The 72,089-nt window shown below is 34.5% G+C and overlaps 2 protein-coding genes and 1 long non-coding RNA gene across 3 annotated transcripts; all 3 read left to right on the top strand.

Moving 5' to 3' along the window:
- Nucleotides 1-30,749: 30,749 nt before the first annotated feature.
- LOC114390161 (zinc finger protein ZAT1-like) lies at nt 30,750-32,965 on the top strand. The gene is made up of 2 exons (XM_028350864.1): nt 30,750-30,925; nt 31,216-32,965. Exon 2 carries the CDS (start codon nt 31,335-31,337, stop codon nt 32,574-32,576), a length of 1,242 nt encoding a protein of 413 aa, XP_028206665.1. The 5' UTR covers nt 30,750-30,925; nt 31,216-31,334; the 3' UTR covers nt 32,577-32,965.
- A 3,207-nt stretch (nt 32,966-36,172) lies between these two features.
- LOC114389028 (protein MAIN-LIKE 1-like) lies at nt 36,173-38,435 on the top strand. The gene is made up of 4 exons (XM_028349608.1): nt 36,173-36,606; nt 36,710-37,369; nt 37,473-38,090; nt 38,173-38,435. The coding sequence occupies exons 1-3, from the start codon at nt 36,454-36,456 to the stop codon at nt 37,740-37,742; spliced, it is 1,083 nt and encodes a 360-aa protein (XP_028205409.1). The 5' UTR covers nt 36,173-36,453; the 3' UTR covers nt 37,743-38,090; nt 38,173-38,435.
- Nucleotides 38,436-65,672: 27,237 nt separating this feature from the next.
- LOC114390483 lies at nt 65,673-66,351 on the top strand. The gene is made up of 2 exons (XR_003661922.1): nt 65,673-66,043; nt 66,147-66,351. It is a non-coding gene; the product is annotated as an uncharacterized LOC114390483 (long non-coding RNA).
- Nucleotides 66,352-72,089: the final 5,738 nt, after the last annotated feature.

Raw genomic sequence — 72,089 nt, 5'->3', positions numbered from 1 at the left:
GTTATAGCTGATCTGTTGTGGTACTGTTTACTTATTATGATTGTTATTAGTGGGTTATGCAGTAGTAGTAAGGATAAAATATTCACCAAAAAAGAGTAGTGAGGATAAAATAAAATATGTCTGCTTCTATGACAATTGTCATGAATAAATTTGTTATTATTCTTTTCGGTGCAACTGAAAGCCTATGAAAGTTGAACATTTGGTGCATGACCGTGTCAGCAAGAGGGTCGTATCTTCTTTCCTTGTCAAAATATCTACTGCCATGGATTTTGATAATAATAGCAACTAAGATAACACCTATTACTGTTGCAAAGAGAATATCTTTGAGCTTCATTTTTCTCCCTCTCTCTTTTTCTTTCTGAAAATAAGTGAACTTTAATTAATCCTAGTGGAGGCTAAACATGTGCAGTGGATGCAAGAAAAATTCCATGACATGATATATTCAAGTTTGACGAGCAAGTTTTGTACCAAATCGGTCATTTCATGATTACAAAGTTGGCCCAAGGCTACCTATACAGTTGTATTGGAATAATAATATACAGACATCATCACTGTATATATAATACACTATTGTAAACATTTATTATTTCTTTTTATTTTTTTATGTATTAACCTGTAATTATATTTATAACAAATGTATGTTTAATCTTTATACTTTCAATCAAACAGTGGTAAAGATACTTATGATTTCTTAAAATGTTAGAACCAAACTCATCAATGTGAAAGTACAGAAACTTTGATCATATTTAACTGAAAATATATAAACTAAAGCAATATTTTTCCTTTATATATTTTCTCTCTTTATCTAGATATCAATTAGGACTTTGATGTCTAAGAATGATTTTCCAATAAATTACATTTCCACATTTTGTTTTATCACAAAGAATAATTGACTTGAGTGGTGAGGTACCAAGTTTCCACGGTGCACTCTTGAAATCAACTTGTCCTATTGAATCATGTCCTTTTTAAATAGGCATTTAATTTCCCATAATTTTCCATGGAATATAAGGCATTTTGAATCCTTGTCCTAAACTATTTAGATTTATTTATAATTAACCAAACTCATATAAAGCCTATATAATAGATCCTATATGAAATTTGTATTATTTTACTTGATCTGTGAAAGATTGGTCAGTCTTAATGTATTATATTATTATTTGTTGAATGATTGATTGGCAAAGTACAATACCTGATAAAATAGATTCGGGGATTTTTTTACTTATACATCACACTCAACTCCATAGTTTCTTTTATCCTCTGTTCTTTTTTTTTTTTTTCTGGACTAACTGCTTTAAAATGTAAGTACTCAGTTAAGCAATCAGGTTTATAAGAATTATTAAAACGATGTTTAAACCATGCTAGAAATATTATGTTTGTTGGTTAATTGGAATTTACAACTGAAGCAGCCTATCTATGCTATTCAGAGCAAATATGGACTAATTCTTGCTTAATATAAACTCAGGTTCTTGGCAAGTGTCAATTGCAAGAAGCGATTCAAGAGAAAGAAGAGGGCTGAAACTCCTCTGGTACACTTTCAAGTTTCACTATTTTAACTATGAATAATGTAAGCACTTTTTCCCATGTTAGTAATGATTCGTACGAAATTGTTACCTAACTGTTGGAGAGGGATCAAACAGGAGCTCACAGGATACCTACTGTGATGGATTGTACTATGGTTCTTTCAATCAGTGAAGGTAGGTTGCATATTTACTTCCATTATATACCATTTAACAAATTTTAAGACTAGTCCATAACTCTATTTCCATTTTTCTAATGTTGATGTCAAAATATTCCTTTTCTGAAAATGAAACAATTAAGAGTGCAAATAATGGGCTTCATATGTGTTACCCACTAGATTTCTACCTATAGTACTATGTTAAACGGTCACCATACATAAGGTTGTTATTGAGCAAAGGGTATGATTGTATTCACTTAGAGGGTAATATGATAAACATGGGTAATTGATTCAACATTTGCACTTCCATGACATATAAATGATAAGCTGTAAAATATAGGCAACTTAATTTTTAAACTTAATAAAAAAATAAAGTAGTTGAAGATTATTTTTATCGTTTACATTTTTGCTTCAAAGAAAAGGATATTGTATAGGGAATTTGGCAGAATATGATGAACCAATGAGCTTGATGAAGAAAGAAGGATCACTATTCAGGAAGTTTATCAATGAATACTACTCTTATTTTTTAGTCTGTAAAATCACATTGATGTTGCCATATTGTTATGTTTTTAATGCAAGTATTGTTGTCTATCTTTTTTCGCTATAGCAATAAGTTAAGAAAGTGTGATTATATATTTATCCATCCATCAATATATGTGATCTAAAAGAATCGTCTTAAAAAATAGACTTTCTAAGACGGTTCCTCGGAAAACAGTCTTAGAATATCTAGTTCTCTAAGATGGTTTTTTCAGCAAACCTTCTTAGAAAGTAAAGTCTCTAAGATGATTTTTTGGAAAATTGTCTTAGTAAGACTACTTTTTAAGATGATTTTTTGAAAGAATCATTTTAGAAATATCAATTTTTTAGATATTTTTAAAACAAAAAAACACATTCTAAGACGATTTTTAAACCGTGGTGTAAAGTTAACACTTTCCATGACGGCAGCCTCAAAGAGGGTTTTCGAACCACCATGGAATGTGCTAAAGAACTGACGTGGAAAATACTTTTTCTAGTAGTGAAAACTAAAACATCACACATTCGCCATAGCGAATTGACAACTTACTGCAACGAATAAGTTTAAAAATTTGTTGATTCCCTTTATGTTACATGTAGTTTCCATGGATACAATAACTCTTAATACTTAGTGTTTTTTTCCCCTACAAATTAGACTAGGTTCACTTTTCTACTATGTTTGAAGCACAACAAGAAACTGGCGTCATTGCCGGGGACTTGTCTCAACATTTAGGCCATTGGCAATTTTTTTTCTTTTAACTAGTTAGATGATATTCTTTTAAACTTATATTCTATTCATTCTTTTATTCTTTCATTCTTATTGATTATTGATACTCTGATTCAATTTATTCTTTGTAAATTAACAATGTTCTTAGATGTGTATAGGACCTACAATTTAAGAATCAACACATCTAAGGAACATTTGATTTGTGATTTAGAAATCGAAAAGACACTTGAGAGAAATAAGAGCAAACAATAGAGGAAAGAAGGAAATATGACGGAAGAGAATCATCCTCCAAGGGTTACACTTAAGGATCATGCCACATACACTGGTCCATTGCACTTCAACACAATTGAAGCCAGCATTCACCAGTGTGGTGAATTTGGAGATAAAGCCAACATCATCCACCTCATTCAAAACAATCAATTCCACGGGCATAGTCATGAGAACTTGTATACTCACTTTTCTACTTTCATTAACATATGCAGCACCGTTTGTAAAGATCAATCATGTATTGGATGAGGCTTTGCGTTTGTGCTTGTTTCCCTTCTACTTGGCTGAAGATGCCATTTCATGGTTGAGATCCTTCCCTCCCAACAACTTGACTAGGTAGGATGATGTGGAAACCAAGTTCCTTCACAAATACTTCATATGTTTAAAGATCAACAAGAGAAAGGTTGCCATATCCTTCTTCTAGCAAACATATGATGAAAGTCTTGGGGAAGCTTAGGAGAAATTTGGTGAGACAAACTCTCACCCATGGTTTTGATGAAGCTCTCCAACTCAGCATCTTTTTTAGGTGGACTGAGAACTCAAAGTAAGCTTATGCTTGATGCTTCGGCTGGGGAAAAGATCTTTCTTAATACTCCAAAAAAGGCTATAGAGATCATTGAGAAAATGGCTACCAATGCTAAGGAAATTCTAAGTGATAGAGCCATGGTCCCATTAAAGAGACTTCTTGAAGTTAGCACCCAAGATGGTCTCTTAGCCCAACAAAAACTGCTCACTAGGAAAATTGAAGAGCTTACACAACAAAACAATAACTTCCTCAACAATTCAAGCTTCAAACAGTTGCTTCAGACCATAAACTCCAATGTGTGAATCTTGTGGAGGAGGTCATGCAACTAATGAATGTGCTATGGTTCATGAGGAATTGCAATACATGAACAATCAAAGGCAAGGGAACTACCAAAACTAGAACAATCAAGGCTACAAACCTTATGGAAGCATAGGTCAAGAGCAAGGGAGTAGTTCTAATGCCATGCCTAGGCATAATCTTTATGAGAAGACAAGAAAACTTGAGGAGACCCTCACTCAATTTATGCAAGTATCTCTTTCCATCCGTAAGAGCATTGAAGCCTCCATCAAGGTTTGAAATTCCGAGTTAGTTAGCATGCCAACCAAATGGCTAAGAAAAACTCTAAACATCTCAGCAAACATGGATGAAAATCCAAAAAGCTCCAAGATAGAGAAGGAGATCCTTAAATCTTCTATCAAGTGTCAAGCTCGTGACATTAAAGAAGTGCTACTCGTGAGGCAACCCAAGAATTTTAAACACTTGCATCATCAGAAGTATGGGTGTAGGAGGAAGAATCACCTCAACGAACTAACAACTCATTGCAACGATTTGACCTCTTTTACTTTTATGTGTTGGGATTGCACATATTCGCTCTGGTGGAGAGGGATCTCACCATAGAAAATAGACATCTCAAACTTAAGGTACCCACTCTGGCAGAGCAAAATTGATTCATGGAGGTGAGGCACTCTCTACTTGTAAGCTCACTCCAGCAGAGAGGGATCTCGCCACAATGAAAGCTTTGGAATGGCAACAATAAAAGAATAAAAACAAAATCAAAATAAATATAAATATGTAGGATCTAAATAAGTGGTATTTGAGCAAATGATTCTACATATTTTGCCAAAGCAAATTGATAACTCGTTGAAGAAAAAATAGTATCAAATACATTTGGCCAATTGGGTTACATCTGATTTTATTGGATAGATGCACCAATTTTTGATAAACCAAAGTGACGACTCATTGCAATGAATATGGACATTAGTTTATTAGATCAGATGTACCACAATCGCTATGGTGAATTAACAATTTTTTGCAGCAAAAATTCAAAAAGCAAGGGTAACTGAAATGTTTTCCCACTTTTTAATTTTTTGTTTTCTTTCATTTCATTCATTCACATCATTTTTTTCAAGAGCTTTCTTAGAGGCGAACCCTAATCCTTGTTCCATTCTCATTATTTCCTTACTCAAATCACTCATAATTTCACACCCTCACTATGCTAGCACCTTTCATCACTTGTTTGGCACTGCATTTCACTCTCCATTCACATTTTCATTCAATTACTTTTCAAGTAAGTTCTTTGTTAATTGTTTTGGTTTGCTTTGCTATTTTTTTAGTTGGTAAACAATGCATATTTGAGAAATTGCAAAAAAAATTATACATAAATTGCTTTTTACATTGCTTAGATTTAGGTTTTTAGGATTGTAATGTCTTTGCCCTTTTTTGAACTCTAGGGTAGAGATTAGGGTATTAAACCCTAGAATTGTAGATAGCTTAGTTTCAGAAGTTTTGTAGTTTATGTGTGTATATATTGTGTTTTTCTTAATGTTGTGTTGCAACCATTGTGACTGGTTTTGCATAACCATGTTAGAACTAGTTTTGCTAGGTTGAGAATCTCATTTGCTATGGCAAAATCAGCCAAAAATAGTACAATGTTGTGTGTTGAATGTAAATATGATTGGTGATGCATGTTAGGTAGTTTTTAGAGTGTTTGCTTTGAAGAAGAGATGATAGAATAGAAACTTCATCACTTTGCCTCTTTCCATTGATTGTACTGTCTATTACTACAATTCATAGTCTGATCTTAAGTTTGGAATTGCTATGGTAGAGACTAATAAATCTTCAAGGGTTATTTTTACTATGGCAAGAATTCATCTTGCCAAGGCGAAAAAACTTCCAAAGATCTTCTTTGGTTTGAAGATCAATTTGGTTACAATGAGGCAATATTATTCACCAAAGCAAAATGACTTCCAGGGGCGATTTTAGTTCCAAGGGTCCAAATCTCCATGGCAAGTGTATACTTCATCTTGGCGAATGCACTTCCAGAAGATTCAATGATTTTCAAGGGTCAATTTTGCCATGGAGAGACCTTGTCTCGCTAGAGTGAAATGCTTAGCTGATGCAAAAAATTCTCTTTTTCACTTCTCTTGGTTTAAAATTTTAAATGCTCCTTCTTTGTTGACAAGCAAGAAATTTGAAGAGCACAATGAGCCCAAGAGTTTATACTCAAGATGCAACTATGGGCTGAAGTTTATTTGGATGGATTACATGGCTTTTGGTCTACAGAACTAATTAAGTCCTTTGTATTTTATTTTCATGTAATAAGTTCAAATGGTTGTTGACATCTTTTAGGTAAGTTTTTGTCTTTTTAGGCTTCCCAAGTTATTATAGTTGTTAGTGGGATTTTATTTCTAGTGGATATTTAATGTAAGTGGAAATTTAATTCTAAGTGGGAATTAATTCCTAGTGGGATGCTTAGAAGGAAGCCTAACCTATAAATAGTAGGAAATTTGTAGCATTGAGGAGATTGAGTCTAAATGAAAGTTTGAGTTTTTTCCTTTTGTGAGAGCTTCCCTTGGTTTTTGGGCAAAAAAATGAATTTGATCTCACCAAGACAACTTGTGACGATCAAATCCATGACTTATCACTCACCTTCTCACCTATTTCTTAAGTGTGGCATCAATATACTTCTCTAAAAGAAAACTAAATCATTTTCTAAGTCTGAAATCTTCAAGGCAATTCATCCCATTTTTGTGTTCATATCACTTAGATTCAGGATTCAAACCTTTTGCAATTATCAGTCATTACTATTTACATTATTATTTTGGGTTGTATTTGTTGCTCCCTGGTTCATTTGAGATGTATGAATTTTGTTAACTTTTCTTACATATGGCACTTAATTATTATATTTGGTGACCATGGAGGTTTACCTATTTATCTTCATCTATTACTTCTAAGTATGTATGATTTATTTTCATTCTTGTTTTACTCATCGACTCAAGTTACACACCAAACGGTTATTATGTTTTATCTTACACAATTTAAAAATCAAATGGTGTTCTTTGAAATTGATTTAGAAAGTTTTTATTTTTGACAAAAAAATTTGCTACCTTTTCTAACATTTGAGTTAACATTAATAAGAACTGACTTTATCTTTTCATTTAAGTAAAATTAATGAGTTATTTGAAAGGTTATATTTAAGGGTGTTACAACGTGAATCTCTTATGAGGTGACTCAATTTTAGGAATAACATAAGTTATAAAGATTAAATTCTATGAAGCTAAGCATACAAATTTGGATTATCCCTACTTGCTTATGCACCTAAGGGTTTAGGGCACAAACCTTAGCTAACACATGAATCACTTATGAAGTGACTCAATTTTAGGAATAATATATGTTTTAAAAATTAAATTTATAAAAATGTGAATATGAATTTGATTATATCAAAATTTTAGCTAACACATGATTTTCTTTTGTGTTGGAACAATTTAATTTGAATATATAATAAGTTATTCAAATTAAATTGCATAAAACTACACCTACTTCAATTAGAATAAGTTGCATTAACGCTTAATGGTTTAAGGCACAAATAGCCCTAACTAACACATTAATCTCATATGAGGTGACTACATTTTAGGAATAACTTAGGTTATAAAAATTAAATTCTATAAAATTATGTATACAAATTTGAATTATCCATAATTTTTTAGACCCCTTAGGGTTTAGGGCACAAATAACCCTAACTAACACATTAATCTCTTACGAGGTAACTCAATTTTAGGAATAACATAGGTTATAAAGATTAAATTTTATGAAACTATGTATACAAATTTGATTATATCCAAATTTGAGCTAACACATGATTTTCTTTTATGGTGGAACAATGTAATTTGCTAATACAATTAGTTTTTAGATTAATTTGCATAAAACTATACCTATTTTAATTAGCCAAAGTTGCATTGACACTTAATGGTTTAGGGCACCAATAGGCCTAACTAACACATGATAATCTCTTATGAGGTGACTAAATTTTAGGAATAACTTAGGTTATAAAAATTAAATTTTGTGATACTATGTATACAAATTTGAATTATCACTAATTGCTTAGACACCTTAGGGTTTATGGAATGAATAATCCTAACTAACACATTAATCTCTTATGAGGTAACTCAATTTTAGGGATAACATAGGTTATAAAGATTAAATTTTATGGAACTATGTATACGAATTTGATTATATCTGAATTTGCCTTACGGTTCTTCCTCAACCGGATCATCTTTATTCCTCAACAAGACTTTCATTACTCTTTAGATGGAGAAAAAAAACTATGTGCGATGATTCAGTATATTTGAAACCATAGTCTTCTTATAGTGTGTTAATCTAATAAGATTCTCATTATCCCTTAATGGGCCAACACTGACATCTGCTCATTTAAGCCTATATCATCTTATTTAGTAATCTAATGGGCTCACATAATTTGACCACATAAAATAAAGGCCACTAATGATAAATAACTAATATAATTATCTTATAATATTAGTCCACATTAATTATTGAAATAGAAAATTCCAACAATCTTTGACTTGGGCTATATATTGTAACAATTATATCACAATTCCTTAAGCGTGCATTCATATATTATTTATCTTTAGACTTCTACCTTAACAATCTGGTCCATCTCATGTATCAATAATGAAATCATTGTGGCTTTCGTCACTACAACAAATGTGACTAGACCCCGATGACCACTACATCAATACACTTAATGGCATAGATCGATATGGATGGGCAACATGAAAATTACATGCAATGTGATCTCAATCATGCCTATTTCTAATTGGTCTAACTTAAGTATTTAAGGAGGTCAATCTTAAGTCCTTAAGTACAATTTAAATACTGCACGTAAATAAATAAGTTTCATAATAAACTTATAAATTGTAATCTTTACTTATGCAGAAAATCAAATACAAGAATTTTGAATCCAAACATAGAACATAAAGACTCCCACTAAACAAAGGCAACAACTGAAACAACACCAGATGAGCAATATATATGCTCACGCTTTAAGTGACAACCATTAGTTAGTGGGTTTACTAGCATACTATCTTTTCCTATATATGTTCTATAAAAATCTTTATATTCTGAATTCATTCTTTAATAACCAAATATTTTATGTCAATAACCTTTGACCTGATTAAACTCCTATTGTTGTTGGAGTATAACACTATTGAGTTATAGTCACAAAAAATACTTAATGACCTCCTAATATTTATAACAGGCAAGCTAATGAAAAAATTTAGCAGTTATTTCATATGGTTTGATGCCTCAAAGCAAGATATTAACTCCACCATCATGGTTAAAGATGTATCCTAATGTGGAGTTTCTACTATTTAGGCATCCCACAAAATCAGAGTTAAAATATCTTATGATCTCTAAACTTTCAAACTTCTGATATGTAAGCATGTAGTTTCTTGTTCTCTTCAAATAGTGCATTATGTGGTTTACTACTTTCTAGTATCGCATATCATGACTACTCACACGTCTCCCTAGGACTCTCACTAAAAAGTTGTGTTAGGATGAAAACAAACTTTAGGATGCATAAGACTCACCACAACTAAAACATAAGAAATCCTTTGCATCTAATGGGGCACTATTTGAAACTAACTTGTCTTGTTTAGCAACAAATGCATATTTTGGTTTACTATCTTTCATGTTGAATATATCCAAAATTGTATTGGTGATTCTTTTGTGACAATAAGACTATTATGACCAATAAGATGCCATCAACAAATAATACCAAAAGGACAAACTTACTCCCACCGAACTTTAGTATACGCAATCATCAACCAAATTTACCTCAAAACCATAAGAGGTGAGAACTTGAATTTAATATCATTATCAGAAATCTTATTTAAGACCATAGATGGATTTCTTTAGGTTGCATACCATAAACTTTGAATCACCTTAACAAAGTTTTCTAGTTGCACCATATAAATTATTTCACCAATGTTTCCATTTAGAAACACAATCTTTACATCAATCTAATGCAACTCTAAATCAAAATCAGTTATCAGTGTCATTATAGTCCTTAAAGAGTCTTTCTAAGAAATCTAAGAAGAAATCTCTTTATTATCATGCCTTCCTTTTGAGTGAACCCTTTAGTGACAAGATGGGCTTTATATATCTCAAGATTTCCCTTTGAATCCCTTTTGCTTATAGATATCCATTTACAATCGATTTTATCCCATCATTTATGGCATCAATCCACTTATCCACTTTTAAGAATTAAAACATTGCATGACTTGGCTAAAGTTGATTAGATCTTTCTCAATCAACCCAATGTCATACTTATGTCTTGAAATTACATTTCTCATTTCTTTATTGGATTTTCTAAATGGCACAACTTTAGGTTGTTGAGTTTGAACTATAGGTGATTCTTAGGGAGGAGTCCCAATGTTGTCTTGTCCTTGAAGTGTTAGGAATAACATCATTATTAATTACTGAATATTTTTCTTGAACAATGGTAAGTACAAAGACTTACCCATTGTTAATAATAGGTTATTCTTTAACGACAACATTGAAATACAACAAATCACACCATAAAGGGGATTGAATAATGTGTTCGTCAAAATATAAAACCTTTTCAAAATGGAAGATTTTATAATAAACAAGTTTATAAAGTCCTCGTCCAGTGAAACATAAAACTTGTCTTTCAGTAAAACCTTGTGTGCAAAGTGTGACAATAATGGACAATGAAATACTTTAATAAGCTAATGAAGAACAATAAAAATAATTTGTCTTATACTGGTTCACTCAACCTGAGCTACGTCCAATTCTCCTTAAAGGGTTCCACTAATCACCTTTGATTACAACAAGTATTCTTATCTGCTACTTCTGGCTTACAAGTATTCTCAAGGCCACTCCTGGCACACCCCTTAGACTCCCCTGAATCTAAGAACACCCAAGTATTATTTTATCAATAAGTCACTCCTAACTTTCACAAACAAAAGTTTGATATTTAATCAAAGATTCTTTACAACACTCGGAGAGTGGATTTACAATAATATTCTTATCTCTCACTAATACTTTGTATACACAAAGGATGGACTCTCCTAGGCTCAGTGTATTTCTCAACAATTGTTCTTCTTTTCTCTCGTTTCTTGATTCATGACTCTTTGTCTTTTTATGTATGTTCTTCAATCTTTGATATCATATTTATAGGTAGAGAGACATTTGTAATTCTAGAGAGTATCTTGGGAATTGAATGTTCTAAATGTGCATGTTCCTGATGCTGGGTTTTTTTTCAATCCATAACTATAAGGGGCCATTAGCGACTACTTTCCTTGGTACCCTATAAAGGATATAAAATATAGTCTTTAATGCTTTCCCAAAAGTGACTCTGGTAGAGAAAAATAATACTTCTTACCATATCCTTAAAACTTCAATTGTATATTGCAAAACAATTTCGCACATATTGAGGAAAAGCGCGAAGGACTCTAGACATTGCTCACTTTACCCGCCATATCTACCATAGCCAGATTTGACAACCTTAATTTTATTTTGTAGTTGAAGTTTAACTTCAGCTTTGAAAGACTTGAAAATGTCTAGAGACAAAGACTACTCATAAATTAAATAAAGAGTGATCATTTATGAAGATAATAAAATGCCTTTGTCCATTCCATGAATCCATAGGGAAGAAACCATAAATATCTATATGAATTATTTCTAAGACATCCTTAGCTCTTTTGGCACCTTTTTTTTCTCCTTTAATACACTTAATACAGACTTAAAAGTCTAACAGATCTAAGGGTCCAAGAATTTACTTTGACACAAGGTTATGAATTCTCTATATAGAGATATGGCCCAAATGCTTTATGCCATAAAGTGGTGGAATTCTCCTTTAATTTATGTTTCATATCACATGAATCTGTTTGCAATAGGAATGCTCAAGAACAATTAAAGACCTCTAACCTAGAACATTTTAATCATAAGAATGACTAAGTTTATTATTTCTAAATGAACAATAATAATGGGATTTGTCCAAAATAGAAATAGAAATAAAAAAAAAATTCGTCTAACAGACAACCAAATACAAATAATAAGTATTTAAAAGGAACCTAAAAGTTTCTACAATTTAAACAGCAACTTTATTTTCATTATGTCATATAGATGATTCTTTCAACATAACTTGGCAAATGACTCCATAGGCAACCTTGCAAAAACATTCTTATGTGAGTAATAGTACTAGAATGTACCCACCATGATGCAATTCTACCCCGTAAGGACATTGGATAGAAGACTCCTAGTAGATTGGGCCAGAGATGCAAGAGAAGGCCCAAGGGTTCTCATGAGCCTTAGGGTAGATTTCAGGTCCATGGGCCCACTTATCTTTGTACATATTATATTAAGGTTTCATTATTTTTGGGCCTTGTATTTAAGGCTCCATAATGTAGGTAGGGTATCCTAGAAATGTAGGATTTTTCAGCCCTTGTATTTTATGACACCTAGACTAGTTTTTGTATTAGGGGTAGTTTTGTAATTTCACATGCATTAAGTGAATATTTGATGTGTGTTGGATAATAAATTTAATTGAATTGGGAGAAGCCCAATCCAATTAAATTTTGGAGGGGGAGGTGAGCATTTGCTTGTTACACCCCATTGTCACATCATATAGTCATACTTTGTGCATGTTCTTCATGCTTTACATGCCGCATGACACCTAAGCACACTTAGTGGAGAATCTTGGACTTGATCTTGAATTAGTTGGCTAAACCATAACTAAAATTTAGTAATCATAATTAGTGAAATTTTGGCTCCAAAATTTGGCTCCACAAATTCAATTTCAAATCCAAGTGAAATTTGAATATTTCCCTCCAATTTTGTGTGACACTTAAGCTATAAATAGAGGTCATGTGTGTGCATTTTTTTTAACTTTGATCATTTGAGAAGTGAACTTAGGATTTTAATTGTTACCTCATATGTCCACCATCTTACAAAAGTAAGAAGTAAAATCCTTATCTTGCTATTCTAATTCTTATCCAATTAAGAACAACTTTATGCAATATATATCCTCAATTCTCTTCTTTTTCTTATTCTAAGAATGAAATGGTTTGATCCAGAGTCATGACGAATAGAGCCCATTACAATTTTCCATAGTTAGAATGGTTTGATTCGTTCAATTCCATACAATTGAGAACAATCTCAACTGACTCCTTTCAAACTTTAAAGTTTGTATCATATAGTCCTAGGATTCCAAATTTGAGTAGTGTAAATAAAAGAGATAGCAACAACTACTAATGAGAGAATAATAAACATACAATACATAATTTATCTTTATGGTAAATTTAAAGACCTAAACAAGATACGTAGCGCACCATTAATCCTCGATCTTTGAATTGAAATGTTTAACAAGTGATACTCTCAACGCAATGATCAAACATTATTGATCAAACAATGGTGGTGTTTGGACACTCAATTGTTCACATGGAAAATAAATCTAGTGATAAATTTTGTCAAACAACGATTGTCTTTGGACACTTTATTATGGAAAACCAATCTTTATCATCACCACACATTTACCATCGTAGTCATGTAATTGTTTAGTCAAATTGTGTCTTCCTTTAGACTAAGCACAATTTAGATGAATAATTTCATGCAACACCTATATAAATTCAATCAAATTAACTTACGTAATAAACGATTTTTTTACAACATGTTGTTTCAATTAATCCAACAAAAAATACTAGACAATTTAATAAAATAAGAAAGTCTTAAATTTACACAAGTTTTACACATAAGCACAAAACCCAAAATTATATGTCTGTATTGCAGCCCAACAATTACATATTACCGCCTAGAAGTCTTTTAGGTGAGAGATATATTTCAGAAATTATTTTCAATTTCACCTACAAGTCATTGACATGACCACAAATTATCTGAAGTAATTTTATTTACGAGATACAGAGTGAAAAAAACCGCTACCATATCCAAACTAAATTTCCAACATTTCAAAAGATTTAATACAATAAATTAAGAATCACCAATATATTGTATATATTTTTATTAATTTCACATTATAATAAAATTGTAAATCAATTGTGTGGTGAAACAAAAATTATTTAATCTGAATCAATATCAAATGACTATTGATCATAAGCCCATTCACAGAATCATAAGTTCCAAATAAATAAAAAAATCACTAATTCCAATAAAATATATATTTGACATTATGGAAGATAAATACTATATGCTTACAATCCCAAAGAGTAATAGACCTTGTTAAAGAAACAAAAATCCAAATCTTTAACAAGAACTAAGTCAAAAGCAATAGCACCACGGAGTGTATTCAAATCTTTGTATCCCACGCCAATTGCTATCGAACCCGATATCGTTATTGTTTAACACAATACAATAAAACGAAATCGCAACTTGGCAAATCATTGACGCTATTTCTTTATTAGTGTTACTCACAATTCGTAAATAAAAAAAATAAACCAGTCACCGTATTGCCTTATGTCACTAGTTTTTACATAAATTTGATTTGAGTAATCAAATTCTTGAAAAAATTTCGAAAAACCAAAAAGAGAAAACAATCCTTTTTTTTAATTAAAAAAAGAAATTAAGAACCGTGATGAAAGTTATGTAGAAGCAAACTTCATTGATTCATGATGATGAATCAATATTGATTCAAGGTGTTTTGATGATAACAAAAATGATGACAAAAAGCCCAAGAGAATGATTTCAAGATTAAGTCAAGAACAATTCAAGAATCAAAAGAAAGATTCAAGAGAAAGTTTCATCAAGAAGATTCAAGATTTAAGAATAATCAAGATCAAGATTCAAGACTCAAGATTCAAGAATCAAGAGAAGACTTAATCAAGATAAGTATTAAAAAGTTTTTCAAAACATTGAGTAACACAAGAAGTTTTCACAAAATCATTACCAAAGAGTTTTACTCTCTCGTAATCGATTACCAGATTGTAGTAATCAATTACCAGTGCTTTAAAATGTTAAGATTTTCAAAATTCAAAATGAAGAGTCACATTTGTTGATGTGTAATCGATTACACCTTTATGGTAATCGATTACCAGTGACTGTTTTTGAAAAATTCATTTCCAAAAATCACATTTCTTCAAGTAACTTGTTTCTGAAGATTCTTTCAAAAATCATAACTTTTTAAGTAATTAGTTTTAAAGAAATTGCCAAGAGTTACAAGTTTTGACTTGAGTCATCAAGAAACTATAAATATGTGACCTTGGCATGAAACATTCATTCATCTCAATCATCTCTTTCAAATCAATCTTTCAATATTTTCTTTCATGTCTTTCAATAGATTTTTTCTGATTCATCTTCTCTTCATCTTTCTAAAAGTTTTTGTTCAAGATTTCCTCTTTCAAGAAAAGTTCTTTGTTCAAAAACTTGTGTTATTCATCTTTTTCATTCTCTTCTCCCTTTGCCAAAAAGAATTTGCCAAGGACAAACCGCCTAAATTCTTTTTGTGTCTCTCTCCTCCCTTTGCCAAAAAGAATTCGACAAGGACTAACCGTCTGAATTCTTTTTGTGTCTCTCTTCTCCCTTTTCCAAAAGAACGAAAGACTAACCGCCTGAATTCTTTTGTGTCTCTCTTCTCCCTTTGCCAAAAAGAATTCGCCAAGGACTAACCGCCTGAATTCTTTTTGTGTCTCTCTTCTCCCTTTTCCAAAAGAACGAATGACTAACCGCCTGAATTCTTTTGTGTCTCCCTTCTCCCTTGTCAAAGAATTCAAAATGACACAGTCTGAGAATTCTTTTGATTCTTTCCTTTCCCATAAACAAAAGATTTCAAAGGACTAACCGCCTGAGAATTCTTTTGTTTCCCCCTTCACAAAGTTTCAAAGGACTAACCGCCTGAGAACTTTGTCTTAACACATTGGAGGGTACATCCTTTGTGGTACAAGTAGAGGGTACATCTACTTGGGTTGTTGTGACTGAGAACAAGAGAGGGCACATCTCTTGTGGATCAGTTCTAGTGGAGGGTACATCCACTAGGTTGTTCAAAGAGAACAAGGGAGGGTACATCCCTTGTGGATCTTTGCTTGTAAAAGGATTTTTACAAGGTTGAAAAGAAATCTCAAGGACCGCAGGTCGCTTGGGGACTGGATGTAGGCACAGGTTGTTGCCGAACCAGTATAAATTTCCTGTGTTTGTTTTCTTCTTCCCTACTCTTTTAATTTCCGTTGTGCACTTTAATTATTGCTTTTACTTTTTGGTAATATTAAGAAGGATAGATTTTAATTAGTAAAGGTTCGTTAATAATTAATTCAACCCCTCCTTCTTAATTATTCCAAGGCCACTTGATCCAACAAGTTATTCAACAGAAATTTATCTAAGATAAAAAAACTTAAATCCTAATAATCGAACAATAAAGACTTGTTCTAATACCACTTGTTCGAATTTTTTAGTCTTTAATTCTTATTTTTTATTTTTCATGAGGAAGTTAAAATTCAAAGGTACACATCCTAGAACAGATCACCAAAAGCTCTAGGATCTACAACATGTCTGATTATTAAGGATTAGAGTAAATACTTGGACCCATAGTTGGTTCTGGATCAAAGCGTTTTTCGACAACCGATGAATAATGTAGTCGACGGCCTTATGGTTCTTCCTCAATCGAATCCTCTTTATTCTTCAACGAGACTTTCGTAACTCTTTAGATGGGGAGAAGAAAAACTATATGCGATGACTTGATATATTGGAGGCCATAGTCTTCTTATAGCATGTTAACCTAATTGGACTCTTATTAGCCCATAATGAGCCAACACTGACATATACTCATTTAAGTATGTATCATCTTATTTAGTAATCTAATAGGCTCACTTAATTTGACAACATAAAATAAAACCCACTAATGATAAATAACTAATATAATTGTATTATAATATTAGCCCACATTAATTATTGGAATATAAAATTCCAACAATCACTGCCACCACCATCGGCATCGTCACCACCATCAATGCCTTCTTTACCACCACCGCCACCATTGTCACTATCGCCACTACCATTGCAACCACTACTAGTATCTTTACCACCACCGCTGTTGTTGACACCACCACCATCACTGTTAATGGAATTCACATTTATTAACCGTATTTATTGCTCTAGGGTGAACCTTTACTTGAGTGTTAGAGTACCTTTTACAGGTACCCCCTCCCCCCTTTTTGGATCACACCACTCAGACAATGTGAAGAAGGAAGATAAACAACAATGAACCTTCGACACAAGGAGTAGTGTTTGGTCATATTGTGATAGAGCTACATTATTTGGCTTGTCCAATCAACATGGAAGTGAAGCTTGAGTCATCTTGGAAGGGTTGAATAATGTAGCTCTGCCATAGTCGCTACGTTTCAAATTTAAAGCCACTTGCAACCAAGCCAAGTATGAAGCACTGTTAGCAAGCCTAAGACTGACTAGGGAAGTGGGAGCCCAAAGAGTCAAATTCCAAAGCGATTCCAAGACTACATCAGAACAAACAAACCAGTTTTTTCAGGTAAAAGACTCTTAACTATTGAATTATTATTATGTATTCCAAAAGCTCAGAGAGGAATTTGATGAAGTCCAAGTGGTGCACATTCACCAAGACATCAATGACAAGGAAAATGGGTTGGCAAGGTTGGTAACCTCACCTAGAACCGAGTAGTTGAAAACTTTCATACTATACACTTTCATACTGCTTGTAGATTGAAGTAGAAGAACCCAAAAGCTAGAAAAATGAAATTTTTGAATACCTGCTAAAAGGCACGATTCCGACAGACAAGGGGAAAGCCAGAAAGTTAAGGACTCAAGCTACAAGGTATGTCATGATAGTTGGAAAGCTATATTTGCAAGGTTTCTCCTCACTATTGCTCAAATGCCTAAACAAGGAGCAAGTTGACTATGTTATCAGAGAAATTCATGAAGGAATTTATGGCATGCACTCGAGGGGAAGGTCTATGTCAACAGGTGTCGTAAGGGTCGGATACTATTAGCCAATCTTGAGAACAGACTATGCAAATTTTGTTAAGAAATGCTTTCAATGGTAGAAGCATAGAAACCTGATCCATCGACTCGCAGAAGAGTTGCATCCCATCACTTCCCTATGGCCATTCTCCATTTGGGGAATAGATATCTTAGGATCCTTCTCAAAGGCCATGGGACAAAGAAAATTTATGTTGGTAGTCGTTGATTACTTCACCAAGTGGGTAGAGGTTGAACCCCTTGCAACAATTACTACTCAAAATGTGCATATATTCATTTGGAAGAACATCATCACTCACTTCGTCATCCTATTCATCATTGTAACCAACAATGGTTTATAGTTTATAGATCAAAAGCTAAATGAGTTTATGGCAAGACTCGACATTAAGAACAAGGTAACATTCATAGAAAACCCTCAAACAAACGGCCAAGCCGAAACGGATACACAATGCCAAGGGAAGATGGGTTGAGGAGGTCACTCACGTCTCATGGGCATACCAGTGCATTCCCATTCTGCAACTCAAGAGACACCCTTTTGGTTGGTATATGAAACTAATGCTATGTTCTTGGTAGAAGTGGGGAAAATATCACTAAGAAGAGTGAACTTCATAGAGGCTAAGAACAATGAAGCATTGTAGGTAAATTTAGACCTTATAAAATAAGTATGAGAGGATGTTGTCATCATGATAGAAGCTTGCAAGTAGCGTATGGCTTGACGTTTTAACTCAAAGTTGACGCTTAGGTAGTTTAATGAAGGAGATATCATCTAAAGAGCCCAAGGTGAAGCCTAGAAAGATTCATCAGAAGGAAAGTTGGCTGCTAACTGGGAAGGACCTTTTAGGGTTCGGCATAGCCTATAGAACAGAGCCTGGAAGCTAGAAGAACTGTTCAAGAAAGCCATTCCTCGGACAAGGAATTCTACTCATTTTCAATTTTATTTTAGTCAAGCTTTGTAATGGGTGGTGTACTATTTTTCCTACCTTAGTTTTTTATCCCTATAAAAATCTAAAAGGGTTTTAGTAAAACAGGTTTTAACAAGGCACCTTGTATTGTATCACTATCAATGAAGATGTCTCTTCATCATATTTATTTGCATAGTGATTCTCAAGGATGAAGTTCGAATTAACAATTTCCTCCCGAATACCCTCTTTGGCTAAGGTTGAATTTAACAATTTGTTAAATAACAATTCCATCCCGAATACACTCTTCGACTAAGGTTGAACTTAACAATTCGTTAATTAATAGTTCCCTCCTGAATACATGATGTAAGCTCCATTGGAGCTTGTAGGCCTAGGATCTTCTTCATCAATGGATTCCTTTGCTTCTTGGAAGATAAATGGCAGCGGAATGGAGAAGGAAGAGAGAGAGGAGACGCCACTTCAAGGAGAAGATGGGTCTAGAAGAAGCTCACCATCATAGAAGGCCATGGATAAGAGCTTGGAGGAAGAAGGAGATGAATGAAGGGAGAGGGAGAGAAGAGCACGAAATTTTGTGCTCAAAAAGAGCTCTGAAATCTGAAGTTAATATTCAAATGATCAAAGTTCAAAAAAATGCACACACATGACCTCTATTTATAGCCTAAGTGTCACACAAAATTGGAGGGAAATTCAAATTTCACTTGAATTTGAAATTGAATTTGTGGAGCCAAACTTTGGAGCCAAAATTTCACTAATTATGATTAGTGAATTTTAGTTATGGTTCATCCCACTAATCCAAGATCAATTCCAAGATTCTCCACTAAGTGTGCTTAGGTGTCATGAGGCATGAAAAGCATGAAGGACATGCACAAAGTGTGACTATATGATGTGGCAATGGGGTGTAGTAAGCAAATGCTCACCTCCCGCTCTAAAATTTAATTGGATTGGGCTTCTACCAATTCAATTAAATTTATTTCCAACCACACACATCAAATATCCACTTAGTGCATGTGAAATTACAAAACTACCCCTCATACAAAAACTAGTCTAGGTGCCCAAAAATACAAGGGCTGAAAAATCCTATATTTCTAGGGTACCCTACCTACAATATGGAGCCCTAAATACAAGGACCAAATATAATGACATCCTAGTCTAATATGTACAAAGATAATTGGACCCAACCTTGGCCCATGGGCTCAGAAATCTATCCTAAGGTTCATGAGAACCCTAGGGCCTTCTTCAGCAGCTCTAGCCCAATCTTCTTGCAGTCTCTTGCTCATGGTTCTAGTGATTGGTCCCTTCCTAGGGAGGATTGCATCAATACACTCTTCGAATAAGGTTGAACTTACCAATTCACTAAGTAATAGTTCCTTCTGGAATAGCCGTTTTGGCTAAGGTTGAACTTACCGATTTGCTAATTAACCGTTCCTTCCCAAATACCCTCTTTAGCTAAGATTGAACTTAACATCTTTTTCCAATGAATACTGATCCCTAATGTCCTTTTTCAACTAAGAATAAACTTATGATTTTTTGAACCTCTTCAGTTAAACATGAATTGTTGGCTATAAACCTTCTATGAACACCATGTTCGATCATTGTTCACTATTAACAAAAATATATATAATACATACAATTTCAACTAAACTGCCATGGCAACAAGGCAGTAATTAAAAACACAAGTGAAATGTAAAATTTCATTTATATGGAACGGTCAAAGCCAAACATCACAAGCAAGACGACACTAATGGGGGGTTTGGTTGGAGAGAAGAGAAAAAAAGGAAGAGAATTGAGAAGAAATATTTAAATTAAATTAGAGAGAAAGAAGTGAGGGGCCACACCAAATTTTGAAAATTTATCTCCCTTTCTCTCCTACTTCTCCATAACCAAACATACCTTAAAAGGCTAAAACCATAAGAAATACTAAAAATGGCATTATCAGCCATTAACTTCACAAAAAAGCATAAAAACACAAGTTCAGGGGTCGTCGTTTCCCCCTTCATCAATTAAAATTAAGTCTCCATTATAAACATCTTTGTCGATATTGAAAATGGATTCATTTGGACCTTGCAATGGAATAGTACTTGTCGGAGGCAGTGATTGAAGCTGCATTCATGAGGTTCGTAAGCATCGTTATATGTTATCTGCTCAATCTGAAGCTTCTCCTCCCTTTCAGCATTATTTTCCCTCTCAGTGGTGGCCAAAGCAGACCCCAATCTTGCCACCTCCTCCTTATTAAACTTGTCCAAAGCCTCGACATCAAGATCATGTTTCTCTAACACCTTCATCTCGGCCTCAAGATCTAAGATGCCCCTTATAATTTGAACTATCTATGACCAAAGTAATATTGGATTGAAGAGCTGAGGCAAGAGAGCTTTTGGCTTCTCCAAGTCAGCCTTCAACTTATCAGTATTCAAAGACCTTTGAAGGTATTAAGTAATTGTCGCCACCCTCGACTGCAGGGCCCAAAAATTCGTCCAATTGGCTGCATTGTCATTCTTGCTCAAAACATGACAAATATAATTCAAAATAAGGCTTAAATCGACAAGACAGTTCAAATCGTACTCCTTGATAAAGAATCCTTGATTCGTCAAGGACAAAATGGATGACAATGGGTTGTCGAAGGGAACTCCAACATTTGTTACTTCATCCTCTTCAACTCTTTATGCCCAAGATCTTTGTGCCCGAAAGGTTCCGCCTAGCCATTCTTATGATTATGGCTCTGCTTGTTATTCTTGGGTTTATCTTTTCCCTTGGGCTCTTTCGTAGTAAGGGGTGGTATCCTCCTGGGGGTACCTTAGACTAGCGTGAATCTCCATCATTAGATTAACATAGATCAATGGTTGGAATGAAGGGGTGTTTTGGTTACCAACTTGGGGAGTTGAAGAGACGTGGTGTCAGACAAAGATCTGACTAACATTTGTGCCACGACCTCCTAGGGAAGCACAACCATTGCTAGGAACCAACGGTCCAAAAATCGAATACATATCAAATGGATTCATACGCCATTAACAGATGATTCCACATACAGCCATTCTCAGTCACCATAGACCAAAAAAGGCTTGGGGGCATGTATACTAGATAGGACACTGAGTACCTATTCGACCCCATAAAAGACTAAAGCAACATATTGTATAGGTATTAGGCCAAGGTAGCTGAGTACCTATTCGAACCCACATGAGGCAATGACCACATTTGCCAATACTCACGAGATTTGGCCACTTAATCCTGCTTAAGGGACAAATGTTAGGGTTTTATTTCTCATTAGATTCAACTTATAGGTCAAGTGTAACCCAATCATGATGTTGTAATTGAACTATCGTCCTGGTCATCTCCCAAAGGAATAAAGGAGGGATTTCATGTAATTATTTAACTAAGAACTAGGTTTTTATATTTTTGTTTTGTGATTGTCATGAAATAAATAACATAAAATAAATTGCAATAAAAATTAAATGACAATAAAATAATTAAGTAAAGATAAAAATACTAGACTTGGATGGTGACGTCAATCTTGATGAATGAATGTCTAGGTTTGGACTTAGAATTTGCTCGATTCATTGTAACTTCACAATTCTCCATTCATCTCTCTTGCTCACCCCAATTCACTAATGCATTCTACCCCAGCTCCTACAAGGTCGCAAATTCTAAACTACTTGCCCGATACCTAATCCCTTGCACATACCGACTCAAGAAATCAACATTAATGGTCGAGAACTAGTGAGGCTTAACCAAGATTATTCTATCCCAAGAGATATTCCCAATTAAGTACATGATTCATGTTCGGGTTTCAACAAGGCTCATCAAAGCACAAGTCAATTCCTGAATTCATCTATAAGATGGTCAATCAAATAAAAACCATTAAGTACGGAAACAAATAAAGAACTCAAGATGAAGTATTGAATTGATAGACTTAAAGCAAAACAAGCTTCATCATTTCCTCTTCTAGGTGGAAGGAATTGCACTCATTAAAATAATATAATGAAACCTAGAGTGTCTAATGGAATAATTAAGGTGTCTAGTAGGTGAAAGTCTAAAATATAATTATAAGAACTGCTGGGGACTTCTACACGTTACAATGAATGCCTAGCCGCCTATTTATTGAATTGTAGTTGGATTTAATTAAGAAGATAATCACAAGAAGTTACAAACCAATAATATCTTTAATTAACTCAAATAATTATCTTCTTCTTTAGCTGATTTATCCTTGAAAAACATTTTCCTCTTGATTTTCCTAGTTTGCATATTCAATTTTCGCAATTTCTCATTCCAGAACTTTCTGTTGATTATGGGCCTTTGGAGATCTTGCCAGAATGACTTGTTTTTACTGAATAACTATCAAAAATTCATTAAAATAACTAAAACATATAAAATTCTACCTGAGACAAAGTAAAAATTGAATTTAAAGCTAATTTGATTCAAAATAAAGCTTAAAGTTAACTAAAATGTCAAATAAACATCACAAAATGTATATGAAAATTCGGTAAATTTGACGTTTATCAACACTCCAAACTTAGAACCTTGCCTCAAGCAAGACTAACTAAAACTACTAAAACAGCAAAAACTACTTAAAAAAAGTAAGGACTCAAAAACAATTAAACTAAGACTCAAAAACAAAAGACAAATTAAAACTAAAGACTAAGTGTAACGCCTGAATTTCTTTTTCTTGAAATATAACTTTAAAATCATTTATATAGTAAATATTGCGGAATACGCGTCATTAAATTTTTGTTTCTATTTCTAAGTTGACAAAACATCTCAATTTTTTTTCTTTTGGGAAAAGAAGGAACACATATATTTATATATTTATTGTGCTTGATTAAAATGTATACATATAATTAAATGCTCATTAATAAAAGGTGTTGTCAAAATGCGAAAAAAGAAATAAACATTTTGAAAGTTGTTGCCATTTTCTTCTGTCCTTACGCAATGCTATAATAAAGTATAAATTATCAAGAAATAACTTGCGCAAAAATTAAATAATGAAGAAAACTGGAAGGAATAATAAACATCCATATTGAGTCTCAGTGATCCTTACAGTTTAAACATAAGTGTACTAGAATCATTACAACCGTAACAAGAAATAAATATTCATCCCCCCACCTCAAAACATCACACAGTATCACCAAAAGGTTTTATACAACAAAATATTACAACACTCAGTATAGAAATCTTCCCACCCCAAATATACATCAAAAAGGCAAAACCATCCTACACTAAGAGAAATCAGCACCCAAGACCCACAACTAACTAGGGCGAAGCCATATCTTCGAAAGGTTCGTTCTTGTCTTCAGAGGAACCGCGTTCCTCATCAGATGAAAGCATCTCTCCCCCAAGTATCTCTTCACCAATAACATCCCGCTAGTAGGCAATCTCAGACGATGTGAGATCCTTATCATCACTAAAATCTCCCACATCCTCGTAAACTTTGATGGTCGTGTCATGGCGGAAGGTACATCTAGTAGGCCTCCCATTGACATCCTGCCTAAAGAAATGCTACACGAATTGCAGTGGGTTGTGCGGTCGTGCAAGTCCAAAGTAGGCGTAATAGATAATGATATGCGTGATATCACGTTGAGAGGTACGCTCAAACATGTAGTGATATGAGGCATTTGCCTCTATGGTGATCAGTGGAACATGGGGCTCATCTAACAGTAAAACATGGCACTGAATGTATCCAAAATGTGCATGGAGACATGCCTCTTCTTGCATCGTGTAGCTGTAGTGATAGCTATTGATCCATCTGATTATCCTCCATTGGTGCTCCATGATCTTCCCCTGAAATTGGTGGTTGCAAGGGTGAGTCCTCCACTCATCGTATACCATAAACAATAGGCAACAGTAAAACAAAATTAAAACATACAATCTACGTAATCACTATGTGTGATTGTCTAACAAACAACATTCTCGCATCCTAAGCATCACACTTAATTCACTGTTGGGCCCAATCATTGCCACTAATCCTCCCAGGTCTTTGTGGTCTTACAAATCACATGGATGATGTGACATCCTGGAAATTTCTACCCAGAATTTTGTAAATGATATATTTTAAATAATTATATATAAGTATTATTCAGTGTGTGTGTGTGTGTGTGTGTGTGTGTGTATATATATACTCCTGGTAGAAGTATGTACATTGGGGGAAAAATGTGCGGGTTAGGCTAATTAACGAAGAGTAATCCATAACTGGACAGTTATAGATTAATTCTCAATTAATTAGTCTAAAAATTATCGTTTTGCGTGCAACTAATAATTTAACAAAACCAACCTCTGAACCACGCTCAAGGTTTCATTCTGAGCGTTTTGATATATATATCGCCTACTTTCGAAAACGGGTCCCGACGGGTGCAGAGAAACGCGCGGGACTGGAACCAAAGAAACGACATGCAAACCGAGGCAGGATTTTAGCATTTCAAAAGGTCAGATTTTTTCTCTTCTTGTGGCTGAGTATGAGTCATATCAAGAGAAAAAGTGGGCCCTTTTGTTCCACTCAAAATGGGACAAGTGGCAAGTGCTTTAGAAAATAAAATAATAGGAAAAGGAAATCATTCTTTTGTATAAAAAAGTCACGTTCTCTCTCCTCACTCAACAACAACAAAAAAAAATCAGAAGCTTTTCCCTCATTCTCAAGTTGCTTTTCTTATCCCCTTCTCATTCACCATTGAAGCCTCCATTAAAGCTCCAAACTTTGCTCACCATTTCTACTCCAAATCGCAAAAGGAAGCCATTTTCGGAGTCGTGAAGCACACCTCTACATTGTGGGACTTCAAATTTCAGGTTTGGGTAGACTTCTTCTCACATAAATTTTGTGGGTATTGGGTTTTTGGGAGATATGATGGGTAGTTCTACTAGGTTTATGCCTTATGGTAGTTATTTGTGAAGGAATTTGTTGAAAGCATGCTAAACTTGTCATGCTTGATGTGAGCCAAATATACCCATTCTGTTTTAGGGTTTTCATAATGATGCTTTGTGATGCTTGTGTGCTGAAATCATTGGTAGAAAACTGGTAGAGATGATGGGGAGAGTTAACCTAGGGTTGAATGTGAGAATGGTAGTGATGTGAGTGGAAAAGTGTGAGGTTTTGAGGGTTTGAAAAGCTAAATTTGGGGTTAGTGGTAATTGAAGGCTAAAGTGAGTTAATCCTAGTTTAAAATGTCATTTAGGACTTGTGGGAAAACTTGGGCTGAGCAAATGAGGAAAATGAGTGACCAAAGTGAAAGCAAGAGCCATTTCTAGGGTAAATTGGGTGTTGAGGGGTCAAATTCTGAATTGGTGGAGTTTTCATCATAAAACCAGTTTGAGCAAGTTTAAATTAATGTTATAGACTTGTTTGAGATGAGAGTTTGCTCCAAAATTACCCCATTCTCATTTTCACTTCTCAAACCTTGAAAATCCACTAAATTGAGGGGTTTTAGACACCTAGATTTTGAATTGCTTTGGTTTGAAGCTTGTCTTTGGTTTAGATATGATTTATACATGATTTAGGACTTGTAGGATCCAATTTGAGCAAAATCGGATGAGGGCAAGTGGGATTTCGAAATCTGCCCAATTTGTGCAGCAAAAAGCTGTCAAATTTTGTGCAGCAGAATTTGGCTCTTGTGCAGAAAATGCTTATGCATTGCTGGTTATGGGAAGAGTAGTACATATTGGATTTTGGACATTTTCTAGCAGATCCCAACGGTCAAAATGTAGACTTATGTACTAGGGACCTCCAGTAAAATTTTCGAGTCGATCCAACGGTTAACGAATCGGAACGAAGAGAATGTTATTGGGGTATTTGAGTAGGGAAAGCTGTGGATTGGAATGTGTTTTGGGCAGAGTTTCTGCCTCTGCCTTGTTTTCTTAGTTTAGGATAATTCATGATGTTTGGATATTGAATTGCTTGGATTTTGTGAAAGCTTGGAGGGGTTGATGGGGACCCGATGCTGAGAGGAACGAGGATAAGGGCTACGTGGGGGTACGTGAGCTCAGTTGAAGGTGGGCAACTGGGGATGGTGGGTTCATGTTTGATTTGTGGATGTGGGAGAGTTGATTTGCACCATCGCTCGATCGCCACCTAGTACCACATATGACGGGTACCCCATAATCCTACAAGCTTGAAGTGAGAAAGTGTGGAAGAGTCAGTCTTCCTACTTTTATTTGTTGACCACAGAGTGGTACCTGGAGATATGTCGCGGGGGTCAGGAGACCTTGGGGACGTCAGGTGGGGTGCTATTGCCCAAAACCAAGCTTGACCAATCCCGACCCAACCCAGGCATAGTCAGTCAGTGAGAACCTGTGACGTACCTAAACAGGCGAGCTCTTGGCAGTCAACCAATAAAAGAACAAAGACCACAAAGCAAGGAGGCTTGTGTGGAGGCTGACCAACTATGGATCTTGAGTGATATCTGGAATATGGCCTCTGGTAATCGATTACCAAGGGTGTGTAATCGATTACAAGGCTTAAAAATGAAGATAGGAAGTTAAGATGGCCTCTGGTAATCTATTACCAAGGGTGTGTAATCGATTACAAGGCTTAAAAATGAAGACAGGAAGTTAAGATAGCCTCTGGTAATCGATTACCAAGGGTGTGTAATCGATTACAAGGCTTAAAAATGGAGACAGGAAGTTGAGATGGCCTCTGGTAATCGATTACCAAGGGGTGTAATTGATTACAAGGCTTAGAAATGGAGATAGGATGTTGAGGTGGTCTCTGGTAATCGATTACCAATGCTGTGTAATCGATTACACAGAGTAACAGGGCACTGGTAATCGATTACCATATATGTGTAATCGATTACACAGTGTAAATTGCAGGTTTCCATGTTCTGAAGCTGTGTAACTCGAGTTTAGCCTCTGGTAATCGATTACCAATGTTGTGTAATCGATTACCAGAGAAGAAAACCCTTGAGGCATACCTTTTAACTACATGTAGCGGTTATGAGACGCATTGTGTTGTTAACCGTAGTTAGATTTCTCGTGAAAGAGTCTACCCCCTTTCTTTTATTTCTTGTAGATCGCGATGGCAGTGCAATTAATCCATGATCAAGTGGAGATGGAGTGCCTAGAGGGAGTTTGGGAGACCCTCGAAGGCAATGCGAGGTGCCGATTCCGTGGCACGATTCGGCTCATTGCTACTTCATTGGTACATCCAGAGGAACCCGCACGCACGCTTCAGCGAACTGTGGAGTGGATACTACCTACACCTACTCCATATCGACTAGTGGAGCCAACCCAAGTGATAGAGGTGTCGTCCTCTGAAGAAGACCCTGAGGAGGACCCAGAGGAGTTACCTCCTGAGCCTGTTGTGGATGCTCTTGACTTTCCAGAGGGTGATGAGGACCCACTTCCTGATGTGGATTCTCCAGAGGATGTCATGTCAGCATCTGAGGTAGACTCTACGGAGGAGAGCGGCCCTGGAGGGATAGCGACTAGTGGAGACTCTTCATCATAGTAGACGGCTCTTTAGACTAGGTTTACATACTTTTTGGGGGTGGGTGTATCTAGTATAGACTGTTAGGTTTACTCTTTTGATTTTTGGATGGGTAAACCTATTGTATAGGAATTTTGATGATTGTATATATGTGGCTGAAGCCACCACAGTTGATACCTTTGCTCTGGATGTCACTATGTATTTTGCAAACTCCCATATTTTGGACAGTTTTAGATGATGAATGTAATTACGTTTAATCTTGTTATTTAAAAAGAAAGTGTTAACAAACTTTATATTGAAAAGAGTTTATCGACCGCATTTTATTATTTTTTTACGTGACGACCTAAAATAATGGCTGACATATCTTTTCTTTTTGAAAGAGCAAAATAGTTTAGAAGTTATGAGTGATCAGAAAGAAATGACTTCGAATAGAGTTGTGAACTGACCATTCAGGACTCTATAGTGATAATTTTCCTTCTGAACTTAATTACTGTGAAAAAGAGAGAGAAAAGAAAAAGAAAAAAAATCTCATGGTTTTTGCTATTTAATTAATTATTATTAAACCAGTCATTATATAGGGACGCCACAGATGACAATCAGGAGTGATTGCTACATACAAATACATCATACACCGACCCCTCATCTCCTAACTCAAAAAGCTTAGTCTCGAAGCCTGTCAGGAGTAGCAAAGTGAGGCCTGTGAGTTACCCATGCTAAATAAGTGCACCAAATGTCGGGTAGTCACCACTCGTTGATTCCCCTAGGTTCTTCGACCCTCTTTGCCATCTACACCCAATGTATCTTTGTCCATCATCCACTTCCTCCATGTAACCTTACCTTCTCACAGAAGGAAATAGAACCAACGATTCCTTAATCTCTATCCAATCCTCTTGATTATTGCCACTACATCGCAGGCATAGCCCTCATGCCACGGGCATCAATGGACGCATACAAACAAACAAACAAATAAGAGAGACGAGGTTTCATCCTACGTACTATTCTCGGGGAACCAGTCGTGGCCCCTTAAGCGGTAAAACCACTTGTCACACAAAAACATCGGATAGCATAACAGCTGTAATTATAGATATCTAACCAGAGATAACAAACAATTTAACAAGGGTCATACACCCTCAAACCCAAACCATAGCGCATACTGACAAACACACACACACACACACACACATTTTAGTAATTTTATCAGTACAGAAATGCACACTTTCACAACATACATCAAACATCAAATCTAGCATTTATCTCAGCAATATAGAGTAAATAAATCAACAGTTCTAGAAAATAAATAACTCTAAGATAATTTATACAGAGGCAGGGATTCCAAAGTTAAGTTACCTACTATCTAAAATCTCTCTGCCACTCGATTTTTCACCGTTTCGCTCCTAATGTATTTTTAGCACTCTCGATGCTCTAGGAGTTGGATTTTCACAAATCATATATGCTACCCTACATTTTCAAACCTTAAAAAATCATTTTTGAGGTCAAAACCTTAATAAAAACAGCTCGTACTATTGTAACTCTCAGTCCAAATTCGTGACACTTTTCATTTTACTCAAGGTCCTCACATGTATCATTCACATAGGCAATCATACTCAATCAAATAGAATTACTATTGACAAATAAATTCTCATTTTAAATATTTAATGCAATCACATACTACATACTTAAGGTTTACCTCCGTGAAGATCACTAATTAAGTTGGAAAAATCCTACACCAAGTTAAGTTTTTGCAGTTAACATTTGTCTTAGATATTTGCATACTTATTTTTTTTATAACTTTAAATAGGTTTAGTTATTATTTTCGCCATCTAATTTAATTTTGAAAAATTCAATTAATTTTTTTATTTTTTTAAAATAAGTTTAATTTGATCCATTTTTCTTCTATCTTTTACAAAAAAATAGACAAAATTTAGTTTTAATCAGGAACAAAATGGATTCATTTAAAAGATAATAATGGATCAAATTAGAACTTTTTAAAAATAAAGAAACAAATTAAACCTAATAAATAAATCAGAGTACCAAAATAGTAATCAAATATTTTTCTTTTAATATATTTTAAAAATTTAATTGAATTTAAAACTTTCCAAATTTATACCGACAAAAATTCCATCTATTATACAAAATATTTTTTTGCTGAATTATTACATAAAATAATTTTTTTGAGGCGTTACATAAAATACTAACTACTCATTAATTGGTGGTTTTTATTTAATACTGTGCTATTTACAATTTTAATTCTTGAATACATTTACTGCACCATGCCACCTCATTATTTTTTATTTTAATTTCACACAATTATTAGTATAAACCTAGGTAATATTAGGCGTGTACTGGCGAGATTAATGGCGTCATTTGTGTTCGCTGAACTGAAACAAACTCCCATAGCATTTGGGCTTTTAAATGTAAAAGGTGGGGGCACAGCACAAGGGCATTGCGAAAGACAATAATAATAAGAAGTAAAGGTCTCAGAAACGTGACACTCCAATTCTTCCACACACAAGTTAAAAAGGGACTCCCAATTTTCCAATCCTAGTAGAAGTAGAACACAACAGACACCACTCTCTCTAATATGCGACTCGTCAAAAACCTTGTTTTCTTCTGAATTTCTAAGGTAGCATCTCCGCTTCTTCTTCTTCCTTTCTTTTTTTCCCCAATCTATTATTATCTTTCTAGTGTTTTAAAACCCTGCAATGGACCAAGTCAATTGTGTTGGTGGTGGTTTAAATTCAAATTTCTAGATTACCCTTTTTCTTCTTTGTGTTTTACCAAAAAAAATACAACACAAAAGAGAATCATCAGTTAGAGAGATTATTTTCTTGGTCGCTAAGCTACCCTTTGGTGTTCTTTTCCTCTATCTTTTTTAATCTGACCTGGTCTTTGTGTCAATTTTGTCTTCATCAGGTGTGTGTGGTATTATACCCTTTGGTGTTCTTTTCCTCAATCTATAGCCAGGTGCTAGTAATTGCATTCTCTCTCCATTAATCACCCAAAAAATCAAGAAAGGTTCAATTTTTGGTTCAATGGAAAAAGACCAAGAGGCTCAGCATCATAGGGAAAATCAAGGGTCTTTGGTTACTACCGTGAAAGTAGAAGGGTCAGAGGCTGTTAACAACAATGAGCATCGTTCTTGGGTGTGTCATATCTGCAAGAAAGGGTTCGGCTCAGGTAAAGCACTTGGTGGACACATGAGAATACACAACCTTTCCAAGAAGCAGCAGGTTCATAGGGCTAAACAAGGCACTACTATTGTTGCAAAGCCCAAAACCAACAAATGGGTGTTTGTGAGTGGCAACCCCACTTGTTCTCTTTGTGGAAAGAGCTTTTCTTCCATGAAGTCCTTGTTCGGGCACTTGAGGTCTCACCCTGAGAGGATGAGGAAGGGGATTCAAAACAACACTCCTTCAATCAATGGTGCATCCTCCAATTCCACATCTTCATCAACCCTTTCTGATGACTCTACTGCTGTTGATCTCTCCCAAGCTCTCAGGGGTTGTTGGTCTGTCTCTGCCAAGAGAGGCCGCAGAAGCCCTTCTTGTAGCAAGTCAAATTCTGGTTTAGAAGATGATGGGGAAATTGAGCCACGTATGCAAGAGGCTGTGTATAACCTCATGTTGCTGGCAAGTGGGAATCCCAAGCGGGAGGAAGAGCTTGACGGTGATCAGATTGAAGAGAAGAAGCTGTTAAACCCAGTTTTTGGGGATTCTGATGAGATGAAGAGAGATAGAAAGAGAGTGACAAAGAAAATGAAATTAACAGAATTAGAAGCAGCTGAGGAGGGGGACAAGCTATGCAGAATATGCAATACAACTTTCCCAAGTCCCCAAGTTTTAGAGGGTCATCTATGCAGCAGCAAAATTTTTAAGAACATTCAAGTCATGGATGAATCTGAATCAGATGGTGTGTTAGCCACAAAAGAGGAGCATCATGCCAAAAAACCAACCATGCAAGGAGAGGAAACAACTGTTCTTGGGGGTAATGCTGTGGAAGCCATTAGAGGGTATCATTGTAAAATTTTCATCAAGACTTTCTCAACTGGTCAGGTCTTTGGGGACCACAAGATATCTAATTGGACCAGCACGGCAGAAGCTCAGTCATCAGCTCAAGCAACTTCCTCACCTGTGGGAAATGCTCAGAATTGTTCCAAGATTTTGACTTTTGATCTTAATCAGCTTCCTGCTATGGATGGACAAGATGGTGTTCAATCAGACTTGTTTATTCCTGCCAATATTGTGACATCATTCAGTTATGGTTCCTCCTCCTAAAACTGTGTAACCAATTACTAATTAGTGAGTTCAAATTTAGGCTGAGTTTGTGACCATTATAGGGCATCGCATTCTATTGGGCAAAGATAAAGTAAGTTCTCTTCACAGCTAGTTTTGCATTCTGATTAATTGGTTTTGTCTTTAGTATTATAACTTCTTGAAGTGAGACACCACCGTGTTAGATGAGGAACCATCTTAGTTGTTTCCTATGTTTTGGGTAGGGTCATGAGCTCTTGCCTTTTCTGTGTTTTCTTTCTTAATGTGAAGCATGATGTGTCCCGCAAACTTGCTGTGAAGGAAAGATCCGAAAAGGCATTGTGGGGCTTTCATTGGGGATATAAATGTTACCCTTTTCTGTGTAAGTGCAATTGGACAGCTTGGTTATTTCATATTCTTTTGTTTTTTAGTGGTCTTTCATATTAGTATCGGTTTATCATTAAATAATTATTTGACCATCATCACTTTGATTAGTATGTTTCCTAATTAAATTTTAGTTTTATGTTGATTTTATCGTGTTGAATGGTGTCTTGTGATTCATATAGCCGACCTTATGTAGTGGCATTAGGCTTTTTTTTGTTGTTGATGTTACAGTGGCCAAAATTTCATTCTGTTACATTAAAAATTGCTTTGATCCCCCCTCTTGTAAATCGTACATATAATGAATAAATTGAGGTGAAAATTGAAAATATAAAATTAAAAGACTTTCTCAATCAATGATATTATTCGGAGATATTATTGGGGTGGAGAAATCATTGGAAGCAATGTGTTTTTGGTCAAAGTTAAAACTAACATAGCGTTTTTTGCACATACAAATAGAGCTCGATAGTCGATAAATAGCAAGTGTTACTTGTGCTCATATAAGACATTATTGTAGTCATGTAACTAGTTTTTTTTTATAGGCAAATGTTAATTGTTAGAAGACAAATTCTACCGTGCAAAAGTATAACACATTTTTTCACAGTACAAAAATCAATTTACATCGTTGGATCTTTTTAACTTGAAATCTATGGTTAAAAAATTTCTTCTTTTTTCATCTCTTTTGCTTCTCCCTTTTCCCAAATTTGTCCCTGAGAAAATCTATTTTCTTTGTTGGTCCCTCTTCCCCTCAAACACCCAACCTCTTTCTCTCCACTTTCTTCCCCGATGACCATCATCAAGCAATGTGTTTTTGGTTAAAGTTAAAACTAACATAGCGTTCTTTGCACACACAAACAGAACTCGATAGTCGATAAACAACAAGTGTTACTTGTGCTCATATAAGACATATTATTGTATTTGTAGCCCTGTAACTAGTTTTTTTTTTATAGGCAAATGTTAATTGTTAGAAGATGAATTCTACCGTGCAAAAGTATAGAGTGTTGCTAGGTGCACCCAGTAGTTTTGCTGGTGCACCCAGCAATTAATGGGAAAAAGTCATTTATGCCCTTCAGTAATTTTTTAAAAAAAACAGCGGTTTCTCGCCTCTCTCTCTCCCGCGTCGCGTTTCAACTTCTTCTTCTTCCTCGGAGTTTTGCTTCTGCTTCTTCAATCTTCTTCATTCATCTGATTCTTCAATCTTCTTCTTGTGCGCCGCCGCGATTCCATCTTCTTCACTGCTGTTGGCGTTTCTGCTTCTTGGCATCTTCTTCACGTTTCTGCGTAGGACAGTGGGTGTGGTTCTTCTTCGCGTTTCTGCTTCATCTTCGACACTTAGCTTCTTCCTCGAGGTATGTTTCTCCTTCGCGTTGCTTCTTCTTCCTCCATTGTTGTCGTCGATGGCGGAAATCGCCATTGGGAAGTTGTTGGGCTGTTTACGGATCACCTGATCCGTAAGCCTCTTCCGGATCAACTTGATCCGAAAAAGGCTTACGGATCAGGTGATCCGTAAATACTAAAAAACAACTTACGGATCACTTGATCCGTAAAAGTACCAGTTTCATTTTAATTACTATTTAAATGAACTTGAATTATTTTGTTTTTGGTTGTTTCAATATTGTTGAACTTTTTGGTAGACATACATATTAGTTAGGATGCTCCCCCTTATATGATGAATAAAATAAAACACACATGAGTGGTTACATTTATGGGTCTATTTAGATAAACTTTTCTATATATATAGATATATCCTCTTTTAGTTAGGGAATTATCCAAATAGTATATATTGATTAGCATTTTTTTTTATCAGCAAAAGAGTACCAGAGGTACTATAATTACAACGTGTTAGAAAAATCCTAGTGGATCCACATGTGATGCTACTTTCGGACTGATGTGATCCACCCTACAAAAAAAAATACATCATCAATACCCATTGGCGTTGAATGATTAGCATGAATTACTTCATTTAAAAAATTCCAAGAGATAGGTAGTGCTTGTATGAAATTATCCAAATATTCCAAACCAAATATTGCTAGTAAAACTAGTCTCATTATTACAAAGATAAAAATCACAACTAGAGTAAGCATAGGCACAAAGATGCCACCCCCACCAACACCTTCCACAGTCCTAAATCTTGATTCCTAGGAATCCTAGGAATCCAATCATATACTTTTGGTAAGTGTTATACTCTTAGGTAGCATTTGGTAAACATATTAGAACAAAAGTTACAAAATGGAACATAACCAATGGTGAATTATAAAAATAGAACAAAACACAATATTGTGTTGAGAAATGGTATATTTTAATTCTATTTCGTTTATCCACACACATCAAACACTATCTTAGCATTAATTCCTAATTTTTGTTTATCCATACACATCAAACACATCAATCCTGGTTTGATTCTATTTCATTTATCCACACACATCATTCCTTCATGAATCATTATCCGGTGGTCACACTACTAACTTCAATTTCAACGTTCACAACATATTTAGGACTAGCATTATTAGCTTTTTATAGAACTGGTCAACAAAAACATATTGGTCAATGTGGATTATTTCTAGATAGAATGCTATAAGGACAATCAATTAGTGTATATAGAAAACATTTAGAGAGAAAGTTTTATGAGGGTTAGGAGAACAATTAATCCAAATCCTATAATGATTGCAACTTTTACTAGCTGTTCTTATTTCTACATATTAATATATATTGTTCTTAGATGGAATTGTCACAAGCAGTATAACAAGGAATGGTCCTAGTTGTGATAGCCAACAAGGGAGGGAATTGGCATTGATATCATAATGAAGTGAACATGTTATGGCAATTGAATTAGTTTAAAGTAGTGGGTTACTTCTATTAGAGTCATCCAAATTTGTACATTTTAGTAAGAATTTAAGTCTTCTTCTGCACTTGTTCAAGTTAGCTATTTTATTTCTTCACTCAATCCTCTAATGAGTTCTATTCTAGCTTTGGTCAATCATAAAAATAGAACAAAACACATCAAACACTATCTTAGCATTAATTCCTAATAGAAGAAAACGCATCAATCATAAAAATAGCTTTGGTCAATCATAAAACAGCACCTTGCTGAATCAAGGTCAATACCACTAAGCATTTGAGATGCTGTTGATCATTGTTTATGCTTAGTTTGATTTTCCACACAAATTTGAGATGTTGTTGACCACAAACACAAATTTGTTGACCATTGTTTGTCAGATTCATAAAGCTCAGCAAGTTAGAGTAATTGAATTGAGTTAACCAAATGCTTGAAATTTGAGAAAATGAAATGAGTGATGGATTTTGCGGTACTCATTTGCAGATCATGGTTAGGACCAGAGGATTAGGTCGTGCCTTAGGTCAGGTCACTCGCAGAGGTGTGGGCAGAGGAGATCATGATGATTCCGATGATGCTCCACAGCGTCGATGACCTACTGCATCCGCACGGAGGCAGCGAGTCGCTGTGACTGCGGAGCACGTCGATGAGCCAGTCATCGCTGACCCAGACGTTCAGGATGACCCGATGGAGGCACCAGCTGCTGTGGAGGACATTCCTGCGGACGCAGGCGCAGAGGCGGCTGAGGATCAGCCTCAGGGATTTCCGGATGGTCCGAGCGACCCATCTGTGCTGACAGCATATGCGGATCACGTTGCTTGCAGCGTATGGACGGGAGAGGTATTTATACTATTTATTTTTAGTTACTTGTAAATTATACTATTAGTTTTCCTTTAAATGATAATTTTAACGAATTTTGCGTTCCTTTTATACTTCAATTCAGGAGCGTCCTGAATTGAAGTTATCCTCGCATGGGAGGAAGGTCCATAGTTTAGGCAGGCATGTCCCTGCCATTGAGGGACTTATCGCTGATACAGGACTAAGTCCTCTGATCGCGTGTTCAGTAGACACCGGCGATCGGGGACTTTTGTCCGCGTTTGTGGAGCGGTGGCACTGGGAGACGTCTAGTTTCCATCTCCCGGTGGGTGAGCTCACCATCACATTGGACGACGTCTCCTCTCTTCTCCATCTTCCCATTATAGGCGACTTTCACGCATTTGAGCCCTTGCACGTAGATGATGCGGTTCAGATGCTGGTGGACTTGCTGATGGTGTCTCCAGAGTCTGCTAGGGCTGAGACAGTCCAGTGTCGCGGAACGTACGTACGCCTGCAATGGGTACGTGATATATATCAGCGCCGATGCCAGGCAAGTCATTGGACAGCTGCGGCTCGTGCATATCTTCTTCACCTGCTGGGTTGCACTCTGTTTGCTAACAAGAGTGCAACCAATGTCCATGTTGTCTACTTGGAGGCCCTTTGGGACCTTAGTATGATAGATAGGTACGCTTGGAGAGTGACTGCTTTGGTTCATATGTATGACCAGCTGAACGATGCATCCATGAGTCACAGTCGACAGCTTGGCGGTTACATCACACTGCTGCAGGTAACAAATATGTTTTTCATTCATTCAGGCTAAACAATGTTCAACTTTAAATTTTGTTACACTTTCATTATTAATGTTTATAATTTAAATGTTACATCTGTAGTGCTGGATTTACGAGCACTTTCCCTCAGTTGCGGAGTCCACCGCTGATCAGGACTACGATGAGGCTTCTCCGCGTGCGTGCAGGTGGATTGCGACGAAGAAGACGGTGAAGAGCATACGCACGCCGTCGTATAGGGAGCGCCTGGACCGACTCCGGATTCCGGATGTCTGTTGGATCCCGTATGGGGAGCATCGGGAGGTCCGAGACTTCCACGTCAGATCATGCTACTCCGGTCTCTTGCGCTGGGGGTCTGTTGCTGTGTATTACTGACCGGAGAGGGTCGTGCGGCAGTTTGGTTACACGCAGACCATTCCTGCTCCTCCTGTCGATTCATGGGTCTCGTATGATGATATACACGACAGGTGGATGCACTACGAGGATCATATCGTACCTGCAGGTGAGGTGTGCGTGGTGCCAGGGGTGTGTTCCAGTGACTACATCGAGTGGTTCTTCCGCATCTCCCATCCTTTCACGACACCAGGCCACGCAGTAGATCCTCTGCCTCATGGTCACGCCCCGCAGCCCCGAGTCGTCCCTCAGGCCCCGCAGACGGATATCCCTTGCGTGCCGGAGCCAGGAGCATCGTCGACATCTACGGAGGAGCCCAGACATGCAGTGGTAAGTAATACTAATAATTTACGTCATTTACCTCAATATTTGCATAATAATTTGTGTAATTAGTTTGTTTTGTATGTAACAGGAAGTTTGTGATGACATTGCTGAGCGGTTGGAGCGCCATCTGAGTCTAGGGGTGGTCACGCTTGGCTCATCGACACATGAGGTGATCAAAGAATGCCTCAGATTGGCCAAGAGTGTCACACAAGACCATCTAGTATACGTTAGGTGTAGACGCAGGCGACACACTGATCATTGTATATACATATTTTACATTGATATTCCTTGTATATACAAATATTGTACATGAACTCATTTCATGAGTATTATTGGTTTTATTTATTTTCATTACTAATGTTAGTTTTATTTATTTTCATTGATTGTGTATTCCATTTGTGTCTATATACACGCGTGTTATAACTTTAAATATAATTGAAATAACGAAGTTGAAAAGGGTATAAAAAAAATAATTAACCAAAAAATGGACATCATTCGTTATCTAAGATTGTATATAACGTACTAATATTTTTAAATTGTCTTATAATTACAATTTTCCCACTTATACTAATGATCATGTAAAAAAATGTATTGTAAAGTAGTTAGTATTTTAATTTTTTATATAATACTAATTATTTTTTTATATTGTTTATAATATTAATAATGATATGATTAATTCTTTATAATATTATCTTTTATGTATTTATTGATTTTTATTAATATGTATAAAATAACCTTAAACAATAATTATAATGGGACTGAGTAACTATTTTGATATCATCTTCTAAACAAATTTATTCTAAAAAAATATATTAAAAAATTAATTATTTATAATGAATCAGTATTTATAAATATATTATATTTAATAAAATAAAAAATAGATTTAATTATATTATAAATAAATATGTTGTATTTAAAAGTATATTATAATTTTTTTTCCTCTTACGGATCAAGTTGATCCGTAAGAGACTTCCGGATCAGCTTGATCCGTAAGTTGATCCGTAAGTCTCTTCCGGATCAAGCTGATCCGAAAGTGGAAAACTAAGTAAGGGTAATTTTGGGATTTTTCAAGAATGCTGGGTGCACCAGTAATAATGATGGGTGCACCTAGCAACACTCAAAAGTATAACACATTTTTTCACGATACAAAAATCGATTTACATCGTTGGATCTTTTTGACTCGAAATCTATGGTTAAAAAATTTCTTCTTTTTTCATCTCTTTTATTTCTCCCTTTTCCCAAATTTGTCCCTGAGAAAATCCTTTTTCTTTGTTCCCTCTTCCCCCTTAAACACCCAACCTCTTTCACTCCACTTTCTTCCTCGATGACCATCATTAGTTCTTTGATACAACCATTTGTCCTCTCCAAACATGATTGTTGTTTGTCGTTGCTCTAAAAAAAGCACGTCGCTTGGGTTTATGCAAACACGATGACACTAGATCTGTTACGACAATGGAAGACCATGGATTGTACAACAACGAAGACTTCTTCAGGTGCAAGGTTCGTCGAATCGACACTAGATCTATTGATTTTCTCAAAATACCAAGCAGGAAATTTGTGTTTGATTTGGTTAGATCTGCGTTTTGTTAGATCCAATCATGATTTGGTTAGATATGCAATTGATTTTCTTAGGTTTGGTGTTTGATTTGTGTGATTTGGGTTTAGGACTAGTAATTGGTCCCTTTGTTGGCAATGCCCATCCGCCTTCCTTTAAAATCGACAACAGCCGATGATCTGGGTTTGGGTTTGAAGTTGTCGTTGCAGTGTTGTCGGTGTTTTTTTGATTTTATCAAATCTGTAACTTCCTTCAAGACCTAAAAATATGCGCTTGTAGGTGGCAGAGAACAAAAATGTAGTGTGCTTGGAATGGTGGAGGCGTTCGACGTCGACAGAGGCTATGGTGTCCAGCGTTGACGGAGGCTATGGTGTATGGCGTCCACAAAAGAAGTTGCAGGGGTTGGAGTGAGAGAGAAAGGGAAAGGACAAATCTGGAAAGACAGAGAAAATAAAAAGAATAAATAAATAAATAATTAAAAAATCTGGACCTTCGATTTAAAAACTAAAAGATCCAACGATGGAAAAAAAACTTCCACACGATGCAAAAGAAGTTTTACTTTCACACTGGACTTGTCTAGTTAGTTTTGTTAGCATAAAGGATCAAATTTGTGATCTTTTCCTCCTTTCCTTCTTCCTTAACTATTCAATCCACATTATATTTCCCTTAACTACGTGATTTGAGTTTATTTTTAAAATAGTTTTATAGTGGATGATAATTTCTTCCACAGTGTCCCATACCCCGCATCTTCCACAATGTCTACGACAAAGGCGCCTTTGATGATCAATGAAACTCCATTGTTGTCATAGATCCATCATCATCACGACTTTGTTGTCGTTGTAGATTTGTCTCCATCGCAATACATAACTTTAGAGATGGTATTTTTTTTCCCTTTTGTTCTTTCCCTCTAGCTTATTCTCCCTACCCTCTCTTTTGAAATCTATTCTCAAAAGAACCAAATCAACATCACCATAAAAAGAGATATATGAAAAAAAAACAACAACCAAGTCAACTGCATGATGGATGATATATGGGTAAAAAAAACAACCAAATCAACAACTTGAACGACATCTATGAAAAAAAACCAAATCAACAACACCGCGATTGAGATCTATGAATAAATAAAACCAAACCAATGACACGACGAATGAAATCCGGGGGAAAAAACAATGAAATCAACACCGCAATGGAAGAGATTTGGGTAAAACAAAAAACAAAAAACAAAATCAGCACCATTTGCGAATGTGTTTTGTTCCTGAACCTTTCCCTGGCAACAAGGTCATTGAGCAAGGTAATCATACTAGGCTCACAATGAAGGCCATGGAACTGGGTTACTTCGGAATCCCTTACAAGAGCGACGACAATGGAGTCGTGGCGCAGATGATTCAGGGACATTGCGGAGTTACGTTGGTCATTGTTGGAGGCATGCATGGTAGATGTAGGAGAAGAGGACACTATGGAAGAAATGTTCATGATAATATTATACACCTTGATGAATCTAAGGACTAAAAAAATTTATTTATCATACACAAATTATTATACTAGATCATCGTGGCCTACACTATAAATTAAATTCTTTTGATAAAAAGTTCAATACATTTAGATGTCAAAATCTACAAACACTACATAATATCGAGACTTCCCTGAGTAGGTCTAACTAAAAAAAAAATCAGTTAGCACTACAGTGGATTATTAGATACGAGGAAAATCTTCCCAATCCATTCTTTACTATATTTTTCTAACATATTGAAAATTAATGTTGTAAAAAAACATGTTTTGTATGGCCACTATTAATAAAAAAAAAAGGCTTAAATACATTTTGTTGTCTATGCAATTTAGCATTTTTTTCATTTTTTTTTTCATTTTAGTCCTTGCAAATAAGTTTGTTTTGTTTTTCATCCTTAAAGTATTTTAGAATAGTAAACAAGTATCTTGAACAATGAAATAACGTTATCTAAAATGCTTTAAAGAAAAAAAACTAAACAAACATATTTTGTAAGGACTCAAAAAAAAAATGTAAAGATGAAAATATAAAAAGCATTATTTACATGGATTAAAAAAGTATTTAACAAAAAAACAAATTGAAAATTAATGGGAAGTCTACTAAATGATACAGGTCTCCCCACAATAAATAAAAAATTATACAAGTCTTATTTAGTTTGGATCCTCTTCGGTCTCTCTAGCCAAATTTTCTCTCTACCAAAAGTTAGGACCATTTGATTGTTATGGTTAATCAAGGGTTGAGATATTTAAGACTACAAAATGTTGTGCTTATGATGTGGTTTTGAATACCTAAAAGAATTTTTAAACAACAGTGCTTTTTAATAGATTTTAAATTTTACTGTTGAGCAATTCTAATGAGAATTTCTACTATCATTGAAACAACTAATTAGGGACAGAGTCAAAGTTAACTTATAAGGGGCAAGTACATTGTTGTCTGTTATTCACAAATTCAAAAGGTTTATTTTTATTTGTAATAAACAATTATCAATATGCAAAATTAAAATAATTAAATTTAATAAATAATAAACACTATTAAAAATAAGCATTGTCTATGATAGACCTAATGTTGATTGGAAATTTTGGTCTAAGGTTTGAAAAATGACGAATCAACAAATAAGTATTTTAAACGAGATTTTACTTAAGCCAAAATTCCTTTAAGGGTTCTTTAATCAAATTAGCAACTAACTTGTTTTCAATTTGTGAAAATGCTTACTTAAAATATGATTTTAACTATACTTAGAAAATTTTCTCAACGACCCCAATTTATGTCTTCCTAAAAATGTCTTCTTGAGATTATTCGAAGGGAGACATATTTATAACTTGAAAAAATATCATCAACCAACCTTTTCAAGGTTAATTACAAATTGAAGGTGATGTTTGATCAAAGGTTAATCAACTATCCAATACCTTTAGTGATGTTATGCATGATAAATTCAAAACAAATCTTCACAAAAAATTCACCTTACCCAGTTGTTGATGGTGGAAATTTGTAATAAGTTTGGAAGACCTTACAAAAACTTATTTGATAACTCCTCACAATGATTCTAAACAAACACAAGTATTTTTTAAGTTGGAGGGACTTAGAATCACAAGACTCAGAGATGTGAATTCCTTTTATTTGACCTACCGACCTCTTGTGCTTCAATTTGTGAAAAATCAATAACATGTTTGAAAATAAATAACAACTCTGCATTTTGTAATGATAATGAAGATTTGTATGCAAAACATGCAATTTTCGATGAGATGTATTCAATTAAGCATTTTTGGAAATCATTTCAGAACAATAGTAAATGAAAGAAAATGTTATCAAAAGCAGAATGTGTTATAAAAAGGTGAATAACTTAAATGCAAAAGAAAGAGTTATAAACAGAAGAAGGAGTCATAGGAAATGAAAGAGAGATAGGCAAAACAAAAGTTATGGAAAGTAGAATCAAAGATGAGAAAAGAATTTTCATCAGTATGAAAGTTGGGCAAGAACATAAACTTTTCTCATGGAGGAACCTATAGTCATTCTGATGTGAGGCATGCTGGTGTTACAAAGATTATGGAAGTGTTTCTAACCAGATGAAATGGCTTCAAGACCTCTTATATATAGATTTTCTAGTCTAACGGTCATGTTATAGAATTTTGACATCTTTAATTCAGAATGTTTCCTAACTGCTATTGTAAGATTCGGATACTTGTCTTTGTAGCTTTAAATTTGACAATTACCAAAAACTACCCTCTGACAATTTTTTATGGTGCTCTTGGAAAATGACCGCTAAAATCATTCTACATGCTTGAAATTGTTTTCCTCGAAAGTATGTTTGATCTTCTAATTTCATAAGTCTTCCAAGTCATCATCATATCATCCAACATTTAGTCATTTTATTCCATGGGATTCATCATATCCTCGAAAAAAGAGTTTTCAAGAAATACATTTTTCAAGAAATGTTATATTTTGATAAAATTTGTTGTTGTGTTTTCATATCTCGAAAGTGCTTCATCTCACCCTAAAAATCTTGAACTCAACAAATTCTTTAAGAGTGTGTTTGGATGGAGGAATTTAAAATTCTGAAAAATTTTAAATTCTAAGAATTTTAAATATTTCAATTGAAATTTTTTTATTTTTAAAATTTTGTGTTTGGATAAAAAAAAGTTAAAATTATGAGGGAGAAAAAAAATGAATGAAAAAAAAAGAAAAGATATGATTGGTGTGCTAGTTATACATGTTCAGATCCGATTGATAGTCCACAATCTCATACGGTGTTTCTTCACAAAAAACATTCAAACAATGAATTCTAGATTACAAAAATTCAAATTCTCTGATAAATTACTTTCCTTAGATAAAATTCTCTATTCAATTCTCTATCCAAATTGATCACTTTTTGATAATTCTTTGAAAATGCAATTTACAAATTTTACTACGAGCCACCAACAGATGCCCTCAAAAAATTATATTTTCGAGTATAAGCGAGATAAAGTATTTTTTAATGCCTTGTAACTCCTTTTCAATTTTTAATTCTTCAAATTTAAGGTCAAAAGAATCTTTTCGAGTAAGTGCACATAAACAAAAAATGTGGCAGTAAACTGCCCACTATGCCCCGTGTAGCGAAAAACATTATTCATGTTCAAACCATGATTAAAAAAAAAAAAAAAAAACCCGCCAATTGTTCTTTTCTTCCACTGAAAAAAAGAACTCGCTCCTTCTCTCCCAATCTTTTTGAAATCAAATCCTTGAGAATTCATCCCCAAGAAATCACCTAACATCATAACTTTTCTCTCAAATTACCCAAACCTAATGGACAAATCTTCTCAAAATCCTTTTACCTCCACTCAAAAATCAAATATTCCCATGGTTGGAGGCAAAGAAGCTGGAACTGGAAGAATGCGATATTTTGAAATCCCCTCCTACGAGGAAGAAACGAAGAAGATTTAGGAATTACAGGTAATGCTTACTTTCTCTCTTGATAATAAACAACGCGCCTTCGCAGGTCCATTGACGCTTGATATGGATTTGGGGAAAATGGAGAACTTCTTTCCCTATCAAGCTCACGAACGCCCTCTCGTTCATGAAGAAAAAATCTAAATTGATGTTTTCCATCGAGAACGCACCAATTTGTTTCACGCTTCTCCTCCCAGCAAAAATGGAAAGTACATTGCTTGTGGCTTTTTGATCATTAAAAGAAGATGGAGATTTTCGATCTGATAAAGTTGAGTAAGGACGACATAATTTCTCTCAATATGTTAATGATTTTGTCATCAGCGTTGTTTTGGAATCGAGGAATTCACGTTTTTTGAATTTCCTTGTGGACTAGTGGCTCCAACCCTATTCAATATTGCAACAATCATAGGATTGAAGCCTCTTGGTGAAAGGGGGCTCAGCTTCCCTACAGTTGGAATTTTGACACATTCACGGAGTTAGCTAAAGGTCAGACTTAAACAGATTTGCGATTGCAAGATTGCGTGAATGAAACAAATCCAATTTTGGCGAAAGGTACCACATACATGCTTTCCCTAATAAAACTGAGAATATTGATGTTTCAATTAATTGGAACATCAAAACATATAATTACTACATTGTTGAGGATCTATCTAAGTTCAAAAAAATGGTTTCACCCTTGACCCAATACTAGTTTACCGGTTATAGTAGATAAAGCAAGTTACGACAAATTTCCTTGTTTGGGGTTCTTTTACAAAGAATTTCCCAAACTAGGACTATTTTGGAAGTATTTCTCCCAAGGTGTTGTTTTGTACGTACCAGGCCATGCATGGCACCAGTGTTGATGGCGCCTTCGACAGGAACGAGCCACGTGGCCATGGAAGCGCCATTCCCAGCAGCACATCCCCTTTTGCTGAGGTGGCTTTGGAAGCGTCAGCACTAGTGGCGACTTGGTGATGGCTCAGTCAAACGCGTAGCCCTAGGTTGCAGCGTTGCAGACTGGCCTGCAGAGTTGCAGGGAGGCGCCAGTGGAGGTTGCGATTTTGGAAGAGGGAGGCGTCATTGGTTCCTGCGACTTACATGAAAACGTTAATGGTGGTGGCATTTGAAGGTGTTTAAATACCCAGTCATTACTCAGAGTCTTCTACATTTCTTCAACGCTTTCCCTTTGAACATTTTGCTTTCGTTTTCGTAGCTTTGGCATTTTGGTGGTTTTGGAAATTTCTGTGGTATGAAGCATTTTTTTTTAAAAAAATTACATTAGCTTTTATGTTTAAAAGGCTTGTTAGTGTGTGTTTAAATGTCAAAAATAAATAGAAAAATTGTGTAAGGATGTTTATTTGAAGAAAATATTTTGAATATGAAATTTGTATTATTTTTTTAATTAAATTAGGTTGGTGTTGATGAACGTTTGAACTTTGAATAAAAAAAATTATAGATGATATTTATTTGAAGTAAGTATTTTGAGTACGAATTTTTTTTTAAATATGAAATTGTACTATTTTTTTAATTAGATTAGGTTGGTTTGTTGGTGTGTTAAAAATTTAGAAACGTTGAACTCGAAAGTGTTATTTGATGCTTTGTTTTTTCTCGTACTACAAATATTTTATTATATTTGTAGTAATTTTGTAATTACCTTTTTCCATTTTAAAATTATTAATGGTTAAGATTAATTATTTATACTACTAACTTCGTTAATGAATTATTAAATTTTCTATTAAAAATGACTATCTTGAAATTGTTCATTTTTTTTAAGTTTGTCCCATAAAATTAATTTGAAGTTAATTAAATTTTTTTAAAAGAGAAATTGAATGTGAAGTTCCAATAAAGAGATCTTTTGTGATTACATTTTATTAGTTTTGATTTAAAGTTTTATAAAATCGTTTGTGTTATTTAAGTGTGTTGATGTGAAATTTATTTAAAGTTAATAATTTTAATTACATCTTGATTAGTTTAAAATTACTACATTGAAATTGTTAATTTTTTTAAAGTGTCTTAATGTGAAATTGATTTGAAGTTAATTTTTTTAAAAATAAAGTTTTATTTTGAAGTTTTCATAATGACTTTTTGTGATACCCATTTTGTAATTTATTTGACGTGTTAAAATATTGTTTTTGTAGGTACACGATGAATTGGGTTATAACAGTGTTGTATCTCAATGAAAGGGTATATGAAGATAATGATGGTGTAATATTTGAAGGCAGTAAAAAAGTGATTCAGATTAAACATGGAATTAGTTTCAATGCTTTGAAGAAAAAAATTGAAGATAAGGTAAAGTTACAAAATAATGAAATTATTTCTGCTATTAGCTGTAGGTTTTTAGTGTCAGGAAAATATATTGCCTTGCAAATTTGTGATGACGAAGACGTTGAAACGATGCTGGAAAGTTTTAAACAACTAGACCAAATGTCAGTTCTGGAATTGTACATAGAAAAGGATATGGCTGGGGGTTCAATGTTTCATTCTGCCAATTCGCTTACATCATGTGGAAATTATTTATCTAATGATGAGACACAACCGACAACAAATATGAGCAATTTACATATTGACGAAGACGATGATGATGATGATTATTATTATTATCTTGTGTCTAACTCATACGTTGAAGAGTCTTTAGACGAAGATGACAATGTTGATGGTATATCTGATACAGACGATGAAGTCACCAGCATTCCTCAAACAGTAAGAATTGTTCACCCAACAGAAGGTATAATTTGTTGTATAAAAAAATTAGACAATACATTTATTATTTGATGACAATTGTATTTAATGCTAAATAAGTATTATTTGATTTTTTATTTTAATTTGAACTGTTAGGTGCACAACGAATTGAAAATCCATTTTGGAATGATGCCTTACATTATAACAATATCAACTGGAGTTATCCTGATAAGGAGGACATTTGCGGTTTGGAGATGTCGTCGACCTTTAATGTTGGCCAAGAATTATATGTTGGCATGGAATTTGATAGTAAAGATGCGGTCAAAAATGCAGTCAAACAATATGTTATGAAGGTGCATCAAAGTTTCAAAGTTGTTGAAAGCAAAACGAACAAGTATGTGGTTTGTTGCTTGAATAAAAATGCAGAGTGTCCTTGCCCTTTCTATATGAGAGTAATTTTATGTAAAAAAACAGATACGTGGAAAGTCCCACAGTGGGGTGGACCACACACATGTCTGAATATGACCATGACACAAGATCACGAGAAACTTGATTCAGATTTAATTGTCACTTGTGTAGTATGTATGTATTTTATGTTCATATTATGTTCATTTTTTGTTAATTGTCATTTAAATTTTGTTATGTTATTGACAGACATGATCAGAGAAGATCCATCAATAAAAATTTCTTTGATTCAAGAGAGGATTAACAGTGAATTTGTGTACAAGGTGTCATACAAAAAAGCTTGGTTGGCGAAACAGAAAACCATTGCAATTGAATATGACGATTGGGATGAGTCATATGCGAAACTTTCGTCGTGACTAACACACATGCAAAATCATTCTCTTGGATCATATTTTCAAGTACTACATGACGATTTTATCGTTGGGAATACGATTAGTCGCGAACACTGTCAGTTTCATAGAGTTTTTTGGACTTTTGGGCAATGTAAAGAAGCTTTCAAGTACTGTAAGCCAATCATGCAAGTTGACGGCATACATTTGTACGGCAAACTTGTGTCCAAGTGGTTTATTTTCTATGACGGGAGGCGTCCTCTTTGGAGCCAAAGTCGTGCATCGTTCCCATGCCCACATTTGGATTAAGATGCACATACCTCCGATTGATTTAACTTTGTAATCGGTGGAGCTTCACATCTCTCTATATAAATACGCAAGCACGGCAGGTCCCCTCGCATACGTACTGCACTGTTCAAAGTCACGTAAAATTGTAGGTACCTTAAGGAAACTCTGCTACTACTTTTGTTAACAAAGAGGACACCTCCTATGAATCGAAGGATCCACGCACAGGTAAACCTTTGTAATTGCTCAATGTTACCCTCATCAATATTTATGTGAGAAAAATGGTGAGCCAACCAACTTAATTTGACGACACTGCCTTCAATTTCGCCTTCCTGTGGTCTGAATCCTAATAATTCTTCACACAAATCGGCCCAAACAAGATTTGTTGAACCAATTAATGATGCCCCATCAGTACGCAGACCTAATAAAACTGACACATCTTAGAGAGTAATGGTAGCCTCTCCGCATCTCAGGTGAAACGTGTGGGTTTCGGGCCTCCATCTTTCAATGAACGCACTAATTAAGGCCGCATTTATCTTTAGGTATCCCATCTTCATGATCCAATAAAACTCACATTGCCGAAGCAGAGGAATAATTTCCTCTGGTATTTATTCTTCACCTTGATACGTCGGGACTGCTCGTTTGATGTGTAGTTTTCTGTCTGGTTCCCCATTCCAAACATGTTCTGAAACATGCTTGGGTTGCATCCACAACACGTCACCATCAATTGGACCAGACCTAGTTTGTATACTTGATAAGCATAACGACGAAGATGTCATTGATCCTACAAAATAAAATATAATACAATTAATTGACGATAAAATTTATACATTAATTATACATACACAAATTAAGTATATTTACAAAAAATTAATTAAAATAAATAAGAAATTATATTTTTTAAATTTCAATAACAAAATATATTATACAAATAACCTAATTCATATATATTCTATAAATAAATTAAATTACAAACAAATATAAATTTAAATATATAAATTAATGACTTCAAATAATTACGAGTAAAATAATTTAACATACAAAATCAATAATTTAAAATACGTAAAACTATTCTAATTTAAACATAACATATGAAACTAATAATAATTAAAATTAAAATTAACGTAATATAAAAAATTTAATTCAGACCTATTTTTAAATTAATAATTTACAATACATAAAATTATTTCTAATCTATGATATCAAATATTTAAACTAAATGTAATCTACCACTACCATATACAAAATTTAAACTAAAGCTAATCTAAACTTAATAAGTTATGGTACCTAAAATTATTCCTAATCTAAAATTATTAAATTATGATACCTAAACCTATATAAAATTTTTTAACTAAACTTAATCTATCATATAAAATTATTCCTAATTTACCATATAAAAAATTATTCCTAATTTACCATATAAAAAATTTAAACTAAATCTAATCTACCCTATAACATTAAGAATTGAAACTAAACTATACAAAATTATTATCTTACACTACCTAAACTATACAAAATTATTATTATCTTACACTACCTAAACTATGCAAAATTATTATCTTACACTACCTAAATTATACAAAATTATTATCTTACACTACCTAAAACCATTTTATTATCAGAATATAAACATCTATATAAATAAAAACATACAAAAGATTCAATATATAACTTACAAATTTTTTAGGAAAATGGAAGAACACCCAAGAACAGCACCAACCAAGCAGTTCTCTCTCCACACAATATTTCACTCTCTCGGATAACAAGCAAACTCGAAAGCAAGGAGCAAGGAATGCAGGCAAACAATTGAAGGCCAAAACGCAGTTTATAAACGAAGAACAAGGGAAAACGGCAATGGCACCAGCGACTTCAGCAGGCACGAAGCGCCAATGGGACTAGCGTTTCCCTGCACCTACTTTTGCTGCATTCTGCTGCCTTCTGCTGCTGCTGCTGCTTGACGGGACATCACAGGGTCAAAGCGCCAACACCACTAGCATTTTGCAAGACACGTGTCCGCCATGCAAGAATCGCCATCTATTCTGGCGCATCCCATGCTGAAATCGCCAGTCAGGTTTGCGCGTCCCTCCAACCTTCGACACTTGTCCGCCATGCAAGAAGTTGCCAGTTCTACTGGCGCGTCCCATGCTGGGTACGTGCAAAAACAGCACCCCCTGGGAGATACTTCCAAAACAACCTTATTTTGGGAAATTCTTTGTAAAAGAACCCCAAACAGGGAAATTTGCCGCAAGTTACAGTGAAAAGAAATTAAATATTTATTAAAATATGTCGCCTTCTATTATGTTATTTGCTAAAATAGGTCTCTCTATTATGTTTATTTGCATTAGTCGATGTTGTACACCAGACCAAACACACCACTAGCCATGTTCTTCGTCTTAACCCTCACATTAGTTACCTCACTGCAACCAAACTAGTGAGCCCAATATCAACCACTGCTAACTGACAGCTACTAGAGTAAAAAAAGAAAGAAAGAAAGAAAGAAAGAAAGCTCCAAATATCAAACACATCGGGTGATATCACAAATTACAATTGTCACTAAAAGATATTTGTTGTGGTGAGATCCTTCTTTGCCATGGCGAATTGAGAAACAGAATGACCCCCGGAATATATTCTAGATTCGTTGTGGTGAGATTCCTCTCTGTCATGGCAAATTATAGAAATAGAAAGGCTCCAAGAATGAAAAGATGAGCTCGTCGTGGCAAGTTGTCAATTCGCTACAATGAGTGCAACCTTGCAATCACCCTTATGATTGTACAAATGTAAAAATAGAAAAATGAACCGTGAGCGAATTCATAATCTTCAAAGCTTTCTAGATTTATGAATCAACAAGTTGTTCCTTAGGTGTGTTGCTCCTCACTGCATAAGGCCTACACATGTAACAAGCTACACAACTTAAGGAACTTGTCAATTAACCACAGAATAAAAAAAATGAATGAATTTTTGAGTAAGTATTCACAAGTAAACAAAATGAATAGAATATACTATTAATTTGAAATCAAAACTAGCTAAAAAGATAACAAAAATGTCCAATTACCTAAGTATTGAGACATAAGTCCCCAGCAACGACATCAGTTTCTTGTTGTGGGATTTTGTGCATTTAGTGTTTACTTTAATTTTATTTATTTATGAAATTTCAACATATGGAAAATGTACCTAGTCTAAGTTGTAGCAAGAAACGAAAAGTATGAAAAAGTTAGTGTATCCATAAAGACTATGTAATACCTAAGAAATTAGAAATATTTTGTTATCTATGTAAAAAAAATCTGCAAGAGCAATTTTGCTACAGTGCATCGCCAATTCGTTGTAGTGAAATGCTTACAAAGAGATATTAAAAAATGGAAAAAGATACCAATATAGAAAAGTAATTTCACTAGAATGAGTTGTCAATTTGTTGTGATGAAAATAGCTAATCAATACCAATATGCATTCACTATAGCGAGGCATCAATTCACTATGGCAAATGGTAGAATATTTTTGGTTTTTTAGAGTTTGAAAATGAAAACAAGGTGGAGAAAGTGTTGCTAGATCTGAATTCCATGAATTTCTTCATATGCAACCTTGAATCCTGCTGATACTTCCAATTTCAATGCAACTGAGATTTAACTAAAGCAATCTAATCATAATTCTTTAGGTAAGAAATCCTCAATTTCTAGAATAAATTCCTAATTCTATAAGTGATTTAATTGTAGAAATTGGAACACAATGAGAAATCTCAACAATGCATATACCTACTCCATTCCTACCATTAGATTCATACACATTCGGCTTCAGATTTGAGATTAGAACTTTTTTCCATACAATTTAAATCTGTAAAAGCTAGGTTCATCACTCATAAGCATGGAAAATAAGAGAATAAGTAGAAAGGATCGCATAAACCGAAAGTTGAATAGCAAACTAATCACATATGCGAGAGATCCACTTCATTTAGATCAACTACGAAAATCTATATACAAAAGTCCATGAAAAATCCCATGGTTGAACAAGATAAGCAATTCTAATCTAAAATGCTAAGAAAAACTAAGAAAATTTCTCACAAAAACAAGGTGTGAAAAATAATTTTCACTTACCTCTAGGGAAACTCTTGAACACTGATTTGGAACTTGAATGTGATAGACTGAAGTTTCTGACCCCCCATCGTGATCGCCAGATTGAGGAAAATTTTGTCAAATATATGCAAGTTTTTTGGGGTTCAAGGAAATCATTAAAGACTTGGCCCTTTTCATCAAACCAATAATTTTAGGGCCCAACTGACTTAAGGAAAGGTTTCCCTATTCGACTCTAGAAAATTTGTGAAAGTGTTCAAGGGTAATTTCCTTCGTAAGGAGGAAAATTTACTTTAGAGGGTTTCTTGTAGAAACTATTTATGCAATGGGGTCTCATTTATAACAAATTACAGAGGGGGTCCGTTTCTTACGTGGGTACCGCCATCGACACTGGTGGGAAGCTTGAACCGCCAGTGCCAATGGCGGGATAGTGGATACCGCCAGTCGCAGCAGCGGGACAGGTAAGGGGTAAAACGTGTACCACCATTTCTCCTGGCGGGACATGCCTACGTGGGCAGTCCCGCCTTTGGAGCTGGTGGGATAGGGGCATATGTCTCTCTCCTCTCTCCTCTCTCCTGATACGTTACGTTATTACGTTTGCTTATTAGTTCTGGTCTTTCTTTTCCCAAAATGTGGAAGTAGGAAAAGGCAAACGAAAAAGGTGAGGCTCATTATTTTTTTCATGGTTTAGCTTTTTATTTAGAAGACTGAAAATATTTTTGTGGGAATCAAACTAAAAAATTAAATTATTATGTTCAAACATAGAAGATGGAAAATAGAAAAAACTCTTTCATGCACAAATTAAACAATTTTTTTCTCAATTTTTTTATCTTTTTGTTTTAAATTGTTTTATAATTTTAAACACAATTTTTATTCTTCTTTCTATACAACTATACAAGAAGAGAACAATACTAATTTTCTTATCTTTTATTTCTTTCTTATCATACAATTTGAAAAAAAAAATCATTTATATATTTTCTATTCCTTTTCCTTCCTTATTTTTCTCTTCTTACACTTTTTTTTCCATAAATCAAACATACAGTTTTCTATATAATAATAATAATTTTAAACCACTCTACGTGGATAGATGGGACTGAAGCTTGGAGAGTGATGCTGAATGATGAGACTCAAGCCTGATGATGCAGCTAGGGTTCACATGCACCTGAAATTTTTTTTTATGCAGGGCTAGGGAGGAGAATAGGGCACTGTTTGCATAGGGAAATCAGAAATCACATGCATGCATGGCAGCTTAAAGAGCTAGGCATCTAGGAGGTGACCATACAGAGTTACTTTAATAATGGTGTATAAATTTGCTACGTAGCTTTTTTGCTAAAAAATTTCTTTAAATAGAGCAAACTTCAATCATTCTTTGCACTTACATAAATTTGAGACTGAAGAGAGTATTCTGAAAGAGGAAGAAAGAGTTTTGAAGTTTGATTCTATAGTAAGGATGTTTTATATTTATTTAATTAAAGTTTTCTTTCATTTTGTTTATTTATGATGTACAAATTTTTTATTTTGAAGTAACAAATATTATGATTAGAATGAAATTTGAAGCTCAAATTTAAGTGTATTAATTTTGTAAATTACATTTTAAATTTAAAAAATATTAGCAGTAATTATTTGTAAGCCTTTTTGTTAGTGGTTTTTACGTCTAAAGTATTATTTGACATATAATTTAATTTAAGACAAAAAATAATTACATGTTATTTCTTAAGTATTTTGTGGTGTGTTCTGAGTACGAAGTTTTATTTTACTTGTAATAAAATTTAGTATAAGTTAACAAAAAGAAATTGTAATTTTAATTATAAAAACAATAACAAAAATATTACCAATTTTAAAAGTCCCGTCATTTAAATTTACTAACATGGGAATAACAATTTTCCGTTACTATATTTATTAGTAATTTATTGATTTTTAATAATCTTAAAAGAAGTTTACTTGGATTTTTAGATTATTTTATACTAGATCAGTTCTAATACTTGTCAAGTTTTCGAAAAATAATAGGTGAATATTTTATCTCTCCAAGCAATCACTAGTGCAGAAAATTAAAAAATATAGTTGAATTAATTTTTTAACAGTCACTAATTTTGTATCTCTTTGTTTTTATCACATATATCATATTAGTTATTATACTTGAATTGTATATATTTCTTTTATCTCCTTGTCTCACTAAGTTTCAAATTAGTTGTTCACCGAGTATTTTTTGCCTTACATATACGTGCATGTAATTTAATTAATTAACCATTGAGACTATTAAGTGGAGATGGAGGAAAAAAAATTACGCCCTTATTTGTCTGTCTCCTCCACTCCTATATATAGACAATATACTTTGCTACTAATTTTCTCATATGTATATATACAAATATTGGGGCGCCTAGGCGTGTTGGCCATGTGCCGTCTGAAATTTTTTTAAGTGTAATCCTTTCATTTATAACCCTTACATTTTGTGTTTGTCTGGAAATTTTTTGAAGTTGAGGAATTTTCCATAAATTATTTAATTAGAGTACTTTTTTTTAGAATAAAGTATGAATGTGTAGTTTAAGTTTAATAGAGGAAGCAAATAAATATTTTATATTTAATTGAAGTAATGATTTTATTTGTTAGACTAATATTTGAAGCTAAAGTTTAAGTGAATTAATTTTTTTAATTAGAATTTTTATTATAAAATTAGTATGAGTAATTATTTATTTTAAAACTACTATTGTTATGATTAATTATTTTTAATTTTGATGATGAAGGTATATCATGAATTCAATTATTACAGTGTTGTATTTCAATGGAAGAGTATATGAAGATAATGATGGTGTAATATTTGAAGGCAGTAAAAAGGTCATTCAGATTAAACGCGGAATTAGTTTCAATGCTTTGAAAAAAAAATTGGAGATAAGGTAAAGTTAGAAAATAATGAAATTTTTTTCTACTATAAGTTGTAGATTTTTAGTTTCAGCAAAATATGTTGCGTTGCAAATTTGTGATGACGAAGATGTTGAAACTATGATCGAAAGTTTTCAACAACAACAACAAATGTCAGTTCTGGAATTGTACGTAGAAAAGGATGTTGCAGGTGGTTCGATGTTTCATGCTGCAAATTTTGTTACGTCATGTGGACGTAATGTATCTCATCATGAGTCGGAACTGCCAAGAAATATAAGCAATTTACATGATGATGAAGATGATGATGATGATGATTACCTTGCATCTAACTCATACGTTGAAGAGTCTTTCGATGAAGATGATAGTGATGATGGAATATCTGATACAGACGATGAAGTCACTGACATCGTTGAACCAGTTTCAATTGTTCACCCAAGCGAAGGTAAATGTTTGTGAAATACAAAATTAGGGTTTATACATCTATCTTTTTATGAGAATTGTATTTAATGGTAACTAAATAGGAGTAGTTTGTTGACATGATTTTTTTTTTAATTATTAGGTGTACCACAAATTCAAAATCCATTTTGGAATGATGCTATGCATTATAATAATATCAATTGGAGTCATCCGAACGAGGAAGACATTTGTGGTCTGGACATGCCAACGACTTTTAATGTTGGACAAGAATTATATGTTGGCATGGATTTTGACAGTAAAGATGCGGTAAAAAATGCACGGAAACAATATGTGATGAAGGTGCATCAAACTTTTAAGGTTGTTGAAACGAAATCACACAAATATATCGTTTTTTGCCCCAACAACACCGAAGAGTCTCCTTGCCCTTTTTATATGAGGGCAATTTTATCCAAAAAAACTGATGCATGGAAAGTGACACAATGGGGTGGACCGCACACATGTCTAAATATGACTATGACACAAGACCATGAGAAGCTTGATTCAAATTTAATTGCGACTTTCGTAGTAGGTATGTTTTTTATGTTCATATTATCCTACTTTTGTGTTATTTGTTATTTTAATTTGTAATTTGATTTTATTATTTGAATTACAGGCATGATCAGAGAAGATCCATCAATAAAAATTTCTTTGATTCAAGAAAGGATAAATAGTGAATTTTCCTATAAGGTTTCATACAGAAAAGCATGGATGGCCAAACAAAAGGCGATTGCAATTGAATATGGCGATTGGGAAGAGTCGTATGCGAAACTCTCGTCATGGCTAACACACATGCAAAATCATTCTCCTGGCTCTTACTTTCAAATACTACATGACCATTTTATTGTTGGTAATAGGGTAAGTCGCGAACATCGTCAGTTTCATCGAGTATTTTGGACATTTGGTCAATGCAAAGAGGCTTTTAAGTACTGTAAGCCAATCATACAAGTTGACGGCACACATTTATACGGCAAATACCGTGGGACCCTGTTAATGGCCACATCGCAAGATGAAAATGGTGGTGTTCTTCCTCTAGCATTCGCCGTGGTCGAAGGCGAGACGCTAACAACATGGTCATGGTTTTTGGCCCACTTGCGTGAACACGTCACAGATAAGAATGGAATTTTTCTAATATCTGATCATCACGCGAGTATAAAGTCTGCTGTCGCTAACGAACATCTTGGTTGGCAACCTCCCCACGGTTATCATGTGTACTGCGTGCGACACATAGCCAGCAATTTCAATCGCAAATTCAACAACGCGAAACAAAAAGAGATGTTCAAGAAATTGGGTAAGGTTTATTTTATACATTAATTTAATTTGAGTTTGATGTCTACGTACAACTTTTGATGATAACAAATTTGATGCAGCGTACACTCCTTGCAAGCATGTGTTTGATCAAAACTTAGAAAAATTTCGTCAACTGAGTCCAGCCATAGCAAGATGGATTGATCGCATATCAAAGGAAAAATGGAGCATGGCTTACGATACATCTGGACGACGATATGGTCACATGACAACCAACCTATCAGAATGTGTGAATAAGGTGTTGAAAGATTGTCGCAGCATTCCAATAACAGCGTTGGTGAAGTCAACATATAGTAGGTGCCGAAAGTACTTTGTTGATCGTGGTCACCAAGCCCAAAGACAATTAAGAGAAGACCAAGTTTATTGTTCTAAGCTTGTTACAGAACTTAGGAAAAATCAAGAACAAGCTTGTTCGCACATCGTTCGCGTGTACGATATCCACTCGACAAGGTTTGAAGTAGAGGAGACATTCAATCCTATAACGCAACGTGGCGGACAAAAATGGGCAGTTAACTTGAATGGCCATTATTGTCAATGCGGAAGGTATTCTGCGCTTCACTATCCATGTTCACACATTATTGCAGCTTGTGGTTACGTGAGCATGAACTACTACCAATATATAGATGTTGTTTACACCAATGAACACATCTTAAAAGCATACTCCGCACAGTGGTGGCCTCTTGGGAATGAAGCGGCAATTCCTCCTTCTGATGAGGCATGGACACTAATCCCTGACCCAACTACAATTCGTGCGAAAGGTCGACCAAAATCAACAAGGATAAGGAATGAGATGGATTGGGTCGAACCATCTGACCACCGACAAAAATGTAGTAGATGTGGAGTTGAAGGGCACAATAGGCGTCGATGTCCAATGCAATCTGACCGTGGGAGTAATTCATTTAATTGATTTATGTATGTTACATGACTGACTTGTATTGCTTTAGGTTTTGTTCAATGTATTTACTTGTTGGTCTTCAATGAAATCGTCAGTTAGTTTTTGTTGAATGTGTGCTTCTAATGAAATAAAATTACATTTAGAAGTTCAAATAAATGGACTGGATCAATCGAGGTTCAGTGACATTGGTGTTGATCGTTAGTTAGAAACGTTAGTGTGTAAGTATTTTGTCTACCTTAGTTTTTTTAACTATCTACAATGACAAACTATGGACTTAGTCATTATGGTTTAGTGTCTAAGTATTTTGGTTTAGTGTTTACGGTCTTAGCCTTAGGTTTTAGTGTTTAGAACTATGGGATTAGGGCTAAGTTTTTTTATTTGAAGGGTTAGGGTTAGTTCTTATTTTTTAGGGGCTAGGGGTTACTTCTTATTTGTTATGGGTTAGGGCTAAGTTTTTTTATTTTAGGTCTAGGGTTAATTTTTTTATTTTGAAGGGTTAGGATTACTTCTTATTTTTTACGTGGTAGGGCTAAGTATTTTTTTTATTTTAGGGTTAGGGTTAGGGCTAATTCTTAGGGGTTAGGGTTAATTTTTTTTATTTAGGGGTTAGGGCTAAGTTTTTTTAAGGGTTAGGGTTTAGTTCTTATTTTTTAGGGAAATACAATTACATTTAGAAGTTGAAATAAAATAACTTTTTTCTGAATGTGTACTTCTAATGAAATAAAATTACATTTAGAAGTTGAAATAAAATTACTTTTTTTAAGGGTAAGGGTTTAGTTCTTATTTTTTAGGGTTAGGCTTAGTTTTTTTATTTTAGGGTTAGGGTTTAGTTATGAAAATGTTAGAGCTAGGACTAATTTTTAGGGGTTAGGGTTAGGTTTTTTATTGTAGGGTTAGGGTTTAGTTCTGAACATTGAAGGGGTAGGGCTAATTCTTAGGGGTTAGGGTTAGGTTTTTTATTTTAGGGTTAGGGTTAATTTTTTAGGGGTTAGGGCTAAGTTTTTTTAAGGGTTAGGGTTTAGTTCTTATTTTTAGGGAAATAAAATTACATTTAGAAGTTGAAATAAAATAACTTTTTTTTTGAATGTGTACTTCTAATGAAATAAAATTACATTTAGAAGTTGAAATAAAATTACTTTTTTTTAAGGGTAAGGGTTTAGTTCTTATTTTTGAGGGAAATACAATTACATTTAGAAGTTGAAATAAAATAACTTTTTTTTAATGTGTACTTCTAATGAAATAAAATTACATTTAGAAGTTGAAATAAAATTACTTTTTTTTAAGGGTAAGGGTTTAGTTCTTATTTTTGAGGGAAATACAATTACATTTAGAAGTTGAAATAAAATAACTTTTTTTTGAATGTGTACTTCTAATGAAATAAAATTACATTTAGAAGTTGAAATAAAATTACTTTTTTTAAGGGTAAGGGTTTAGTTCTTATTTTTTAGGGTTAGGCTTAGTTTTTTTATTTTAGGGTTAGGGTTTAGTTATGAAAATTTTAGAGCTAGGACTAATTTTTAGGGGTTAGGGTTAGGTTTTTTATTTTAGGGTTAGGGTTTAGTTCTGAACATTTTAGGGTTATGACTAATGTTTAGGGGGTTAGGGTTAGGTTTTTTATTTTAGGGTTAGGGTTTAGTTCTGAACATTTTAGGGTTATGACTAATGTTTATGAGGTTAGGGTTAGGTTTTTTATTTTAGGGTTAGGGTTTAGTTCTAAACATTTTAGGGTTATGACTAATGTTTAGGGGGTTAGGGTTAGGTTTTTTATTTTAGTGTTAGGGTTTAGTTATGAACATTTTAGGGTTATGACTAATGTTTATGGGGTTAGGGTTAGGTTTTTTATTTTAGGGTTAGGGTTTAGTTATGAACATTTTAGGGTTATGACTAATGTTTAGGGGGTTAGGGTTAGGTTTTTTATTTTAGGGTTAGGGTTTAGTTTTTATTTTATAGGGTTAGGCTTAGTTATTTTATTTTAGGGTTAGGGTTTAGTTATGAAAATTTCAGTGTTTAGGACTAATTTTTATGGGTGAGGTTTAGGTTATTTTTATTTTTGGGTTAGGGTTTAGTGCTGAACATTTTTGGGTTAGGGCTAATTGTTAGGGGTTAGGGTTAGGTTTTTATTTTAGGATTAGGGTTTAGTTCAGAACAGTTTAGGGCTAAGTGCTTATATTTTATAGGTTAGGGTTAGTGTTTCATATTTAAGGGTTATGGGATACTTTTTATGTTTTATGGGTTAGGGTTTAGTTCACATTGAAGTTCATCGTTACTTAGAAACATTAGTTTTTTCCTTTTGGCTACCTTTGTTATTTGGTTTAGGGTTCATTGATTATTATAGTTTGATACGCGACATAAATTCTATCCATAAGTAAGCCTTAATAAACTGAATATCATACATTACGCCATGAATGTCAAATTACAAATATACAACAAAGCCTTAATCAACGGAGACATGCAAATCATTCATTTTGGTGTCCGTCATGCCATGAGGATGTGCCACATGGTCGATCCCATCTTCGTGCTTGGCGATCAAGATTTCTTCTACCCCGATGCCTCCCCGCTTCTTCTTCGTCAGCCTCCGCAGAAAATGCGTGACGCAAATCAACACCGAATAAGTCACCCGTATTAGGTATTTGTCCCGGTACATTCCATTGTGTTCCTAACGAGGCATTAGGTGTTGGAATTGGCCCATGATATTGCTGTGAAGGGGTCATTGTGGGCCATGAAAAATGAGCTTGTGTTTCCGCAAAACCACCGAACGATTGCTGGGTTGCAGAAGTATCAGTGTCATGACCCTGAAAAGGATACAGATACATCTGTGTCGGATACTCAGCAAATGTTTGTGGCATGTAATACATCCCATGGCCACGCTCCGCCATTTGTTGGGAATATTCTTCCGCTTCAACAGTGTCCCTTCTTCTGTCTATCCCCTGAGTTTCAATACTTGACTGAAGCATGTGAAACTATTGTGCGGGAAATTGACGCTCTGATGCGGGACCATGTGACACTGGCTCAGTGACTCTCTCTTGCTCTTCGGATAAAATTGTAATTTTTTCCACATAAGGCACGAGATCATCAAATGTGCATGTTTTCCTCCCTTGAGGAGACACCATGTATTGTAATGCCTCCGCAACTTCACCCTGCATTTATAAGGGTAAGAAAATTAATGGCCATCATTAAATAAAAGTTCAAGTTAAAATTTGAAAAAAATTAAAAAAATACCAATGTAGCCGTCTTTGCATTTTCTGGGTCAACAAACATCTTTGTCTTTCGCCTATACCAGACCATGTAGTCCAAGTTAAAACTCAATAGGCCTTCTTGTCGGGGATAAGCGTCGACCCTAAATGCATGGCGATTATTCCACTGCTGAATCATTGGGGCGAACAATTGCCCCCAATTTTCGTCATGTTTCCCCTTTAATGTTATGCCATGAATGTTTAGGGGTTGTTAAGGAGACTCTGGAACTGGTTGCTGCATCCCAAATTGTCTCAAGACTCTGTCCGGTTGGTGCCACTCAATAACTTGGAAACAAATTAGTAGCACCACCGCGTACCACGCGAGACTTCCGACTAAACAAACGGGAGGCAACAATGACATAACGGTTGATGGGAACATAGTAGTGAACATTGTAGTAAAATAAGACATATAATTTTTTATTTTACAAATACAATATCATGGTTCTTACCTCATGACGTTTCATAATATCGAACTTGCGACGAAAAACTTTCACATCATCATTGTCGATATGTTGGTTTCCACGTCGCAGCCACCTACAAAGAATAAAATTTAATATACCCTAAAACCATTTATTCTATTAAAATGAAAGACGCTGTTAAAAATGACTGACTTGTGCCCTAGTGGTGTATTTTCTATTTGGGAAGGAGTCCTCTTTGGAGCCAAGGTGGGACATCGTTCCCATGCCCACAATTGTAGTAAGATGCACATACCTCCGATTGATTTAGTTTTATAATCGGTGGCACTGCACATCTCTCTGTATAGAAAACTAAGTACGGCAGCTCCCCATGCATATCTGCCACATTCTTCAAAGTCACGTAAAAATTGAAGGTACCTTACAGAAACTCTGTTACTGGTTTTGTCAACGAACAAGACACCTCCAATAAATTTCAGTATCCATGCACGGGCAAACCTTCGTACTTGTTCTTCGTCGTCGTCATTATTAATTTGATCAAAATGGTGAGCCAGCCAACTTAATTTAACCACACTACCTCTAATTTCATCTTCTTGTGGTCTGACTCCCAATAATTCCTCACATAAATCAGCTCAATCAAGATTTGTTGGACCGATTAATGGTAAACCATCCACACTTATACCTAACAATAAAGAGATGTCTTGGAGAGTAATAGTACATTCTCCGCATCTCATGTGAAAGGTATGTGTTTCCGGCCTCCATCTTTCTATCAGAGCACTAATTAATGAGACATTTATTTTTAAGTACCCCATCTTGATAATCCAGGCGAAACCAGATTGTAGAAGAAAAGGAAAAATTTGCTCAGGAATTTGTTCTTCCCCTTGATACGTGGGGACAGCTCGTCTGATATGTAATTTCCTTTCTTCTTCCCCATTCCAAACATGTTTTGGAACATGCTTAGGTTGCATCCATAATACATCAGTATCGATGGGGTCAGATTTAATGTTAATATGTGATGAAGATGATGATGAACATGCCATTGCTGCTGCAAAATAAAATAATATTAAATTATGTGAAGAAAACTTTAATTTATTAGTAAACTTTAAATATATAACAATAAATTTGTAAAAAATCAAACTGGGCAATTTTAAATATATTCTATACATAAATTAAAATACATGTGAAGAAAACTTTAATTTATTAGTAATTTTTTTTCTACAATTAACAAATAAATAATTGAATAAAATATAGACTAACAAATTATTTATAATACAAACAAATATTGAAATGCAAAAAATCATTTCAATAATATATATACAAAAATAATAATAATAATGTACAATGTATCATATATTTAATCACTTAAATTTTCTAAAATAAATAATATTAACGTACAAATTAAAACTAACAAATAATATATATATCATTCTAACTAAAAAATAATTAACTCAAATAATATTAAATTATCAACTCATTTATTTAAAATACAAAATTATAATATTAAAAAGATAAATTTACGTGTGTCAAGTGTCTAATATTACAATTATTTATTTAAGTGTCAAATATTTAATATTACAAAAACTAAAAATTTAGGTGTGTCTAAAATTTATAAATATATACCTAAAGCTAATATTAACTCGTGCCTAATACTAAAAAATCTAATATTACGTATCTCATCCTAAAGTATCATCCATGTATATATATTTATTAGACTAAACTATCATCCGTCTAAATATATACCTAATACTACAAAGCTAATATCACATGTATAAAATTTAAGAATATACACAACAACTAAATATATATACACCTAATATTTTTATACTAACTAAACAAATATATAATATTCTTTTCAATTATACTTACTCATACAATTTTTTTACGAGAGGTTAAGTTATAAAATAATTTCTTATTGAAAACTCATAAGAATAATTAGTTTGTCAACCCCTGCATCATATATTTTAATTCTACGAATAATTAAGAATACAATTAATTTAGATTCTATACAACATATGTAGTATACAAATAAAATAAATTTAGAAAAATAATTGAAACAAGTTGATAAGAAAGAATAATTATTTTAGAAAACTTTATATTTCTTGAGTTAGAATATATTTTATTTTACAGATATTTCTAGAATTCATAATAAAATTCTCATTCTTTGATAAAAAAATTAATAATAATATTCTATGCTATGCTGTAATTACTACTAATACTAAAATATTATATACAATAACCAAATAACATCTAACAATATATACAATAACAATAACTAAATAAAATTTTAATTCTAACTAACCAAATAATATTTTCATACTAACTAACCTAACCAAATAATATTTTCATACTAACTAACCTAACATTGGAATATTTATTAATAAGTAAAAAATAATAACACAATAGCTACTCATACGAACTAATTTAAACTTAGAACTTTTGTTAATAATAACTAACCTACTATTTACATACTAACTAACTTAGAATATTTGTTAATACTAATACTAACTAACTTAAACTTACAATATATATTAGCATATTTACTTTGAAAATACATACCAGGAATTTAAGGGCACTTGAAGCACACTTGAAGGATGAATGCACAGAAGAACACAAACACAATAATCTCTCAATCTCAAGAAGAAGAAAGAAAGAGAAAGCAAAGTAAGTTGTGTAAGCGTAAAGAATGAGTTGAACATTTTTTTTTTATAGCTGAAAACTTAAACCCCAACCCCAACGTTCAAATTTTTTTAACGTTAAGATGCTATATAGTATAGCCTTTTCAGAACCTGAAAGCTAAACATATTGCAAGGTGCAGACCATGAAAGCCTTCAACGTGAACCCTAGGTGCAAGCGCTTTTCAGAACTGAAACAAAGCTAGCTAACACGTGAACCATGGGCGCAAAGCTTGAACGTGAACCCACAGTAGCCTATCCCGCAGAACCCAGTGGTGGCATCCCTCAGAACCCTGTCCCGCAACAGCCACTGGCGGTACCACCTGCCGCAATACCCTCTCTCTCCTGTCCCGCCAGCTCCAAGGGCGGGACACCCTCTCTCTCTCCTATCCCCTCCCATCCCGCCAGCAGCAATGGCGGCACCCCTCCCCCTCTCTCCTAGTCAGCCCCTATCCCGCCATTGGCACTGGCGGTTCAAGCTTCCCGCCAGTGTCAATGGCAGCACCCACGTAAAAAATGAACCCCCTCTGTAATTTGTTATAAATGAGACCCCATTGTGTAAATTGTTTCTAAAACCAACCCTCCTTCGTAAATTTGCCTCGTAAGGACGTCAACACAAAAATTTCCTTCCCGTAATGAGTGATGCAATTCAACCTTCCAAGGTGTGGCTAAAAGCTCATTTTATCCCAGCTAGCTATGATGGAAGAATATTGTTGAAAGTGTACCACCGACTGCTGTACCAACTTTACCGCATGTAGAGAGTCTGACCGAGATGCATAAAATATCCCTAAATTGGGTACTCCAAGCAAGTTGCAATCCAACACACAACATTGAAATCTCCACTTTGAGATTATCAATCGACTTCCCCAATATCTCCATAGAAGCCCTTCAACCATTTTCTTGTACGATCTCGAAGAATATATAGCCTGAAACCCAGCTGTACCAGGTTGCCCAAAGCAACTTCCATCCATATGTAAGGAATTGAATGCACTTAACTGATGTATTTTACATATTTCTCTTATTGCTTCCTTTAAAATCTTTCTTGTATGCTTCTACAATTGCCCATGCAAATGAATTCATTACGAGTCCACCACAATACCAAAAAGATGATAAATGGGAGAAGACCTTTAGTTTGCAAGATATCACACAACAATGCTAGGCTCTCCATACCTTGTAGAGGTGGTTGTATAGTCTCAATTTAAAAGCTCTCTATATGTTCGCATTACTAGAAAATATATTTTTAATATTGGATTTTTTTTTATTAAAATCGATGTTAAAATAGCGTGATGATATATTTGTAAATAACATGAGTTCGTTAATATCAGTTTTTGAAAAATAATGTTAAACTTATGTTATTTTACACCGGTTTTTCAAAACCCGATGTAACCCAATGTTGTAAGTCGATGTTATATAAACCGACATTGTGTTTTTTCTCAAATTGAGTTTGTTTCACTCTCTTCTGGCTCTCACTCTCAGCCACTCTCATCTCGTCTAAACCCTTATTTCCAAAACCTTCAAGCAACCTCGCGACTCCAAACCTCATCTGTGCAACTTCAAATCCTTGAGCTATCTCGCTATTTCAAATCCTCACTCTCACCACTTTCATTCTCTATCTCATCTCTGTTTCCATTTCTCTGTGGTGACGCTTCTGACAACTCTCACTCACAATAGCTTCGTTCCTAACGCCACATTCACAACTCACAAGACCGCATAACTCTACAAATGTGGAGGATTCCACCGAAACACGCAGAAACAGCTCTATCTGCACTTTTGAGCCTTATGCCTCATAGCTCCTCCAAGCTCCTCTCTCAAGTCAATCAGCCCCCAAGTCTCCCTTTTTCTTTTTCCCCAACTTTCTTCCATTTTCCACAATTTTTGGTACAAGAGGAATGAATGTTTGTTGTCTCACAATTTGCTTTTTGAACTTTCAGGTTTTGTGCAATGTGGAATGTGACAAGGAGTTCATTTTGTGCGAATACAATAGAGATGTCGACTCTTACAAGTTCATTTCATTTTTCATAATCATCCCTCCTGTATCTGGTTTTTGCTGGATTCAATATGCTTAATTTTTTTAAGAACTCTTTGTTGTCAAGCATGTTTCACTTTTATGAAGTATATTTAGTTAATTTTTTTTTTAATTGGAATCATCCGTTGAGTAGCATGTACAGAAGGAATGTAACATCTAATAAAACCTTAAACCATGTTTGGTATAACATTTAAATCTAAAACATTGGCATTTTCTTTTAAAGGGGATTTATGTAGAGGTAAAGATACAGCAAGTTGGTTGGGTCTGGGAGAAAAATCAGAGAAAGAGAGGAAAAATGGAAGAAATGATTTTCCAGGATGATTAATATTTGGTTAATTCTATGTTTTTTAATCTAAATGGAATTTAATATGTTTACTGGCCTTTTGATGAATGTGGTTGTGTAATATAAAAATAACAAATATTTCATTGAAAACTCAATCTTGAAATGGAGAACGCACAAATATTTAATTGTTTGTTGCTAAGTAGTTCAATTCAGTTCTTACTTCCTATAGACAGATCTGTAATTTATGTATCATGTGTCACTAGAGGAAAAGTAAAGGGCCATTTCAACTGCCAAGGAAACACTGGATGCATCCCTTTGGCCGCTACAAAGTGAGTTAGTTGACAATCTTTTCCAAACGTCCAAATGTTTTAGCAATATATCAATTGTTTAATGTGTCTAATTAGTGATTGGTTCTACCTTGCGATGTAATTGTTATAAGTTTACGATCTACTATTTTGCAAGTGAATGTTTCCATATCTTCAAGGGACAGTTATTGCATTGATGTTGTTCTTCGTTGCTTAACAATAACTGGTGATGGACTTGAACCATATGCATGATCTCAATGATGATTGTATTCTTAGCACCATCATGGCTGCTGGTTTTAAAGGTAGCAATATTATTAAATTAGTGACTAGCATTCGTGAATTATAAGTATGGCTTAGATCCAAATGAGAGGGATGTTGCATATAGCAATATAAGCTTCTCATTTTAGTCCTTGGAAGTTTTTCTTAGGGATACACTTCCTTTTGGCCTTTGCGTTCTTTAGAACAAATTCGGGCTACTAGTTTTAGTAGCTCGGTAGAATTGAAGAGGTTAAATTTTCATGACAATGACAATGTCGGGATTTTTAGGTTATATCTATTATTTGGTCATGATTTTTAGGTTATGGCAAAGGGTTTGGGATAATATTAGGCAATTCGTGATTGGCTTTCATAGAATATAAGACTAGGTCATACCATTCTTGAGCTTGAGTTACCATCACAGGTGAGCTTCCTCGATTTCAAGCTGGAGTTACAATGGAAATGTCCTGTTTGGATGCTTGGTATTCTGACAGAGATGGCACCTTAGAGTGCCCAACAACATACATCGTGAAAGGACTTTGTCGGTGGTGCTGTCTCCCAAAAGTCATTCTTTATTGCATGCAAGTAAGTCAACAGATCGTGGTGACATATATTAACCTCTTTTGTGGGTGAAAACTACTTAAAGTAAAACCAAACTCTTGGTAATTTTTCCTCAATGCGAGTACATTAGTAACCACTTTTGTGCATCATTATTTAGTTGAGTGGTCATTTGTTTCTCAACAAAATATGTACAGAAAGATTTATTTTTAAAAAAATATTCTCTTTGGAATTTTCAGATATTTATTATGTTCTGTCTTATCTACAAGTTTTTGTTTCTCTTATGGGATCGGGAGTCCTGCCTGACTATCATGATACTTTGATAGAGCTGGTTGGCAATCCTGAAACTGACTTTCTTCACTTGTTTAGTCAACAACAATTACAGGCAAGATTATAATTTCACATTTCTCAAAGAAACATTAGAGGCTCTTTGCTTTAAACTTCATCCTTTGTGTGTTAGCCGCAAAGTTATGAGACCTATAGTCGTATTTTTTTCATTATTGTCTTCAACACACATGAGTAATTGGATGGAGACAGACATGATATCTGTTATGAATCAGCCCATACATAGCACAGACAAGGGCAAGGAATTATTAGACAAAGATGAGACAATCATGCATCCAAGAAACAAGATTAGGATAATTTCAAAATTTGTTAGTGCTAGCACCATCTAGGACCTACTAAAGAAATTAGCTTGAATTAGATTAGCATTTTGCTGCCTATAAATGAACAACTCATGTAATGCAAATGCAAGCAGAAATATAATAAAAAAAAAATTCTCTCTCTTAATCCCCCTTTTCAGGAGGTCTCCTAGTCCTCGAATTTTAGGAACATAACAATTTGGTGCTTTCATTGAGCACTGTCACCATGGCTGAAGCAACTCGACCTAAAACAGAATGGAATGCATAGAAGAAGCCATAGTCAAGCTAGCCTCCAACCAACTCCATGTCACCACCAAACTAGATGAACTCATTCAAATCATTACTGTGTTGGAAGCCCGTTAACACTATTCACCCACACCTCCATCTTCTTCCTCTGCGAAGGCACTCCTTGCACACACGCCCATGCCAACTCCGTCGCCACGCCTCGCACTCATGCCACAACACCCCGCACCCTTGCTGGCTCACTTACCAGCAGAGGAGACACTACGGGGAAGCTTGTAGCACCACTTCACCCTACCTTGCCTCTCGAGAACGGCAACAACATCTACCGTGGTACTCGTCTTCCCCTTAACGTGCTCAGTGTAGGTAACGGAGTACTGCATACCATCCTCGGGAAGGTTCTTAAGGACTTTGCGAGCCAAATGGCGAATCCTAAGTTTCATAATGTTCTGCATGTTGTTGCACAACACCACCTTGTGTCCCTTGGCTCCTCTCTTGCCTCCCTCCCACGACCACCGTATCTGCCACCGTCACCTCCACCACCACCACCAGAGTCACCGCCTCCACCTCGACCACGATCGGCGAGGGTTTGCGCTTCGTAGACAGTGAGTTCGGTCGTAAAGGTCTTGGCCGTGTCACCTGCTGCTCCCAAAAGGTGGATGCTTTGACATGCTCCTTTGCCCTCAAGGGCTGCTCACGCGCATTGGCTTTCTTCGAAGCCACCCAAATACATTCTAAGCTTTTGCGTTTTGGGTATGAAACTGATATCTTGTTGCTGACCACTTTACTGGACGTGTATGCCAAAATCGATGATTTCGACGCTACACAGAAGGTGTTTGATAATATGTGCAAGCGAGACATTGCTTCGTGGAATGCCATGATTTTTGGGTTGGCTCTAGGAAGCCGCCCCAATGAGGCTATAGCTTTGTTCAACATAATGAAGGATAAGGGACGGAGGCCTAAGGAAGTAACTGTTCTTGGTACCCTGTTATACTCATGTACCTTTCTTCTTCTATACTCACCCCGTGTTTCAACTTGATTTTCTTATTGCCCACTTTTCTTTTTTCTACACCTCCATCTTTCCATAGTAATCCCAAATCAACATGGCCCAAATTTTCACTCACATGTTATTTTTTTCTTTTTTTCTAAAACCCACCTCGTGTTTTAGCTATTTTTGTTTTTTTTTTAATTGTGCCACAGTTTCTTTATGGTCTGGATTGAAGCCCAACACCTTGAGGACAAGGTGTTTTTGATGGGCCAAGGAATGTTATGAATCAACCCATACACAACACAGACAAGGGCAAGGAATTATCAGACAAAGATGAGACAATCATGCATCCAAGAAGAAAGAGGCACAACACCAGGCCACAATACCTGAAGGATTTCATAACTGACTTTCACAAGGGACACTGAGTTGGCACATGAGTAGTGGCTAGAGGAATATCCTGTCTACTATAGAAGCATCTTTCTGTTAGGATAATTCCAAAATGCGTTAGTGCTACTAGCACCATCTAGGACCTACAGAAGAAATTAGCTTGAATTAGATTAGCATTTTGCTGCCTATAAATGAACAACTCGTGCAATGCAAATGCAAGCAAAAATATAATAAAAAATTCCCTCTCATAATCCCCATTTTCTAGAGGTCTCCTAGTCCTCGAATTCTAGGAACATAACATCTCTTTCCATTTTTTTAATATTACTAAAACACCCATTTTAATAGTCTTTTTATTAATTTTACTATCACAACATCGGTTTTTCCCAAAACCGATGTGATACAGTAACAAAAACAATATTGGATTTGACAGAGTTGATGTTGTTTTTGTTACTATACCGCATTGGTTTTGGAAAGAATCGGTGTAGATTATGATTTTTAACATTGATTTTTATAATCGATGTAAAAAATGACATACTTTTAACGATAATCGTTTTAACATTGTTCAAAATCGATGTTGAATGTCTTCTAGAACTGATGTTAATGACCTATTTTTTAGTAGTGTCGTACTCGTAGATAGTCCACACTTGGAAAAACACACTCATTGTCCATGCCACATGAGGGGCATTTAACACATGCCTCCTTACAAAAAAACCTCCCTGGGAAGGCCATTTGTAGCAATTTTCCATAAGAACATGATATTCTCACGTAGCTTCACTTTCCAAATCCACTTCGAGGAAGAGCCTCATCTTCCCTTAATCATTTATATCCCGACCAAGTGATAATATGAGGGGATGAATGATTAAGCCATATGTGGAAGTTTGTGACGAACAAGACTTGATTGAAGTATTTTTAAAAATTGAAAGATATGAAGTGTTTAAAAATTTAAGGATCAATTAAATAATTTAGGAATCAAGTTAGAAATTACGCCTAAAAGTAAATTATTTAATTAGGCTAAATATTTTTTAATCTCAATAGTATATACTTTTTATTACTTTTGGTCCACATCATTCTTTTAATATTTCCAAACATGTAACATGAAATATTATACTTTTAATGCTTGAAATTAGGATTGAATAATGGTAAACACACTCCGGTTTGAGATGGATTGGGTAGAGACAAAAGAAAAAATGATAAAAAAATAATCAATAAAAATAAGACTCACAAAAATTTATAATAAATTTTAGTTGATAATGAAAAATTATAAGAGGTACTTAATAAATAATAAAATTATGTATAATTTTAGTCCGTGCGTAAATTTGGATTTTGATTACCGTAAAAAAATTCTTTATTTTTCATCCCTTTAAAATTAGAAATAACTATTTTTAATCTTGTAAAATGAACCAATTTTAGTTGTTTTTTTGTGAATGAGAAATTCATAAAAAAAACACCTAGAAACAACTAGGAAAGAAAATACCAATAGCATTCACTATGATGGCGTTACAAATGAAAGAAGGAGCTATATAAAAGATAAAACTCTCCCATTGGAAATCTAGACCATACTTAGTCAAGTGGTCTGCCACTTGATTAACTTCTTTAGGAACATGTAGCCAATAATGTGCCCTTAAAAATTATAAATTCCATGAATAGCATGGACTATAAGCTAGAACAAGGATGAGAATAATTGCATCCTTTGGTTAGGAGATTAATGGCTCCTTGAGAATCAGAGTAAACTTTTATGCATATGAAACCTCTTCTCCAAGCTAATTTGAGCCCATGATAGATTGCCCATAATTCAGCTTTCAGAATAGAACATTCCCCAACTTGAGTAGCAAAATCACAAATAAAAACATCATCCACTTTCCTAATAAGGCCACCACATGCTGTCCCATGTCAGTGACTGAAGCATCACAATTTAGAGTAACTTCCCCACACTTAGGTGGCACCCAATGGATATCTTGTTGAACTATAACAGAAGAACCTATCATATTATCCATATAAATCACTTTTTTAGCATCAATAACCTAAAAATATAAGATTGATCCAGTAGTCCGAGAAGGGTAAAAAGAGACCGGGAAGGGGAGAGGTCGATAAAAAAAACTAAAAAAATATAATACCAAACTAACCTACTATCATTTTTAAATAAAAAAAAAACTAACCAATTAGAATTTATCGATAAAAAATATCTTTCCAA

The sequence above is a fragment of the Glycine soja genome, chromosome 16 (assembly GCF_004193775.1).
Source record: "Glycine soja cultivar W05 chromosome 16, ASM419377v2, whole genome shotgun sequence".
In the NCBI taxonomy this organism is placed as follows: domain Eukaryota; kingdom Viridiplantae; phylum Streptophyta; class Magnoliopsida; order Fabales; family Fabaceae; genus Glycine; species Glycine soja.
The sequence above is the reverse complement of the archived record's forward strand: the minus strand, read 5'-3'. Positions and strand labels throughout refer to the sequence as shown.

What these genes read in the sequence shown, in the direction of transcription:
- LOC114389028 (XM_028349608.1), top strand. Translation starts at nt 36,454, where the DNA reads ATGGAGGCACCAGCTGCTGTGGAGGACATTCCTGCGGACGCAGGCGCA. An exon ending in GCAGCGTATGGACGGGAGAG is followed by an intron (nt 36,607 to 36,709) that starts GTATTTATACTA and finishes ACTTCAATTCAG; the next exon opens with GAGCGTCCTGAATTGAAGTT. An exon ending in GTTACATCACACTGCTGCAG is followed by an intron (nt 37,370 to 37,472) that starts GTAACAAATATG and finishes TTACATCTGTAG; the next exon opens with TGCTGGATTTACGAGCACTT.
- LOC114390161 (XM_028350864.1), top strand. Translation starts at nt 31,335, where the DNA reads ATGGAAAAAGACCAAGAGGCTCAGCATCATAGGGAAAATCAAGGGTCT.